This window comes from Camellia sinensis, chromosome 8, assembly GCF_055761805.1.
Source record: "Camellia sinensis isolate YWXY chromosome 8, ASM5576180v1, whole genome shotgun sequence".
In the NCBI taxonomy this organism is placed as follows: Eukaryota; Viridiplantae; Streptophyta; class Magnoliopsida; order Ericales; family Theaceae; genus Camellia; species Camellia sinensis.
The window spans coordinates 12,113,822-12,185,910 of NC_138968.1; the positions used below are offsets into that span (position 1 = coordinate 12,113,822).

General features: G+C 36.8%; 1 protein-coding gene and 2 long non-coding RNA genes across 3 annotated transcripts; 1 reads left to right on the top strand and 2 right to left on the bottom strand.

The window, feature by feature from the left end:
• Window positions 1-21,268: 21,268 nt before the first annotated feature.
• Window positions 21,269-22,399, bottom strand: LOC114286118 (uncharacterized). The gene is made up of 2 exons (XM_028229197.1): window positions 21,794-22,399; window positions 21,269-21,697 (listed from the first exon to the last, which is right to left on the bottom strand). The coding sequence occupies exons 1-2, from the start codon at window positions 22,397-22,399 to the stop codon at window positions 21,269-21,271; spliced, it is 1,035 nt and encodes a 344-aa protein (XP_028084998.1).
• A 7,392-nt stretch (window positions 22,400-29,791) lies between these two features.
• LOC114286282 (uncharacterized) lies at window positions 29,792-40,941 on the top strand. Its single transcript, XR_014337366.1, has 3 exons — window positions 29,792-30,094; window positions 34,662-34,692; window positions 40,585-40,941. It is a non-coding gene; the product is annotated as an uncharacterized LOC114286282 (long non-coding RNA).
• A 3,506-nt stretch (window positions 40,942-44,447) lies between these two features.
• On the bottom strand, window positions 44,448-47,497 carry LOC145798412 (uncharacterized). Its single transcript, XR_014339262.1, has 3 exons — window positions 47,218-47,497; window positions 46,243-46,295; window positions 44,448-45,478 (listed from the first exon to the last, which is right to left on the bottom strand). It is a non-coding gene; the product is annotated as an uncharacterized LOC145798412 (long non-coding RNA).
• Between the last annotated feature and the right edge of the window lie 24,592 nt (window positions 47,498-72,089).

Below are 72,089 nucleotides of genomic sequence, written 5' to 3' on the forward strand. Positions count from 1 at the left end.
TTCGGCACTTTAGCTCACCTAATCGTTTTGTCTACGCAGGCAGCAACTTGAAGAGAATGTTGACTTCAGACGACGAAGTTGTGCTCGCAGAAATTAAAATCGCACTACAGTTCGTCGGCCATCCAGACCTTCAAAAATAAAGGAGGGCAGCCCACATTCTCCTGGGTACGAGCCAACCTACACGACGTTCTCGGCGGCAGATAATATTCCTATCGCGCGAGGCGATAAACAACTAACGACCCTCATCTCCCCCAGCTTCAAAAACTTGAGGCAGATTAGCCTCGAATCGTCTGATTCTGAGCATGTGGAAGGACAAGTTGCTGAACCTATCACCGAGGACCTGAAGGAGTTGGTCGCAGAAGTTGACGAAGCCATCAATTCAGCCTTTGAGGAAACCGGGTTGAACTCTCCTGATCCTCCATCTACATCAGGCCGAGGGGACGCCGAAGATATGTTTACGAACTTGGGAGATATTCTCGACGATTTCTCTGAGGATATGGCCGGGGATAATCTTACGCAGATGGCACGCAAAAGGAATGCCGAACGCATGGCCACCCGACAAAAGGCCGTAGCCATCCGTTCCGGACTTGTCCCTACTGAATCTATTGCTCCCGTTGTCGTACAAGAAATGGCTCACGTTGTCGTGGCCGAGATGGAAAAGGAGGTCGAGTGCCCGAGTACGGAAGTTCGGCCGATTTTAGAGGATTGAGCCAAAAAACGAGGTGCTAAGGGTGAGGACGGCTCCGAAGGGGGCCGCCTTGGAAAAATAGCCATGCTTGGAGGAGTCGGCCATGGGTGGTTGCTCCTTTTGTTATTGAGCCAAAGATAAAAAATATGCCGATCTCCTCCGAAGCGTCAGCTCTGAAGGATGCAGCTGTGGCACTAAGCCTGGCTGCCTCGGTCTCCTTGTCGGCTGACAAGGCGACGTTTCGTGCAGAGCCGGATTTGGCAACAATAGCATTAGCCGTCCAGTCGACTTTTCTGGTACGTGACTGAATCTTTGGTTTGGTTTGCATTTGATGTTTGTTGGTATATGACGATCTTTTGTTTTGCAGACGGTTGGAAGGATCGCAGAATTGGGCCACCGCCAACATAACGCTGTTAAAAGGATTGGCCGTTTGTAGTCTGAAGTCGAGGGTCAAAAGAGCAAGGCAGAGTTCGAGGCAATGAGAGTCACGATAGAAAGCGCGCTAGCCAAGGCTGAGAAGGAAAGGGCCAAAACTACTGATTAACTCAGGGCTGGCGCCAAGGAGAGGGCAAATGCGAGCGAAGAGTCGCTCAAGTTAGCTAAGGAGGCGTTTGCCAAGCTGGAGACCGAGTTTGGAGAGTTGAAGCTGGCGAAAGAGAAAGTCGACTCGGAGTCCTTGGCGGTGTTCGAGGCTGGGAGGAGCTCCGCCTTTAAGGACTATGTAGAAGAAGTCCCCAAATTCGAGAATCGGGGGTTCAAACACGGCTAGCTCACAGCCCTTGCTGCTGCTGGAGTTACATTGGCCACGCCAATTCCCTACGAGCAAGTGGATGTTAAGCCGCTTGAGTCTGACCCTGAGACTTGATTTGGAAGACATTCTAGTTTTGTTAGCTTCTTTTTTTTTTTTTTTTTATTTCAATGTTTGTTTTTGTTTAGCAGATTTTCATCTGTATGGGATTTTCATATGTAAAATGTCCGCTGTTAGCGCCCAATTTATGAATGAAAATTTCATATGCTTCCTAGATATTTCTCGTATTGTTTGTTATATGAGTAGACAATTTGGAGAATCAGTGGTTAGGACAAAATTCCAAGGCTACGTGAGACGGCAGACTTACAAACCGACTGAGCTTAGCGATTTGATTAAAACAATGAATCTGCCCTTGCCCCAATGAGTTCGTGATCGTAGAACGCCGAATAACACGTCCATAGGAACCTTGTGTTGAGGCATCAATTAGGGGAACGACTGGGGCACTTAAGCCGACTAGATTGATGAATCTGCCCTTGTCCCAGCGGGTTCGCGATCATAGAACGCCGAATAACACGTCCATAGGAACCTTGTGTTGAGGCATCGATTAGGGGAACGGCTGGGGCACTTAAGCTGACTAGATTGATGAATCTGCCCTTGCCCCAGCGGGTTCGCGATCGTAGAACGCCGAATAACACGTCCATAGGAACCTTGTGTGGGGCATTGAAGCCGACTAGATTGATGAATCTACCCCTGTCCCAACGAGTTCAAAATCGTAGAACGCCGAATAAATGCGATTGGGGCATATGATTCGTTCGGCGCCGGGTAGTTGGCGCTTCAACATTGAGGGGATTGCCTCGGAGGTACTGCCCCCGCAGGGAATAAATGGGCGTGTACTTCGTGAATGAGGGTCCTATTTATGTGCTTATTCAGCATTTCAGTCCAGCTGTTTGAGGAAGACTGAACAAGCACAAATGTCAAATAAACTTTTCTCCAACAACAAGGGCAAAGCGAAGACTCTAGCTGAGCTGGGAGGAACTATGAGTCGAAGCGGTGAACCTTCACGCACGGGCAGTAGGACTTCAAGGGATTGGGAGAGGCGCCAATCTCCTCGTCGTCGGAGTAGGTCACCCAAGAGGGACAAACAGCCACAGCGTAAGTCTCATCAGCTTGGTTCCGGCAGGCAACTTGACGCGACTCCTCGCCCATTGAGTTTTGCAGTCTTCATGGGTAATAGACCAATGACAGAAGCGAACTTGATCATTCGAGATCCGAATGTAGTCGAGTTTGCTCGACAGATTTTCCCACCCGAAGTTCAGCAGTCGGTGGTAGGTCGACAGGATTTTGAAGTATTTCGTGAGGGCGTTCACGGGGCAGTGAGGGGACTGTACACGGATTATGAAATCGGTATGCATCTCCGCGCCGCTCGCCGCGACATAGAACAGAGAGATGAACACATTCGGAAGTTAGAAGCTCGCGCCGAGAAGGCCGAGCGCGAGCTAAAGAAAATCAAGTCTGGCGGGCCCCAATCAACCAGCCACCCCAATCCGGCTGTTGAAGAGAGGGTTACTCAGAGGCTGATTAGCGATGCGATCGCCGATCGTAATACGGCTAGCATGTTCGCGATCAAGACTGTGAGGGGTACGGCTTATGAAAAAGGCTTCCATGACGGTCAAAAGGTCGGAATTCAGAAGACCAAAGAGAAACTCGCCGAAGAAGTTTGCCGATATGAAAATCGTGGATTTAGGCACGGTTGGATCAAAACGCTTCGGCAAGCTGCGAGTCTCCAATCGGAAGGGTTGGATTCAGCGTTTTCGTTGTATCAACAGAATGATTTTCCCTTCTCCGCATTCGAAATTGAGAAGAGCAATGACGAAGAAGCCGCCGAACCCAAGAAAGCCTTGTAATGCTTACGTAGATTGAAAGTGAAACTATGTATTTATTCGCTGAATTTAATAAAATGCTTAGTTCTCAATCTGTAGCGTACTTGTTATTTATATTAGTACTCATTTTATTCCAACTTTGCTTCGTTGAAAATTTTATTCGGCACACGCATATTTTCTGCGAAGGCCATTTCGGCTTGAAGGCGTCATGCGCCGATGGGGCTCCGACTCCAAAGACAGTCGGCCCATCTATAATTTCTGTTTATATAATTAGGCCATTTTAATAAGGCAGAAATTAGTGCATGAAGTGGCGGTGGCACGTATCGATCGGCATGGGGCCAAGATGCTCGGCCGGTTAGATTAATAAATCTGCCCTTGCCCCAGCCAGTACATGGACTTCATGGCATTCGCCCATAATTGCCGTTTATATAATTTAGGCCATTTTAACAAGGCAGAAATTAATACATGGAGTGGCTGCGGCAAATGTCGCTCGGTGTCCGTCATTTGGAGTTCAGTGTTAATGAAATCGCCTCGGGGCCACTGCAAAGATTTTAGAAACAAAATGCCTCAAATTTGTCGCTCCAGTGACTTCGTTTTCTGTGCACAGACTCGTTTTAGAACGATTTTGTTGCGTGGGGTTATGTAAGTGTGATCGTCGAATGGAGCTTTTCTTCAGCAGGGAAGAAGGTCGGACTCTGGTTGAGTCTGATATTGCGACGAATCGCAACGGGGAAAGCACTCGCACGGGAGGCAGGGTGCTTAAGAAACATCAGCCTTTAAGTCATCAAAGCAAATCACCTCGAAAGGAGAAACAGCGATAGCGAAGTTGTCCGCAACCGCGGCCAAGAAATGAGGCTAACATAGCTCCGCGGCCGTTGAGTATTACTGTTTTCGTGGCGAATTCCTTTCTTGTCTTGGATCTTGGCCTTGACATTGTCTATGGTGCCAAAGGTTTCCTGCCTCAAGGGCGATTATCTCGTTGGGGTGAATTGTGGACTCGAGCGCGGTCAGATCAAAGCATTTTAAAGTTGCGGGTGCCATCTGATCAACGGGCATTGACTTGGTGCTGTCGTTTGTACAGCGTGTTGTCGTTGAGAATAGATGTTGTAATGTTTCGAATACGGATGGCATTTTTTGTAATTACCGTTTAATTGAATAAAATGTTTCATTCCAAAAGTTTATCTCGTTCTGAACTTTTGTATGTTTAATTTGAGCATCGTACTTTGAATGCTGGCACGTTTTGTCTTGTTCATGCGATTGTACTGGTTTCAGCCTACATATCCCTGCTTAGATGTGTAAATGTTTTCATTTTAGAAGGGCGCTCCGAATCAAGAGGCTTTATCGGCCCAAAGGCGCTATGCGTCGATGGGGCTCCGGATCCAGAGACTTAATTCGGCCAATCGTGACATCCATGAAGGGTGCTCCGAATCCGGACGCTTTATCGGGCCAAGGACGCCTTGCGCCGATGGGGCTCCGAATTCGAAGACTTAATTTGGCAAATCGTGATATCCACGAAAGGCGCTCCGAATCTGGAGGCTTTATCGGCCCAAGGACGTCATGCGCCGATAGGGCTCCGAATCCGGAGACTTAATTTGGCCAATTGTGATATCCACGAAGGGCGCTTCGAATTCGGAGGCTTTATCGGCCCAAGGACGTCATGTGCCGATGGGGCTCCGAATCCGGAGACTTAATCCGGCCAATCGTGACATCCACGAAGGGCGCCCCGAATCAGGAGACTTTATCGGCCCAAGGGCGCCATGCGCCGATGGGGCTCTGAATCCGGAGACTTAATTTGGCTAATCGTGATATCCATGAAGGGCACTCCGAATCCAGAGGCTTAATCGGCCAAGGACGTCATGCGCTGATGGGGCTTCGAATCCGAAGACTTAATTTAGCCAATCGTGATATCCACGAAGGGCGCTCCGAATCCGGAGGCTTTATCGGCCCAAGGATGCCATGCACCAATGGGGCTCCAAATCCGGAGACTTAATTTGGCCAATTGTGATATCCACGAAGGGCACTCCGAATCCAGAGGCTTTATCGGCCCAAGGACGCCATGCGCCGATGGGGCTCCGAATCCAGAGACTTAATTTGGCCAATCGTGATATCCACGAAGGGCGCTCTGAATCAGGAGGCTTTATCGGCCCAAGGATGTCATGCGCCGATGGGGCTCCGAATTCAGAGACTTAATTTGGCCAATCGTGATATCCACGAAGGGTGCTCCGAATTCGGAGGCTTTATCGGCCCAAGGACGTCATGCACCAATAGGGCTCCAAATCCGGAGACTTAATTCGGCCAATCGTGACATCCACGAAGGGCACTCCGAATCCGGAGGCTTTATCGGCCCAAGGACGCCATGCGCCGATGGGGCTCCGAATCTGGAGACTTAATTTGGCCAGTCGTGATATCCACGAAGGGTTCTCCGAATCCGGAGCCTTTATCGGCCCAAGGACGTCATGCACTGATAGGGCTCCGAATCTGGAGACTTAATTTGGCCAATCGTGATATCCACGAAGGGCGCTCCGAATCCGGAGGCTTTATCGGCCCAAGGACGTCATGCGCTGATGGGGCTCCAAATCCGGAGACTTAATTCGGCCAATCGTGATATCCACGAAGGACGCTCCGAAACCAGAGGCTTTTGAACTAGATTACAGAGTCAGCAAACAGGCGTCTTTGCATTACAGAAGTGGAAAGTGTACATAGTGAGCCGCTCAGAACCAATATCATTCCCACAAGTCGGGTTTTATGATAGAACTTGTGCCTAATTCTCCATCAACCAGCCTTCTATCGTCCAAAAATACCTTCAGGGAAAACTTTATCGGCGTGCAGCAGCGCAACTAGATACGTTGATCAGACGTCTTGAGAAGCTGCTACCGGTATCGCCTACAGCTTCCATGGCTTCTTATCACGAAGCCGTCCGACTTCATCGAGACTCTTGATTTGATGCTTCAATGGAGTTGTCCTGCGTCTCCGTTGGTGTCTTTCCAGAAATGAGACAGCATGCTTGTGCGGATTGCCAGGAACCCCGGATTTGCTCAACGCCATGTTCAGTCGGGAAGCGTAGCAGCTGATGATAGGTGCTTGGTACGGCCTGAATAGTATGCAACCAAGTCCGCCCCATAATGAGGTTATACGGCAAAGGGAGCTTGACGACCAGGAATTTCACTTCCACCGTTTGGGTGCCCGCCCGAACAGGTAACGTGATTTTCCCCAACGGATGCTCCGGATTCGCGTTGAGGCCGAACAATGGATGAGGAGCCGGAGACAAGTCTGATTCGTTGAAGCCGAGTTTGATGAAGCTCTCATAATACATGACCTCCGAAGTGCTTCCCTGGTCAATGAGGACGCGTTTAACGGTAAATCGGCTCACGTGTAGTTCAATAACTAATGGATCAATATGGGGGAGTGTTATGCCGATAAGATCGAAATCGTCGAAGATAATGCTCGGCGCTTGGTGAGGCTGTTTCATTTGTGTGCGTTGCTCCTGGGGAGATGAATGGATTGCATACACGCTACGTGGCGTTGGAAGACCGTATATCATATGTATAACGCCGAGAGGAGGTGACTCCTGCCGAAGGGCGACAGTTTTGATTGTGCTTTTCCGAACGTGTTGCTGGAGCCGACCGTCTTGGACCAATTCCTCAAGGTGGTCTTTCAAGGTATAACAGCTGTCCGTATCATGACCGTGATCTTTGTGATATTCACAACGTCTGTCCTGCCTTCTCGTGTCAGGAGGTCCCACAATCTTGGACGGCCATTTGAAGAATCGAAGATGTTGGATCTTGGGCATAATTGAGCTGATTGGCTCTGACAGCTTTGTATATTTCTTGTCGGCGCGCTTTGTGCGCCTGCTATCGACCTGCAGTTGCACATTGGCTTGGTGTGGGCATCGATCGCTGGATCGGCGAGAATCCCGTCTCTTGTCTCGTTTAGCCCGCTGTCGTGGTTCAGGGCTTTGAGGTGGTACAAAACTTATTGGCTGAGCGATTTCGGGAGGGGCCGTTTTGTTGACCACGTGTCTGGCTTTAACCTGTAAGGCATCGTCCTCCACTTTGCAGTATTCCTCTACTTTCTTTATCAACCCCCAAACTGTTTTGGGGGGTCTTCTAGTCAAGGAACTACGGAGGGCACTATTTGGGTGTAGTCCCATTTTGAAGGCAGTGATGGCCATGGAGTCGTTATAAGCGTCATCGACAAGGTTAAAGCATTCCCAATATCGCGCCGAATAAGCTCTTAGTGTTTCTCCTGGCAAGATTTGCATTGCCCAGAGGGAGTCGGCTTGCTTTGGTTGGACTTCGTTGGTAATGAATCTGGCCCTGAAGGATTTCTGTAGTTGGTAGAAGGTTTTGATCGAAGTCGGCTCCAGTTTATAATACCACCGGACCGCCAACGGTCCCAAACTGCTGGGAAATATTCGGCACATGAGAGCCTCGTCGTCTGCATGCAATGTCATGGCCTGCATGTAGTGGCGGATGTGGTTGGTGGGGTCTGATTTGCAGTCGTACAGGGTGAACGACGATGCTTTAAATTTCTTTGGTAGCGCAGCCTTTGCGATCCGTCGTACGAAGGGGTCGTGTTGGTCTTCGTCCGAACTTTTCCTTCTTTGCTTCTGCATTGTACGGGGACTTTCTTCGGAAGAACTGGTGGTTTCATGTCGTCCTTTCTTCCTGGGCTCTGGAGATAATGAGTCGGAGTCGCTATTAGTGTCTTGTCATGCTCAAGGTTGTCGACCACTTGCCTTCAGAGATCGTTCCGGATTTAGGCGCGCAGCTTGTTTCGACTTCGCCATTTCCAAGGCCAAATCTTCACGAAGACGTTCGTTCTCAGCGATCATGTTCTCCAGCCTCTGTTCATTTTGCTTTGTTTGTTCCATGATCGCTTGCATTGTCTCGTGCTCCGAAGTCGAGGGTGAGGCGAAATTCAAGGCACGTTGTGCAGTGATAGTTTCTGGTCCAAGCAAGTTTGTTGGAGTAGTTTCATCATGAGGTATAGGGTCGACAGTGACTGTCGGAGGATCTTCCGTCACACTCGCCATGGATATGCTTGAGTATTCCCACAGATGGCGCCAATTGTGGGTAAGTGGTTTGGAAATACCCTTCGGGATCCTGGGGAACGCTCGTGATCCTTTTCTGATCACCTGAAAAAGAATAAACACTCCGGTCGGGGTGCCGGAATTAGCACTCCGACGGGCAAGTTAGTACTTACACTTAAGGAGGCTTGTATTCTAAGCTAAGCATAGTAATTCTCACCCACCTCTTTAGGACTGAAGATCTTGTATTTATAGTATTCTCTTGGAGCCCTCGGGCCTGGTCCACTCCTACACGGCCCTTGTTTTACTGGCAGGAATGCCGGCTCTTTTATTCGGCCCCAAAATTGGATAGGGTCAATGCCGAATAGAAGTTATGTTCTGGACCGAATTGGTCCGCTCCTGTTGATCCAAAATTATTCGGCTCCCACAACATCATTCACTCATAAACAAGGTACATTCACCACTTCACCCTTAAATCCACACACTTTTATTGATCCTACTTCACATTTCTAATTCCACCCACAAAAATGAAGACCAAAGTCAGTTTGGTTCAAAAAAAAAAAAAGACTATAAACTTTCCTCACCTCCATTGAAGACCTTAAAGACCTCCATTGAACCTTTACTAAAAACCATTGAAAACCCTTGTTGATGATCAGGAATCTCCTTACGGGCTGTTGCTTTCAATGGTGGATAGTCCAAGAGGTCTTATAGCCAGGTCTGAATTCAATTTCAGATTTGGGGGTTCACAGTGTCTGGAATTGGAAAATAATGATTTGGATTTGTATGTGGTTGTAAGAGTTGGGTAATTGTTGGATTGATGTAGTTTCTAATTATATACAGATTCAGTGTTGATAAATCTCCCATCTTTTTTACTGAAATTGTTTAGTTCAAGCTCGGTTTAATAGCAATCAGTTGATTTGGTTTAGTTGATGTTTCATATTGAAGATATGGGTCTGATTTGTGAGTTTGGAATTGCAAAATAACATTTGGATGTATGATTTTGTGCTGTGTGTGCATTACGAAAACCCAATGTTAAGTTTTCTAGAGAAATTTTGAAGGGCTAGAAACTTATTGCGGATGTGATTAGCATCTGGTGATGACCCTATTGGTGATATTGTTATGGATGACGACCCTACTGGTGATGATGTTGACATTGTTGATGAGAGTATTAGTTTGCAAGCAATAGAGGAGTATAGGGTGTATAACAAGCAAAGTGACAATAATAGAAAAATTAAGATTTAATTTTTTTTAACTCAAAATGTGTATATTGAGATTTTTTTGTTATTAAAAGATGTGTATAGAGAATTTTTCTATATAATATTATGGGTGTTGCTGGATGTCTATTATAGTCATTTTTACTTAGCATATAATTGTCATTAAATTAATATTTCATTAAATGTGTGTGTTGATCTAATCAGGTGTGTGAAAATAGAATTTTTCGTAAAGTAGTGGTGTAAGTAGAATCACTCCTAAATAATTTAATAAAAAGTATTGACAAATTGAACCTATGAATGATTTTTTAAGTGCAAATCACCTTATTTGGTTCCAATTTTTAGAATTTAATTTTTTTAAAATTGAGTGTTTTATTTTTCGTGTTTTTTGAATTTTGGTGATTTTTTTTAACCTTTTAAACAAATTTTACTTTTTAGATGTATCTAACGTAAATATACTTTAAAAAAAGTAAAATCTTACAAAAAAATATTATTCTAAAGATTGAAACCAAGGTGATTAGAATCTCTCCCAAACACGTTGGTTCAAACCATTTTCCCGTTAGTGGCTCTCTGTTGGCTCCACCCAGACCTGCCCACATAGTTAGCCCGCGGGACAGTTTGGGCACCAATTTTGCAAGCTAAGTAGGCCTAACTTGGTGCTGACCCTTGAAATGATTTGGACTCTTCTAAGTTCTGAAGGGTTGCAAATGTGGCTGGGCCTGTGGGCCTATTATGCGGTCTATTTGTAGAATATAAACTGTTAGATAATGTCTCAATGGGACCACGTAAATAAATGTGGTGTTATCATTTATAAGAAGCCTACAATTTAAGTGATTCAATTTAGTTAATAGGCTTAAGGGTATATGTGTTATGGACCTAATGTGTAGATACTAGTTGTATAATTTCTATTTCTATGTGGGGCAGAAATAGAAATTAAAACATATTGGTTAACGTTGGTTTTTATTCCTTTTGAACTTCCACAACCTTTCAGTTTTGAAAACTAATAAATAGAAATTAAAACCAATAATAGTTAAAGTTGGTTTTCATTCCTTTTGAACTTCCACAACCTTTCAATTTTGAAAACCAATTACAACCTTTAAAAGGTTATGGTCCCTATTCCTTCCCAAGTGGAAATAAGAACACTGCCATTTTTTTTTTTAAATCCTCTCAAGGAAAAACATAAGGCACCAAAGGGGAAAGAATTATAAGGCAATAACATAATCAATAACAAAGAGTTCATTGATAATCACGCTTCCGTTTAACCGTTCATCAATGGATTCAAGTATGTCATTTGTCTTGATTTCTTAATAATACACATGGTAAATGATCCAAAGTGTAAGGTTTATGTTTTGAAATTTATGTTGACAATTGGTATCAGAGCATGCATATCATGTGTTTTATCAGAATTGATATGCTTTATTCATTCTATTTAGTTTCCTGGAATAAGATTCTGAATTTTCTTATGGATGTAAAATTTTTTTTTTTCCTGTTTTGTTCTATGAAAATGGCAATCTGTTTTCTGGAATTGTAAAATGATTCGGTGGGTAGTTTTTTTTTTTTTTTTTTCTCAAATGGATGAACATCATGTATTTATATATATATAGATATATCTTGCGATTTGATCGGTTTAATTTTGAACATCATAAAAAAAAAAAAAAACTATTTGTTTTTGGACCCGTCAATTCTATTTATATATGTATATATATAATTGGAATTGCTTCAGATTATATAACATATACGGGGTCACAAATTTAGAAATCTTTAAATTTAATGTAATTTCATACAACGTCTACAGAAATTTAATTTTCTAACATTCTCAATATAAGTCAATTCAAACAAGATGTCACAAAAGTGATCTCTCTTGTCTAGATTGTTTTATATGGAATGTTTTGAAGTTCATGTCTGTATATCTCATGCGGGTATTTATCGGTCCAAAGACATGATTAAGACTTGGCAGAATTACACACACATTTTGTGGTGATAAACATGTGCCAATTGTCAAGAAAACCTAATGTGAATAATAAATCCATCAAAAGATAGATTTGTTATTTGACATAACTTATTGTCAATGTTTGATCATTACAACAAGAATACCACTTATAGTTAATATCACTACCCAAAGGCTTGGTATTAATGTTGTGTTAGGTATCTTGAGATGTTGTCATTAAATTAATTTATTTAGAGATTATCTGTTTGGTAACTTAATGTGAGTATAATTGTTTATTCCTTTTATTTTCTTTTCTATTCAGCTTTAATGTCGACTACTTCAATCTCTGCCAACATGAACAATGTTCCAATGTTAAATGGAACAAACTTTAAGGACTGGAAAGAGAACATATTGATTGTTCTCGGCTGCATGGACATAGACTTGGCATTAAGGATGCCAAAACCGAATGCTCTCACTGCACAAAGTACTCCTGAGGAAACTGTGTACTTTGAAAAGTGGGATCGTTCTAACAGGCTAAGTCTTATGATCATGAAGCGTGGGATTCCAGAAGTTTTTCGGGGTGCAATAACAGAGGATGTTACCGTTGCCGGTGAATTTCTTTCAGAAATTCAAAAGCGTTTTGCTAAAAACGATAAGGCTGAAACAAGCACGCTTTTAGCAAGCTTGATTTTAATAAAGTATAAAGGCAAGGGTAATGTTCGCGAGTACATCATGGAAATGTCTCATCTTGCTTCACAACTTAAGGCACTAAAGCTCGACCTATCTGATGATTTGCTCGTGCATTTAGTTCTCATCTCTCTTCCTGCACAATTTAACCAATTTAAGGTCAGTTATAACTGCCAGAAGGAGAAATGGACTCTCAATGAGCTCATTTCATTTTGTGTGCAAGAGGAAAAGAGATTGAAGCAAGAAAGGACTGAAAGTGCTCATCTGGCAAACACCTCCAAGCATACGGGCAAAAGAAAGCATAAGGGAAAGGAAGTTGCTATTCCTCAGGGTCCGAAACCAAAGAAACAGAAAGTACAGGATGGTTGTTTCTTTTGTGGCAAGCCCGGACACAGAAAGAAGGATTGTGCCAAATACGTCGCCTGGCGTGTAAAGAAAGGTACATTTCATGTTTTGGTCTGTTCTGAAATAAATTTAGCTTCAGTACCAAGAAACACTTGGTGGGTAGATTCTGGTGCTACTACTCACATATGTGTTTCTATACAGGGTTGCCTGAACTACCGAAAACCAACTGATGCTGAAAGATACATCTTTGTGGGTGATGACAAGTCAATAGAAGTGCAGGCAATAGCGCACTTTAGATTATTACTGAAAACTGGTTATTATTTGGATTTATTAGACACTTTTGTTGTACCGTCCTTTAGACGGAATTTAATTTCTGTTTCTGTATTGGACAAATTGGGATATTATTGTTCTTTTGGAAATATGAAGTTTAGTATGCCTATTAATTCTAATGTTGTTGGTACTGGTTTACTTAATGTGTTTGATAATCTATATTTGCTCGAAACTATTGCATCTTATAATGCAACCTTGCACGTGGAATCACAAGGTACAAAGCGTAAATTACCTAAGGAAAATTCAGCCTCATTATGGCACAAACGCCTAGGTCACATCTCTAAATCTAGAGTTGAGCGCCTTGTGTCTGATGGAATTTTGGACTCTCTTGATTTTTCAAATTTTGATGTCTGTGTTGAGTGTATCAAGGGAAAACAGACCAAAATAAAGAAATATGGTGCCCATAGGACTACAGATGTCTTAGAATTAATTCATACGGACATTTGTGGCCCATTCCCTATGGCGTCTTGGAATGGTCAACAATATTTTATCACATTCATAGACGACTATTCTAGATATGGGTATCTATTTCTTATCCATGGGAAATCACAGTCTTTGGATGTATTCAAAAAATTTAAGGCCGAAGTTGAGTTACAACTCAACAAACGGATTAAAAGTGTCAGGTCTGACCGTGGTGGTGAATACTATGGCAAATATGATGGATCAGGTGAACAACGTCCAGGACCGTTTGCAAAATACCTGGAGGAATATGGAATCGTCCCACAATACACCATGCCAAGATCACCTAGCATGAATGGTGTATCTGAGAGACGAAACCGGACTCTTAAGGATATGGTAAGAAGTATGATCAGTCATTCTACTTTACCACAGTCCCTCTGGGGTGAGGCTCTAAAGACAGCAACTTATATCTTAAATCGGGTGCCAACTAAAGCAGTTGTAAAAACACCTTATGAGCTTTGGGTTGGGCGAAAGCCTAGTCTAAAACATTTGCATGTGTGGGGGTGTCCTGCTGAGGCGAGGCCTTATAAACCTCATGAACGAAAATTGGACTCTAAAACCATTAGCAGCTACTTTATTGGCTATGCCGAACGATCACGGGGTTACAAGTTTTATGATCCCACAAATAGGTCAATATTTGAGACGGGAATTGCAACATTTTTTGAGGATGTTGAGTTTGGGGGGAGAAATCCAGTTAGAGACATTGTCTTTGAGGAGGAAGCAGGAGTAATCTCACTTCCTATTACTACTTTTGACCAATCACAGATTCCTATACCTGTCATTGCTCGAGAAGTAATTTCGGATCCTCAACCAGACAATGTTGTTCGAGATAATATAGTTCAAACCCCCATTCAAGATAAGGTAATTGTTCCTGAGGAACAAACTCTACAACCTCAACCTCAAGAATCTGTGCCATTAAGGCGATCCACCAGAGAAAGGAGATTTGCATTTTCAGATGATTATATTGTATATCTCCAGGAACATGAGGTAGAAAATGGAATGTCGAAAGATGATCCAATCAACTTTCGTCAAGCCATGGAAAGTTCCAACTCTCATAAGTGGATAGAAGCCATGAATGAAGAATATAAGTCTATGCAAGACAATAAAGTTTGGTAACTTGTCTCATTACCAGTTGGTGCGAAGCCTGTAGGTTGTAAATGGATATTTAAAACCAAAAGGGATTCAAATGGTAATGTGGAGAGGTATAAGGCACGTCTTGTAGCCAAAGGCTTTACTCAAAAAGAAGGAATTGACTTTAAAGAAACTTTCTCTCCAGTTTCTTCGAAAGATTCTTTTAGGACAATTATGGCGCTTGTTGCATATTTTGATCTTGAGTTGCATCAGATGGATGTCAAAATAGCTTTTCTTAATGGTGACATTAAAGAAACAATTTATATGGTGCAGCCAGAAAACTTTGTGTCAGGAGACCCAAAGAATATGGTTTGCAAATTGACTAAATCCATCTATGGACTCAAACAAGCTTCTCGTCAGTGGTACTTCAAATTTCATCAAATTCTCACTTCGTATGGTTTTGAAACTAATGTTGTTGATGAATGTGTGTGTCACAAGTTCAGTGGGAGTAAACACATATTTTTGGTTTTATATGTTGACGACATATTACTTGCCACAAACGATATAAACTTATTGCATGACACCAAGAGATTTCTATCTAAGAATTTTGAAATGAAAGATCTTGGTGATGCTTCCTTTGTATTAGGAATCGAAATATTCCGAGATCGTTCTCGGGGTATTCTGGGATTATCACAAAGGAGCTATATCGAAAAAAATACTCAATAGATTTGGCATGCAAAATTGTAAATCAGGTGAAACCCCGGTTGCTAAGGGAGACAAGTTTAGTCTCAGCCAATGCCCGAAGAACAGTCTTGAAATTCAAGAAATGCAGAAGATTCCTTATGCCTCGGCTGTAGGGAGTCTAATGTATGCTCAAGTATGTATGCGTTCGGATATTGCGTTTATAGTTGGCATGTTAGGCAGATATTTAAGTAATCCTGGCATGGATCATTGGAAAGCAGTCAAGCGTGTTATGCGATATTTACAGAGAACAAAAGAATATATGCTCACATATAGGAGATCGGATAAGTTAGAGGTCATTGGATATTCCGACTCCGATTTTGCTGGATGCCAAGACAGTAGGAAATCCACATCAGGCTATATTTATCTGTTAGCTGGCGGAGCAATTTCTTGGAGGTCTGCAAAGCAGATGCTCATAGCTTCATCCACCATGGCCGCAGAATTTGTAGCATGTTATGAGGCATCAAACCAAGGGATATGGCTACGGAATTTTGTCACTGGGTTGCGTATTTTGGAAGGCACTGCAAGACCACTTAAGTTATATTGTGACAATAAGTCTGCATTTTTATATTCCAATAACAACAGGAGCTCGACAAAATCAAAGCATATTGATATCAAGTTCCTAGTTGTAAAAGAAAGAGTGCAGAGTGGACAGATTTCCATAGAGCACATTGGGACAAACTCCATGATAGCGGATCCACTTACGAAGGGACTACCACCCAAGGTCTTTCATGAGCACACTGCTCAGATGGGTGTTGTTCTATTTGAGAACATTCTGGTTTAGTGGGAGTTTGTATTTATATTACTGCTTTATGTCGGCCTTGAGTTTTATCTATGTAATTAGATTAATTCCTGCAGAAATGAAATATTCAGTTTATTACGCTCTGTTACATATTGTGAAGTATTGATCTCAATAAAGTTAAGTAGGACCAGTTGGAAATAGGCATGTATGGATCACATCACATGTAATTTCCATGCTACGCATCCATGATTGATCTATGTCATTTAGCTGTATTAGTATACGTGACCATTGGTGGGTCGAGTTACGATTGATGTAACGAAGACCGCTTTGATCCTATATTAATATAGTTAATGGACAAGATTGTTTGGATACCCTCAAGTTATGATAACAAATTTCTGAGCTCACTAAAGTTAAACACATTTTTCAGGATACATATGTGGTCCAGTGGGAGATTGTTAGATAATGTCTCAATGGGACCACATAATTAAATGTGGTGTTATCATTTATAAGAAGCTTACAATTTAAGTGATTCAATTTAGTTAATAGGCTTAAGGGTATATGTGTTATGGACCTAATGTATAGATACTAGTTGTATAATTTCTATTTCTATGAGGGGCAGAAATAGAAATTAAAACATATTGGTTAAAGTTGGTTTTCATTCCTTTTGAACTTCTACAACCTTTCATTTTTGAAAACCAATAAATAGAAATTAAAACCAATAATGGTTAAAGTTGGTTTTCATTCCTTTTGAACTTCCACAACCTTTCAGTTTTGAAAACCAATTACAACCTTTAAAAGGTTATGGTCCCTATTCCTTCCCAAGTGGAAATAAGAACATTGCCATTTTTTTTTTTAAATCCTCTCAAGGAAAAACATAAGGCACCAAAGGGGAAAGGATTAGAAGGCAATAACATAATCAATAACAAAGAGTTTATTGATAATCACGCTTCCGTTTAACCGTTCATCAATGGATTCAGATATGTCATTTTGTCTTGATTTCTTGATAATACACATGGTAAATGATCCAAAGTGTAAGGTTTATGTTCTGAAATTTATGTTGACATAAACCACCTTGCCGGCAAGCTTGGATGCTCCCATGTTTAGGTAAGCACTCAGTGGGAGCTCATTTGGAGACCATGCATGCATATCGAGAGAAAAAAAAAGAGTTAAAGATCAAAAATCATATTAAAAAAAAAAACAGAGAGACTAATGCAGCCCCTTTGAAACCTATTTCATATACGTTCTCATGTTTACAAAATCAAAACTCATTTCAATTTTATTTTGTGAATCATCGTTAGTTGATGAAATCCATTTATTTACTCATAAATGTTGCTCTAGAAATATGAAGAGTGAGATAGGGTGGCTGATGAAAATGATTGGATTCTCTTAAGTTAGTCATCCAACTGGGGAGATCGTCTGGCATAGTGGGCTCATTCTGGAGTTAACTTGATGATTCGAATCGTTCATATTTTAAAACTCGTTTAGTAGAATATTCATATAAAAAATTAAAATAATGAGACATCAATAGTTATGTATTTTAATAACATTTATTTTAAAAAAAATTGACGATAATTATAAAAGGAAATATCATTTTCCCCCCCCAACTATCACGCGTTTTTCACTTTGACCCCCATACTTCTATTTATTTCAATTTAGTACCTAAATTTTCCACAAATTGATCGATTAGACCCCTATCGTCACCTTCCATCCGTACAATTGGATGGAATGTGATGAGTTGTCCCCCTAAACTATCTTTTGGAGGAAATATAAGAGGATTTCCCACCATATGCAACCTCTCCCTTATACTATATAACAGAGACAAGTTCCCAAAAAAAAATAAAATAGAGCATCTTTTCAGTGGTGAGAGAGAATCACGAATAGAGGGTTAAGAAATCAAGAAAGATCGAGCTCAACTGAAGGAAGATAGAGTTCAAGTGACATGAAAGACCTGAGATGCATTTTCTGTAGAAGACGAAGGGTGATACAAACATCATGGACTGATGCAAATCCTGGTAGGAGGTTCCTCAGTTGTCCCACTAATGGTTGTAATCAGTTTACCTGGATAGACCCACCTATGTGCTCATGGGCAGTGCAAATCATCTCTGGGCTGTTGAAGAAGGTCAATAAGCTAGAAGCAAGATTACAAACAAGGAATAGAAGAGAGAGAAAGCTATGGATATGCTTGGCTGCCTCATGGTTCGTCATTTTATCAATGTAGTCTGTAATGTAGTGTAAAAAAGAATCTAATAGGTGGGGACTATTATGAATGAATGAATGTAATGAAAGGAAATATTATGAATGAAATGTAATAAGGGAAGTATTTTGAATGAAAAATTCAGATTTTGTGTTAAGGTTTTACTCTAAAAAAAAAAAAAAAAAAAAAAAACAGAGCATCACGGCATTTGTTTGTCCCTTAAAAAACAATTTGTGTTCACCTTTACAAAAAACAGGGCATTATCATTTAATTAAAAACAAAAGTGGCATTGTATGTTACTTTAACTATTTGTCATCCATCCATCAAAAAAACTAATTGGTGGCCTCTTTGAATGGCCCCTTGGCAACCAATGAATAAAATATCTATCACTGGCATCCATCCATCAAATGGAATAAAAAAACTTATCACTAGCATCCATCCATCAAATGGAATTCATTCAATGAATAAAAAACCTATCAGCGACATTCATTCAAAACACACAATTGGAATCCATCCATCTAATGGCAACCAAAACCAACACAAGCTACATTTACATAGAAATCAGGAGTACCATCCATTAAAATAGAGCATCATGCACAAAAGCAACATTCATAAATGTGTCATTCAAGTTTTCAAAACACACAATTGTTTGTGACAACCAAAATACTACCTTTACATAGTTAACAAGTTCACGGCAACCATTTCAAATAAAAAATTATTACATGTACAAAAAGCCCCAATGAGAAAGTCATGAAGATGTTTCCTTCTTCTATCAAAAAAAAAAAAAAATTCAAACTTCCGTGCAGTGGATGCTTCCTACTTCCAATCTCCAGGTGCTCCCTTTTTCTGTCCATTGGATGCTATTTTAAGGCCACTAGCTGTAACGCCCCAAATTTCTAGCCCAAATGATAATACAACAATCATGGCTCTTTCAGGGAAAAATCGAATATAAATCTCCAAACTTACATTACATGATACAATAGTTCTTTATGCAACAATACATTAATCCAACAACAAGTAAATAAACAAATAAATACCCCCAAGGGTTTACAAGTTTCCAAGGCTTGAGCCTAGTTACACAAAACGGTTATTCAAACCCACACACATACAGCCCTTGGCTTACACACAGAGTCATAGCAAGATGAGAGTCTCGTACTCTCAACACACATTTCCTCGCCTTTAGTTAGGCGGCACCACCACATCTTTTCCTGCACAAAAATCCCGTAAGGTGAGCATAAAGCCCAGTAAGAAATCCTTAACAAAGTATATATATTTTATACAAGTCTCAATAGATGAAATGTACATGCCATGCTATGCCCTTTTGAAAGAAAATCACATCTTCATTTTTGAAAAACCATCATGCTCAATGATGTCATGCAATTTCAATTCTTTAAAACTTAATAATTCATTTCAAGAGCGGTAAATACGACTTTGGTAATCCCTAGGCCGGTGTCTGCAAGCAGACTATACAAATACTACCAATTTGTCATTTTTACCAGCATTGACTAGAAGGCTCGACACCTATAATCTGTCATTTTTACGAGTATTAACTGGAAGGCTCGACACCTATTCAATTTCATCTACACCACCTGTCAAGACTTACCACTGTATTTACCCCAAAACCACTTCATAGAAACTTATTTCTCAACATTCTTTTCTCAATGCAAGTTTTCAAATCAACTTTCAAAGTTTAATGTAATCAAATGAATTGATATGCCAATAACACAAGATGAATATAAATACTTTTATTCCAATTCATCATCCAAGGAATAACACAATTCCCTCTTCTCAAGTATCCTCAACAATTAGTCATTTCAAGACTATTTTGACGTTTTGAACAATAATTTCCAAAATGAACAACAATTCTCATATTCCCTAAAATTCATCATTTATATAAATATAAATAAGAAATTTTCCAAACATCAATTTATTTTGACACACAAAATAAATATAACAATATTATTCATGGATTTTCAGTCTCTTTTAAAAAAAATCCCCAAATTCTAGGTTTTCTCACCAAAATTATACAACTCAAATCTTTTGAAAGAAAACTTTCCAAAATCATCTTTTGTTCAATCAACGAAGATCAAAACCCATAAGATCATTTTAAAAGAACAAGAGACAAACCCACTTTCAAAATCGTTCAACTTCTTGAATCAACAATCAATTTTCAAAGCTATCGAAAGATGATTTCGAAAATCATATAGATCTTGCAAAAATATATATATATATATATATATATATAACTCTAAAAAAATCCCTACCTCAAGTTTTGAAGAAGAAATGAGATGAAACCCCCAAAATCAACGGTGTCGAAACTCGATCTTCACCGCACACAACGAAGCCCTCGAGAAGTTAACCAACTTTGATGAAGAACCTATGGCAGAACTCTAATGGATCTTGAGAAATCAAGGTTTTGATCCAATTTGGCGTAGGGAAATGTAGAGAGAAATGAGAGGAAAGGTTTTTTAGAGAGAGAGAGATATACAAAAGTGATCTGAAATATCAGATTCACGAACTGATATAACATGGTCCGCTTGAGCGTGAAAAGACCTACTCGAGCGTCAAATACACTTTTCCTGTACTTTTGCAGACAAGTCAAACTTCTGAAACCAAACATTATCCGCTCAAGCGCATAAACGGCCGCTCGAGCGGACAAGCAACTTCTAATGCATTTTGCATTTTTGCTTTAGGAGGCATTGCCCCCTAGACCCCCGCAAGCTAACCGGGCAGCTCGATCCTCGACATACTTAGCAAACTGGCAAAATTAGGATCGCTACACTAGCATTGTACACTAGCTTGCCTCTCCACATCATTTGACCCTCCTTTGGTGTGCTGGTTGAACTCATTGGAGATGGAGTTGACTGACTTTCTTGTACCACTTTCCTTTTAACCTGTAATAAGATTGAATTATCCACAATTAACACAATCAAATATAGGACAGTTAAGTTACTATTATTTTATTTTTTTTTTAAAAAAAAAGAAGAAGGAAGAACACTGACAGCTAGTTTCTTCTATCTCATGTGTCTCTTAACCTCAGGTGCTTCTGTAGTTAATTAACTCCGAGGTTGGCTTGGTTCAGTTTGGCTCCTCTAACGTTGGCTTGGTTCAGTTTGGCTCCTCTAAGGTTGGCTTTCTTGCATGTAGCTGAATCTGTCCTTGACCTTGCAACTTCTTCTGTTGTGTCCCACCTTCCCACAATTATCACAAGTAATTTTAGTGCCCCTGCCTTCCTAGCTTTGTGCCTTGAATTGGTGCCTCACTCTCCTTTCTTTTATTTTGTTTAGGCCTTTCAGCTCTCTTCTTCACATCAGATAGCAGCACCTTTGCATACTCAGTTCTTAGCCACATTTCTCTACCATTAATAGGACTTAACATATTGCCATAGATCTTCAGATAAGTCTCTACCTTGTAGTATTGATGAACATATTTTTCTGGTTCTTGTCCCAAGAAATTTGTAGCAACCACAACATTGGCACATGGAATGCCTGACAGATCCCACTTCCTGCAGCCACAAGTCCAAGCTTGCAAGTCTAGCTTGTATTGCTCACCATATGACCCTACAACCTCAAATTGCTTATTGCCATTCCATCTAGGAATCCATCTAACTGCGCCCAGTTTCATTTTCTCCAAATGATTTTGAATCTTAGGACATATAGGAACATTGTGTCATTGCATTACATCTCTTCTTTTTTGAATTGTTTTCATCAACAACAACTTAATTTTCTCTAACATTGTAACCACAAGTTTACTCCTAGCTTCCAAGATGCTTGAATTGAAGCACTCACATAGATTGTTTAGCAAAAGGTCACACTTTGGAAAAGTGTTGAAGTGGCTCCTACTCCAATGAATTGGTGGTCTTTCAACTAACAAATCATATGCCTTACAATCAACTTCTTTAATCTTTGCCATCACTCTGGTAAATGTAAGAACAGTTGTTGCCCTTATAGCCTTCCACAATAGATCTTTTAGAACCAACCCCTTGTGTTCACCCTTAAAATTGTTGTACAAATGCCTCACACAAAACTTGTGTGAAGCATTTGGGAACAACTCAGCCACTGCTTCAATCAAACCCTTTTGTTTATCACTCATGAAGGTATAACAATGAGAGTTTACAATGTTCAGATCATGTCCTAGCAGCTCTAGAAACCACAACCATGTTTTCTTCTTTTCTTTCTTAACAATTTTATAGGCAAATGGAAATATGTAATTGTTTGCATCTATCCCAACAACAGTCAAGAGAATACCACCATGTGACCCCTTCAAATGGCATTTATCAATTCCTATGATTGGCCTGCAAGCATTCATAAAAGCTTTCTTCAATGGACCCCAGCACAAGTACAACATTTTGAACTTTAACTCTGCATTGCTTCCATCACTAACACCCTTGGATTACTCGCTTCATTAACCTTTGGAATCTGTTTCACCTTCATGCAGATTGTTGTCTCAGGATTGGTATTCCTAATCTCCTCAATGTAACTCCACAACATTGCAAACTGCTCAGTTGCAGTACCCTTTATTTTTGTCAACAGCTTGTTTCTTACCTTTCTCACTTTTTGTAAGTCAACATTCACATTGTGCTTACTTGAAATAATGTCTGCTAATGACTGAATTAGCCATGTAGGATTTAACCTAATTCTTTCAAAGTAACTCTTGACAATCCATTTGGAACTCACATGTGCCACATCAAAAGACCTATTACAAGTGTGCTCATCAACAAGTGTTTTGATCCTATACAACCCATCATGTTTTATATATGAAGCATAACAAACCCAAGGAAACCCAACTTTGCATTCTGCCCTCACCTTTTGTTTGTCATTCTTGGTAAATGTTATATGTTTGCCCCACTTAATTTCATACTTCTTCATAGCATCCCTAAACATATCATGACTCTTGAACTCCATACCAAGTTTGAATTAAGGATTGTGCATATCAGAGTCAACATTAAAAACAGGGTATTGCCTCCTATTAGGAGTACCTCTTTCATCAGATAAGCTATCAATACTTTTTAGCTCATCAGAGGAGCTTCCAAGGCTTTGTAGGTCATCAACTACCTCAGCCATTGCATTCTTACTACTTCATATACCAGCAAACTCTAGATCTTTGTCAACATTAGCCTCATACAATGCATCATTATCAGAAAATCCATAGTCACTATCCTCATATTTCTCAGACTCATCAGATGAGGAAGAATTTGAGGGATTAAGGTCATAGTCATCACTATCTTCCTCTTCTGCTACCTGTATATCTACAAATACTCCCTTTCTCTGACTTCTTTTTGCACTTGACCCTACTTGATTAACTTGGGCACCTATAGCACCATCCATTCCTAAACAACCTATATAAACCTCTGCCACTCTGTTTCCATTCACAAGTGTCTCAAACCTCATTACATCTTGATTGGTGTTAATCAACTCCAACCCAGCACAATAATTAACCTTATAGTATAGTAATAGCTATTACATTTAGTGCAACATACTTCTTTGGCCATATTATCCAACTCCACAAGTGATATTTAATCGGAATTACAAAAGTCAAAATAACTGATAAATCCACCACTATAAAACCTCTAAGGATTATAACTAACTAAGTCCCCATGATGCATTTTGATTGTGAAACAACAAGATTCTTTCTCTGCATTTTTAAATGAAAAAATTTGCTATTATGGACTAATTATACTAATAAATAAATAAAAATAGTATTAAACTACTATTACCATAAGACAGTTCCAATTCAAGAAATCCATGTATGAATACATTAAAAAAAAAAAAAACTTTGTCTGTATTCTTGGTAAATTGATTTTTAATAAGCATTACATAAAAAATGAGTTTATTTTAAGGACTGATTAAACTAAAACTAATCAAGTATTACACTATTGATTAAACAAATCATTTTGAAGGACAAAAAAACAAAAATGTATTCTAAAAAATGCCAAATCAAAATAGTATTATATCATAAATCGATTTTTCATAATCATTAGCTTCAAAATTAAACAAATATTAAAAGTAAATACCATAACACAATTGGTCGATTCCTTCGCTTGCCATCATTCTCTCTTCGAACCCAACCCATGATTCAATGTTAGTTCGTGCCCTTCGTTCAATGATGAACTTTGATTTCGATTTCGAATAAGGAATTTTAAAACCCTAAAACCAATTTTGATCCCAACGAAGCCCTAGTTGAACTGTCTATCACACCAACTTATTTTGTGAGGAAACCCTCTTATATTCCCTTCAAAAGGTAGTTCAGGAGGTCAACTCATCACATTCCGTCCAATTGTAAACGAAAGGTGACGACAGGGGTCTAATTGATCAATTTTTGAAAAGTTCAGGTACTAAATTAAAATAAATAGATGTATGGGGGTCAATGTGAAAAACGCGTGATAGTTTGGGAGGGGGGAAATGATATTTCCTGTAATTATAATTTTAAGAGTAGCCATTCATTTTTGTAATTCTAATGTGATTCAAACATATAGTAATCGATATCTGATCATCTTAATTTTTTGTGTGAATATTTTACTTAGTGAATACTAAAAAGTGAATGATTTATATCACCAAGATTGGACCTAAAATGGGGCCATCAAATCCAAATAATCTCTCAAGTTGAGACAACTAACTTAAGAAAATTCAAACCCGAAAATGGATGAAAAGGGCAAAGAACACATTTAAAAAAAGCCATTTTGTTTTTTTTTTTTTTTTAGTTTTTAAAAACAATTTTTAAGTTTTAAGTTTTTATTTTTAATTTTTTTTTTGAGTGAATTTTTTAAATATTTTAAGTATATTTTATTTTATTTTTTTGATGCATCTAATCTAGATTTATTTAAAAAATGAAATATTTGAAAAAAAATATTTAAAATAATTTAATAAATACAAAAAAAATACAAAAATGTAAATTTTTGTATTTTTAGTATTGAGCATTTTTTATACAACTTTTGTACTTTTTAAATCTATCTAAATTAAGTGAATCTAAAGAGTAAAATAAATGATTAAAATATTTTTAAAAATTCACTAAAAATAAAAAAATACATATTAAAAACTGAAAAAATAAAAAAATTGAAAACCCCAACACCAAACAGATTGCTCTAGTCATACTATTAAGTTATGACATTTGTGGTATTGATTACCACAAATGTCATAATTACATCCCCTTCAATCATAGTTCAAAAAAATAAAATAAAAAATGAGTCAGAACCAAACATTATATAAGGTATAACTAAAGATATTTATAATGAAAATAATATCATAATTAATACCACAATGAGTTATAACTAACATCACAATCAATCATAACTAACATCACAATAAGTTATAATTAAATAATACATTAGTCCTAGTTGGGGCATGTATAAAATTTCCCAAACAAAAATAGAGAAACATGTGTGAGGAGTTGCAAAAAGAGAAAATTAGTCGAAGGTCCCTATTTCATTTTTAGTAATAGGAGAGGTCCACAATATTATTTTGTGATGTCTAAGGTCTCTCACCTACCCCCATATATCTCACTCACTCAAAATGAGTCCCACTGAACCCAAACACCTATTTTCTCATTCTTTTTCCTCTTCTCCTCTCTCTCTCTCTCTCATCTCTGCGTCTCTTTGCCAGATCCGTATCTTTGCACTCTTTCTAAGCCTTCTGTCGACCAAATCTTTATGTCCTTTAACAAATCTAAACCACATCGCACTACTGCTGATGTCCTTTAACAAATCTATACATACATGTATATATATTCACAATATATTTCAAGTTTTGATCTAAATGTTGATCATAACAATCTTTTTTTTTTCTTTGGATTTACTCAGGATAGTAAAGAACACGCTCTCTCTCTCTCTCTCTCTCTCTCTCATATGTGTAAAAATCTAGATTTTGTGTTTAATTGTCAGATTTATTGAATGTTAATTTTGGTTTTTAAGAATATAGAGAGAAAGCATGACATTTGGACTGAATCAGTGAAATTTTGAAGTTGTACATTTGCAAATTCTAATGCTATGCTTAACTTTGTTTTGTTCGAAAGATTTAAAGTTTGAATCTTAACATGCTTATAAAAATGCAAACCAGAGAAAATTCTCTGGCTTAAAATTGTGAACAAACACAAAGAAATTTGTGAACAAAGTTAGAGAAATTCTCTGTAAACAAAGCTAGAGAAATTTCAATTCTCTATGAATAAAGCCAGAGAAATTTGTGAATAAAGCTAGAGAAATTTCAATTTTCTTTGGATTTCTATGGTTTGAACTTAGAGAAATTTTAATTTTCTTCGGTTTGAATCCAGAGAAATTTTCTACACGTAATTTTTCTAGGTTGAAACAATTTTCTTTGGTTTAAATTTGTGAACAAATACAGAGAAATTTGTGAACAAAGCCAAAGAAATTTTCTGTGAACAAAGCCAACGAAATTTCAATTCTCTCTAAACAAAACTAGAGAAATTTTGAGCAAAGTCAAAAAAAAAATATTTTTCTCTTATTTGAATTTAGAGAAATTCTTTGCACATAATTTTTCTAAATTAAAATTTCTCTAAAAAAATATTGAGGGACTTTAGTCATTTTAAAAATATTACATATTTTTTATATTATAAAATCTTAATATTAAGAATTTTAAAAAAAATTGAAAAATGAGTCAGACCCCCTCTGTGGAGGACCTCACAACCCCTTACTGATCTACACCATTCATGATGTGTGGGGTTCACTCATATATGTATGAGGTTCACATCATGAATGATGTGGATCACAAAGGGAGTTGTGGGATTGCTGAAAAAAATTATGCTATAATGGCCAGAGAGAGGACGGATGTGATAAACAATGATGGGGTAATGTTAATAGTGGGATGGGAGTGTTCCCAGACGTTGCCAAGTGGTCGAAGGACCACCAAAAGATTGTCCAAGGTCACGTCAATGACCAACCAGTAACAGAGAGCAGAGAAATTGAAATCTTATTTTGAAAACGTGGATTGTTTAGGTGTTGTTTGGTAACACATATTTTTAATTTTAAATTTTATATTTATAAAAATTTTAAAAATTTAAATAAAATTTGTTTAGTAAATTTTTGATTTATAAATTAGTGGTTTTAGTTTATAAATTTGGCTAAAAAATATAAACTCAAAAAATGTGTTTCTGTTTTGAGTTTTGAGTTTTTTTTTTTACTACTCAGCACTAGCTACCACCCGCTGCCATTTTTCACCACCGTCTTCCGTCACCATTACCCGCCATCATTTTCCACCACTGTCTTCTGCCGCCACTACTCGTCACCACCCACCACCCGCTACCACTTGCCATTTCTTACTTTTTTTTTTATATTTTTAATTTTTTTAAAATATTTTGTATTAACCAAACGCGTTTGTAGTTTATGTTTTTCTAAAAATAAACAAAAACCAGTTTATAAAGTTTTTGTAAATATAAATTGAAAACGTAAACGTTACCAAACAGGCCCTTAGTTTTGATTGTTTTCTAAAATTTGTATTTTTTATTTTTTATATTTTAGTAATTTTTTTAATATTTTAAATAAAATTTTACTTTTTAGATATACATTACTTAGATGCGCCTAGAAGGTAAAATATTTGTGAAAAAATATTTAAAATTTTTAATAAAGACACAAGAACTCAAAAATGTAATGAATTTTTGTATTTTTTATATTTTTTTGATGAATTTTTTAAAGATTTCTTTTCCATAAATATCATACTTTTTTTTAAGTGTAACTATGTTAGGAGCATCTAAATAAATTTTTAAAAAATATATTAAAATTTTTTATTAAAAATAAAAACAAAAATTTTAATTTTCTGAAACCAAACAAGGTGATTTTAATTTTTTTTTTTGTTTCCAAAAATTTTAACTTTAATTTTATTTTTACAAAAAACAAAATAATATAAAAATAAGTTTTCATCTTAAATTTTCAAAAAAGAAAAAGAAAAAAGAAAATAAGAAATAAAGACATTAATAAATACTCGTTAATAGTTCTTGTGTTAACTTATGCCCGAAGATGAGTAATTATCTTATGTTTCAGGAATTCCATGCTAACTATGTGTTTAACCAATAATAAAGGGCTATATGAATGTATAACTTCTTTTTTTTGGTTGACTGGAAACTTTTAAGGCCAAGTCCATTTAAGACCCGTCCCTATAAGTCAATCCGGGGAGAATGTTGAGGAACCCATCTCTCACCCCCCAATTTTAGTTAAGGGTTATAAGGAGGTTGATATAAGTTGTGGACCCGGAACCTTCGATCACGCAATCTGTTGCCTTACTAACTCATCCCAACTCTTGGGGACATGAACGCGTAGGCTTTGTTTGGTTTATGTTTTGAGATATTATTTTAAAAATAATTTTTTAGAGAGAGTTTAGAAAATTTAATTTTTTTTATTGTATATTTTGAAAATAATTTTAGAATTTAAGATGATTTGATATTTTTTTATAATTAAATAGATAGGTGTGAGAAAAAAAATGATTGAGAATGAGAGAAAAGAGAGAGAAAAAGCGATTGATTAATATAGTAGGAAAAAAGTAATTTTAAATTTTTTTTTCTAAAAATTTTCAACCAAACATGTTTTTATAATTTTTTTCTCCAAAAATATTAGAGTGACAAACCAGACGTGCCCGTTGTGTTTCTGACTTGTTAGAAATTTATGCCTTGAGACACATGTTAAGCATGATTATAAACATTGTACATTCTCCATGATACTCATTTTTATGCACAATGTACAATTTTTTAAAATTTCTTAACATGTAGCTCCCCAACTTTAAAAATATATAATTATTTTATGATTTAAAATTTAGGGTTGGTTTGGAGTGTCCTAAAAAATTGTATTTTTTGTCTTTTTACGAAAAGATGTGCAGAAAAATAGAGAGGTGATGTGATAGAAAAAAGATAAAATGATAAAAAGATGGATTATATAGGTTATGCCAAACCAACCCTTAATATTGAATACTTGCATATATGAAATATAAATTAAGATTGTTTCTAATAATTTCATAAAATAAATGGATGGTGTGTTTGGTAATTTTCAAATAATGATGGAATTTCCATAAAATTTTCAAATTTAGTAATAATAAATAAATATTTATACTTAATGAGATTATTTTGTAAAATGACTAACTAGTAACTTTTTGAAAATTAGAGAATCTATTTGCAAAACTTTTTTTTTGGAACTAAAATTTCCAAACTATATTTGAACTTAACAATAATGATATCAATTGATTTGATTATCCTTGGCTCTTGAAAATGAATGCCATGGTACAAAAATTTGTACCAATTTTTTGTTGGTGTTAAGTATTCATATGGGGTAAGATTCACATAAGATACAAAAAAGAATTCTACTAAATTTTACACAAAACAGTCACATTTATGTTTGAGATGATCTAAATAAATACACTTTTTAATTTTTTACAAAAAGATGTGCAGAAAAGTAAAGAGGTGATGTGACAAAAAAAATAAAAAGATAAATCTAACATTTGTTCAAAGTTAGACAGAAAATATCACAATAATTCTCACGTAACATAAAAAATATATTATTATATTAGAGTTTAAGTTTATTTTAGAGGTATAAGTCATATATAATAAAATATTTTTATATCACATAACTGTCAATGTGTCATTTTTATCTAATTTTTAATAAAAATTAACTTTGAGAGTAAAACAAAAGAAAAAATAAAATATGAAGAGCCAAGATGAAAAATAAATAAATAAACAAATAAACAAACTTAAAAAGTTAGAATAAAAAAATAATCAAATATAAATAAAGTAAAATATAATTTATCCGAGAAAATTTAGTAAAAATTTGGAACTGTCCAACATTTTTCATCAAAAATAGTTAAAAATTTGGAACTGTCCAACATTTTTCATCAAAAATAGTTAAAGCGGGCACGTGAAGTCGTCCCAATTTAACAGTATCCCGCCACCCAAAAAAAAAAAAAAAAAAAAAAAGCAAGTGAAAGGCAACTCTACGTACTTGACAAATTTTGCAAAACCCTTGAGTTCGAACTCGCGACGGCGTTGACATCAGCTATAATCTAGCTACAACCCTGATTCAAAATTGACATTATGGAAGAGATCGTCAGGTTTATGGTAAGAATTAGGTGTTTGACTTTGTGAAAGATGATTGTACGATTTTGTACTTGATTAATAGATTCACGTTTTTCGAACCACTGTTCCCTCTATTTTCTTTTGTCTGCATATGTTTGATTTTCATCTTCATATGTTTGATTTTAATCTTCATCTATTTGGTTTTGTTTAATTTTAACAGAACTTTCACGAATGGATCACTGAGAGAAATTTCGACGAAATTTGGGAGACTCATGAGTGCAACATTATTGGACTTGGTAGTTTATTTATTGAAGTACTTAATAAAATAATTAGGCTGTTGATAGATATTCACGAACATGATGGTTTCAATGGTGATCTGTGGAATAATTTAAGGATTAGGCAGATTAGGCGTACAAATGCATCTGGATCTTGGGACCTATGGGGGTGAATTTGGCTGTGAACTCTCTTCCAAACCTTAGCCTAATAGGTGGGATTATTCTTGACGTTCAACACTTTAGACACATGGTACGTTTAGCTGAGATAATATTTCCTTTAGACGTTCCCCTTCCTCATGCTTATGACAGCTTTTTACAACATTATGGGTTTGATGAAGGCCAATATTTTCAAACAGTCCTTGCACGTGATCCTGCACGTGATCCTACTCCTTATGAAGTTAAGAAAATTGCATTTTTTAATTATTCTCATCCACTTTTTTTCAACAAAGTGGATAGAGTTCACTTTATTTATAAAGTGTACGAAATCCGAAAGAGAAATTCAAGAGAATTCAACCGTCTTGTCCGTTTAGATCAAAGCACCCCTCTTGCGAATATGGATGATTGGCTGAATAGAATCTTAACAAGTAATAATCAACAATATTGGCTTAATGATCAGTCGCCACTGCGGCAAGTTCTGTATTTCAAGAATGAACAAGGACAATCTGTTTTTCGAAGCTATTTTGCGGTGCCATGTGAAGTGGTAAATTACTTAAGGATTGTTTGTGAACATGGAAGGGACATCAATCGAAATATTTCCTCTGGAAAAATCGTCAAGGTGCTGCACCAAGTTCTCCCTGATGCCTTGTCCAAGATACATTTCGTCTTATTTATTACTTTTTTTGATAACATTTGTCTAAGAAATTTGAATGCTAATGACATTGTCAAACTAATGAAGCAAGGTCCTTTTGGCTACAAGGGGCTCAAACTCAGGTAAGTTTATTTATCGCTTCGTTAGTGATACTGTGACTTAAATTTTTATAGTTATTTAAGAGTAGTTGACAAGATCAAGTAGATAAAGAACGAGATGTGGCCCTCAAACTCAAAATTTTGAGTGTTGATAAAACATAATTTACATTTCTTGGGTTTTGATAAATGATGTAACCCATGTTAATCTGTTATGATTTTATTTGATTTGCCTGTTTCTATAATAAATTGGGGCTTTTTGTTTTTTTTTGTTGCATGGCCTCTATTACTTATTTAGACCATTTAGGTCTGTTATGTGTTTTTCATTGAAACAAACAAAACATTCCAAGTTTTATTAGAATATAATGGACGATTGCATTTTTTTAATTCATCATTGAGCCTATTGAATCAATATTGAGACTATATTGCATTGTGGTTTTCATAGTCAATCATCTTAAAAGTTATTTTCTTCATATAAATATTTAACATAATAGTATATAGTATCTTATTAAGTTTTTCTTTTAGTGGTTTTGCTTTTCCAGGTCTTGCCTCGTGACATTCCTGTGCCTTTTTGGGTGTGTATTGAGCCTTGTATATATTTTCTTGTTGGTAATAAAATCTCACTTGCCAAAAAAAAATCTTTTTATATATTTATTTATTTATTATTGGGTGAAAGAGATCAAATAAATAGATTAAAAAAGTACACAAGCATTGACTTCCATTGGATTTGAACTTCCTCGATCCAAAATCTCATCCCTTCTTCACTCTCTGCAAACCGAGCAAGTAGCGGAGCAACTTTATTACCTCATCACTGGACATGAGATACTTGAAAACGTCTTACTTGGTTTTGAATAATCTTATTGATGTTTCTAATTACAGAAAATTATCTCCCACAGCCTTGATACTATTAATCACTGTTAAGGAATCCCATTCAGCGTGAATACTTAAGAAACCCAAAGTCCTGATTGACAATGTTCACTTCACTAACAACTTTTATATGATTGACATCTAATATGTTCCATATTCTCAGCACCAAGTCATCACACTACCTAGGGAGTTCCTCACAATAACACCTACTATTGCCATACTTTCTTTGAAATGAGTACCACCAAAATTTACCTGATAAACACCACTAGTATAAGTTTTGCAGTTCTCTCTGTGATCTTCTAATATTCCCTTAGCAAATTCAACACTATCATTAGCGGATTTTTGCCTCCCACTAAAACATGAATTGCTCCGAGCCAAGACAAAGAAGAAATCAAAGCTATGATTGCATTTAGCTTCACATACATTGCCCACAAGCAGAAATCACCTTTGTTATCAAATCCAGTCCAGTAATGTAAACCACGCAATTTCCAAATGTGCTTAGCAAGTAGACAGTGGACAGTTAGCATCATTCACCATTTTCTTGTGTTTCTGAAGTTCCCCAACTGGTGCAGTGCCAGCACCGGCCTTCCAAGCAAAAGCCTCAACTTTGTTAGGGATAATTAGGACTCCGTGTTGCCTTTCAAAAAAATTTCATGCATCCTGTGTTTGAAGTTGCTGGATACGAATTTCCAGCATTCAAGTCTGAATATTATGCAAAACGAACAGTGAACTCTGTTCTTTATGAGGTGCAAACTAATTTATTTGTCATTGGCTAGGTGAAACCAAAACATAGACAGTCGGACACGAACTGTAAAAAGAGCTCACTAATAGTCTTGCTTCCATGAACCAAAATCCTAGTCAATAAGATCAGTAAAGGAAGCATAGATATGGATACAAGATACAGATACGACACGATACGGATACAGCGATACGACAGAACCTAAAAAAATAGGATACAGATACGGTTAGGATACGTTTGTGAAAAATATATTTTTTAAAATTATTAATAGTGAGTTACACATAAGCTAAAGAATGTTGAGAAACCACAATGTAATTTTATAATGCAAAATATTATCCTTTAAGAATTTTGTATTAATTTAAGCTAATAGTTTGTTTACTTTTTAAATTTTTAATAGGTCTTGCAAATATTTCATTTCAGTATCAAGTTTACTATATTTATATTACAATAATAGAACAATTACAACTTGTCCCTATGCTTTTTCCTTTGACACTAGTGAAAAATATTGTATTCAAGTTTATTTACTTATTTATTTACTGATATTTAATTTTACCATTGTTATATTCTCTGGTTAATTCTTACTTTCTATGTAGTTATAGGGTACATGCATGAAATAATTAGGATACATCAATTTAATAAATTCTATTATTTAACTCACTATGCTCTTCTTATCGAAGAACTTAACAAAGTATTAGAAAAATATTCTTATATTTGTACTTGCAATTATATTATATTATATTACTATGCAAGAAATGTTATAATTCTAATTTCATAAAATAAGTAAGCATGACTTGGAGTATCCGATACTTCAAAATTTAGTATTTGATACTCCAAAATTAATGAAAAAATAATTAAGTAGTATCTGATACTTTTAATAATATCCGATACGTATCTGCGAGTATCCAAGGAGTATCGGTATCCGATACGGATACGATACGGATACATCACTATATTTGAAGTATCCATGCTTCATATCATATTCTCCATCCCAGAAATTTTCAGACTAATGACTTTGAAATAAGGGGATGGTCCCCCCAAACTGTTTCCTTGTTATAAAACAATATATTTTGGTAATGAAATCTCACTTTCTGAAAAATGGCTCGTGTGCATGTATGTGTTGCTTAACTTGAAACCACAAAAAAATTGAAAAAATCAAGTTTTTCCATGTTGAACCCCCTTGGAATTGGCTTTTTTATGTAACTCAATTGGATACGGATATGATACGGATACATCACTATATTTGAAGTATCCATGCTTCATATCATATTCTCCATCCCAGAAATTTTCAGACTAATGACTTTGAAATAAGGGGATGGTCCCCCCAAACTGTTTCCTTGTTATAAAACAATATATTTTGGTAATGAAATCTCACTTTCTGGAAAATGGCTCGTGTGCATGGATGTGTTGCTTAACTTGAAACCACAAAAAAATTGAAAAAATCAGGTTTTTCCATGTTGAACCCCCTTGGAATTGGCTTTTTTATGTAACTCAATTGGATACTAGAAGTCTGCCTTTCTGGACTTACTCAGCACAAAAACATTGACGACGTGATTACCAGCTCCATCCTTGTGCAAGGGATGGGGCCTTAACTCTGGAAACTACTCGTTGGTTGTGCCTAATATGTTAAAACTATTGAAGTTTCAACTTACATGATTTACTCGTTATTTGCACAGGGTATTATACGATTTTGACTTGGTTAGATCTGATAATTTTTAGAACTGATAAAATAAATAAATAAATAAAAAGACCAGGTAACTTTTAGTGCATAGTGACATTATGTCCTGATTCTTTTTTTTTTACTGACAAATAGTTAATGGTGTTGCAGATTATGGCATGGAATGCAGTGATTTCATGAGGTAATATGTTTCCTCAATTTTTGTAGCTGGCCAATGTCTGAATTCAATGTTCAGAGTGATTTGGAGTATCTCAATCCAGTTTGCACATGCTCTGTTATAAATTAGTTACACATGCTCTGTTATTGTCCCAAAAAATAAACATGATACTTTGAATAATCTATTGAAATGTCAATTGTCCCATAAAAAATTGACATCTAATTAAAACCCAAAATTTTGCATGTTGATGCACTATCCTCCCACAAGATTGAGGGTTCAATTCCACAGGGAGCATGTGTAACCTACCAATTGTGTTGGATGATTAAACTATTCAAAATTATTTACATTGTTCATGTTGTTCGAATCAAAGTGCTTTTGATGGAGAGTAGAAAGGCATTGGATATAGGAGAATTAAAGATTTTGCACTTTCATTATTTTTAAGTTATAATTTAATTTAGAGTTTTATTAGAGTAGTATTCTAGTTTGGGTATTTTGATTAGGGTTTCCTACGTTGGCTATATATATGGTTTTTTGTAATAGTTTTAGGTCAGTTTTGAGGTAATATATTGAGTATAGGCTGTGGCTGTTTTTGAGATAAGGGTTTTGACCCTTGTATTATTCTTCTCTCTTTCTATTCTTCTGAAAACTTTTAATCTTCTATTTTCAATCAATGCTCTGTAACTTCTGGTTTTGTGATCAATTAGATAGTTGAATAGGTTTGTTGATAGCCATTCTGCATATCAATTAGTATCAGAGCCAGGTTTTGTTCCACTGTTTCTGTTCAATGGGCTGGTTGCCTTCTTAGTATAACCACATCAATTCGAACCATCTTCACCATCATCGATTTCATCATGTTACTTTCGTGGTCGACATGGTTATCTATTATATTGCCTTGCTAGTTTGAATACAATAGAAGAAAAGAGGGTAAATTACAGATACACCCCCTGAAGTTTATTGAAAATACAAATTCTCTTAACGTTTGAGAAATTACATCCCAGTTAGATAACAAATGACCCCTCCGTTAATCAACCATTAAGTCAAACTATTAAGTCAAACTAACAAAGTCTCTGAAGTAACCAAAAAAAAAAAAAAAAAAAATTCTTCAAAAGTGCCTATATTAACCTTTATGAAGTTACACACTTTGTTTTCCTCTTTATTTTTACGATCTTACCTTCCTTACTCACCATTTTCTTTCGACTTATAACACCACTTTGCCTAACCATTGTACCACTCTCTCACAATCTCAATCAACACCACCATCATTATTGTCTATATGCATTTGGTGTGTTGCAAAAATAAATAAATGCAACCCTATATGCTCAGAAACAATTGATTTTTTTACGTGTCTTTCTTATTAGGTTGGTATTGTTAATTTATTATTGTTGGTGAAAACATAGAACGTATCGAATTCCGTTTTTCCTCGTAATCAAGTTTCCTACATTAAACCAAATTAAGATGTCATTAAACCACAAATGTGATGTAGGACAGCTTGGCTATTTAACTGTCTAAACAGTGAGTAATTTAGAGGTTTAATGGTTAAATTGAAGGGCTAATAAATAGGAGAAAGGATTAGAGTTGATTTGAGGGTGCTAGGATAGGGTTTTCAAGTTGAAAAGTGCACTTTTTAAGAGCTGTGAATAGTTACTCGAGAATAGTAACAAAGAGGTAGAACGAGGCACTTCATCCTCGCGATACATATTTGTAGGCTAAAGACTTCTACTTCTATAAGAACTAAAATTCAAATATTTGGTAACTATTAATATTCTAAACAAACTAGGATTCCAAATAAAAATTCAAATAATATTGCTTGACCCCCAAAATGATCGATGGACTATGACTACTCTTCATGTCCAGCAATTATTGAACTTACCATAATGCCCCTAACTAATAAAACCTACTATAATACCATTATTCTATCTAGCTGCATAATAAATTAGAATAAATACATATAAAGACTCAAAATTATTCTAAAACCTTAATCTTTGATGCCTTAAATGTGTTTCAAGTGAAATTCCAAATTTCTTCTGTCCATGCTTGCCATCATTCTCCTCTGCATTCGAAAAAATTCAACCTCGAGTTCTATAATGTTAAAAGTATAATGACCCTGGAATTTTGCACTTGCAACTATTCAAATTAATCTTTTTGAACCAACAATAAGAAAAGTAAAAAGTTCAACACTTCATCACTCCATGGACTTCATTGAATTTATTTGGAATGAAACTCATTGCGGGCAGCCTTCTTCTTGTCTTCCTTGGTTGTAGAATCATGATGATTATTACCCTCTTTCATGCTTGCTTGAGTTAAAACATCAATTTTGGTCTTTGTTTTTACAATATCTACTGTGTCGACAACATTTATCTTTGCTCTTTTGCAGTTACTTCTGGAATCACAACGTTATCATCGTTTTGCTCCTTGATATTAGCTTCTTCTAAAATGACAGCCAACAATGTTTCCATAGAAGCTTTCAATTCTTTCAAAGTTGTCTTGATGGTATGCACATTACTCTTTAACATCGCAACATCTTCCTTGGTAGCCTTATAATCTTTTGAGAAGGATTCAAATTTGGAATTGGTAGCCTCATGATCTTTATTACAACCATTGTAATAAAGAAAGCAATTTCATCAAATGATTGGTAGGAAACAAAGTAGGATCTTGAAACTCTAATATCAAATTGATGTAGGACAGCTTGCCAGATTTTCAAACCAGTGGCTATTTGACAGCCTAAATAGTGAGTAATTAAGGATTTTAATGGTTAAATTGAAGGCTAGTTGGTAAGGGAAGAGATTAGGGTTGATTTGGGGTGCTAGGATATGGTTTTCGAGCAAAAAAGTGCACTTTTTTAGAGCTGTGAATAGTAACCCAAGAATAGTGAATTGGTTGTGTGCAAGGAAGAGAGAGAAAAAGTGGAAAAAGAGAGAGAATGAGGTGCTTCACCCTCGCAAGGGTTAGGCTAATTGCATACAATTTCAAATTCTCATAATATTAACTCTTTTTTGAATAATTGAGATTAAACATATTTATAGGCTAAAGACGTAAGAACAAAAATTCAAATTTAGAATTCCAAATAAAATTGTTGTAATATTACTTGACCCACAAAACGATCCATGGACTATTGACTAGTACTCATGTCCAACAATTATTGAACTTACCATAGTACCCCTAACTACTAAAATGTATTATAATAACATAAATTTGCCTTGCGTAATAAATTAGAATATATACAAATAAAGACTTAAACATTAGTCCAAAATTTTAATCCTTAATGCCCTAAATGTGCTTCATGTGAAATTCCAAATTGTTTCTTTCTATGTTGTGAAGGAAGAAAGAAGGGGGTCTACCATTGAGTCTTGCTAATGGTGTGATGATACATAATGAGTTTTTATAAAACAAAGAAAATATATCAGCTCTTTCCCGTACATCCCCCACATACAACACAAACCCACCTTACCAGTTTGCTCCTTCCTGTACTTCCATCCCAACTCGGGACTCATCCATCCTCTTTGATGTTGTATCTCTGTCCTCACAATCGGAAATTCCTCACTGCAAAAAGTCACACCAACACCAAACCCGCCCGTACATAACCTCACACACAAACCCACCCATACCATCACACATAGGCCTTGTTTGGGAAGTTAGCTATTTTAGTAGGTTATTTTAGTAGGCTAAAATTTTTGTATTTAGGAAGATGGTTAGATTTTTTTTTGTAGTTTGATGTGATGTTTATGAGAGAAAAACTGAAAGGATTATAGGTTTGGTGTTATTGACTATTTTAACTGATTGTCTTTTTATGAATTTTACGCTAAAAAGTCAAATTTTAACCTTTGCCAAACAAGGCCATAACTAGTTCATGGTTGAAACAGGAAATTTGGACATTGACAACATGCAAATTACGAGTTTTTACACAAAACTCTCACTGGCTAATAGCAGAGGAAGGGATTTGTTACTTGTTTTGTCATGTGTCTTTTATTTTCAGCTTTTATTGAAGATGAATTTTATGGGTCTTCCTTCCAGCGTCTGAGCCCCTTTGCTGGCCTCAATCAATGCATCTGGTTGCACATGATGAGCACTGTGACTCCACAGTAACAAGTCGAAACCAATGACAGTCTCTCCCCCTCAACTTACCTGACTGCGCAGCCCCTTTATTCTTTAACCTCTCTCCCCGCCTCCCTCAATTCCGAACCCCTCTTCACAAAAATAAAATCAAGAACTTCTACTGGGTTATAGAGGACCAAAAACAGAAATTAAATTAATCTAAAATAAGACATTATCCACTTTGTATAAAATCTATGAAATCTGTTAGTAATACACAAGTCACTTGTTGCAGAAATTAAATTCTAAAAACCATCTAGATAAGGATTTGGGATGGGTGGAGAACGGCAATTAGTAAGGGTGGAGGGGTAGAGGCTGAGACTTGCTTTGGGCAGTGGGAGGGATGACGTCGGCAGTCATGACGGGCATGCACCAGGCGATAGAAACAAGGGGAGAGGTTGTGCGCGACTGGACAGGAAGAAATGGATGAAGATGGGTGGGAGGTAGAATCAGGTGTGTGAGAAACCTTTTTTTTTTTTTTTGTGAGATCTGTAACTTTGGTGTGGTGTCACTCATTGATAGGTTATCTAAAATCTTGAGCTTCATAGGTAAGCCGTGAATAAGTCATTATCTTTTTCTCATCTCATATTCCTTTCTAGGTTCTTTTTCTTACAGTTGATTGGATGATTACATATTCATAATACTTGAACTCATATTATTAATTATTGAAGCTTGGCGTTGGCACTAAGCCTTTGCATGTTCAATCAGTTAATTTGAGTGACACCCATTATGTGTTTGATAAGATGGCTATTAAGTCTTGCACTGTTATACTTGTTAAACCTGTAGGAGGGACATTAGGATAATGGCGTGTCTGCTTTTCATAGTTTTTTTTTTTTTTTTTTTTTTTGGGGGGGGGGGGGGGGGGGGGGGGGGGGGGGAGGAGAAGATATTAATAGCAACATCTTGATTGCAAAAGACCATTGGAAATATGTTTGATGTGCAGGCTCCCTGATTTGAGTAAATTATTAATCTGTTTGATAAACTTATTTAAAACAAATTTAACTTCATGATTCTCTGTCTTTGTTTGTGTCTCTATGTATCAGACATTTCTTTCCAACCAGCTGAGGCTTCTTTTTTTATGTTTATAGGCAAACTTATACTTTTCTAATTTCTGTGCTCTATAAAATTGTTCTTGTTGTGATTGGTAACAAGTATTTACATATAGAACTTCAAGTGCTCTTGAGGATAACTCTTATGGATAAGAGTTGGATTCATATAAGAAATAGTCTAGACCTTTTATATATGCAAGGGGTTGAAAATTTTGATATATTGCCTGCGTAAGAAAACTTAGATATGGGATATGAAATGGTGTAAGAGAGCATATAATCATAAACGGGTTTATCACTAACAAGGTGAGACATAAAGACAGTATGTGTGATTGCTTTCGAATGAATTTTCCCCCTTTATTATTTTTTTCTTACTTCCCAAACTGACTAAATCAAACCGTACTGAACCGGCCCTATGCATATCTGTTTGGTTTGGTTGTTTAATTGTTGCGGTCTGTCTTCAGTGTTAATTGTCATAAAACCAAATGTGTAGTTTGATGGGAAATTTTTCCCATATCCAAACCGATTACACTCCTAGTCGTAGGATTGCATTGTTGCTTCATTATCTTATATTTTCTTGTAGGTTTAGAGAGTTGTAATCAATTTTTGGTCATCACAAAGTTTTACTGATTTGCCATGCCTAGTAGATGAATCTATCCATAACGTATGATTAGCTTTTCTCGGGAATGGCTTGGAACTTTGATGTGGACATGTAAGAATAATCCTGCACCCTCATTGACAAGTACTTGACTTTTGCTGATGTTTGAATTCTTAAACGCAGGGTGGTGTTGAAGATGGAGACTAGGAAGGACTCAAGCACTGGTTGGAAATTACTAGGAGGCATACATTCATTATTTCTCTGTTTTTCAGTATGAATACTGGATATTTAGTGGTTTGTGGGATTGTTTGTTTCTTTATTTGAGTGTGGAGATTAATATTTTGTTTCTTTGCTAAGATAATATATTATTTTAATATTTTAGTCAGAACCTCAAGGAGTTGATCTGGTGGTCGAGATTTGGGGCCTGGGGTTGTAATCGTCAAGGTCTCAGGTTCGAAATTTCCTAGCTCCAACCAATTTCTTGGGGCCAGTCCAATAGATTGGATATCAAGTTATCAAAAAAAAAAAAAAAAAAATTAAGGGATTGATACCGAGTTAGATATCGAGTTATCAAATATATATATTGACAGTAGTCAGTAATTACCATTTGAACTTTATTATTTTATAATCATTTTTTTGTTATTCCTTTCTATTAAGGATTATGTATGCAGGCATGTTAAATAAATTAGATCCTTTTTATTATCGCATCTCATGTGCGTTTTGATCTTCACTCATTATTTTGATAAACAGAAGATGAGTTGAATATTATTTGAGTCACAGGTGTAGAATATGTGCTCAATTCAGCAATAAAAAATAAAATTTCTAAGGTAATTATGCAGAAGACTTTTTCCAGTCATAACAAAAAAAATGATTTTATTTTTTAAACAACAAAAATCAAGCATCAAACATAGTACAGAAAAAATTGTAACAACAAAAAATTGATTAAAACTGATGAAAAATTAAGCATCAAACATAGTAGCAACCTATTAACTCGGGGAAATTGCAGTATATATGTATGACTGGTAAGACCCCAAAAAAATATTGCAAAAATATGGAAGCATAAAAAAGAAGTGCAACTTAAAGACATGAAACCATCTAAAATGATTGAAAAACAAGGAATCAGACCCTTTGAATTATCAAATTATCCCTCCTCTTTCCTTCTTCCCCTACAACTCTGATCACCGGCCATGTTGGAAATTGAGGGGATAAAATATAATTTATTTAAATCATAATTTTGAAATATTAAATAGATGAGAATTTATTACAATTATAAAAGATATAAAAAGATACACATAAAATTTATAGACATGTGCATGTATTTACTGTTCTTAAGAGTAAATTCTCACCCTTTTGAGTACTTGATGTAGGAAGTTAATAGGATGCAACTATCATTTTCCCTACAAGAGTGCACACGTAATATAAAGGTGTCAGTAACAGTTCATTTGATTGTCCCAAATACCAAATCAATATAGTATAAACTCGTATTTTATGAGAAAATAAAACTGCTTTCACAAGCTTCAAATTGTGTTTTCTGAGCAATGGTATTCCTTCCCACAAAACACACACATATATATAGACTAGATGCGAGGGGTCGTGTTTCGCACGATGGCCCATGCCCATGGTTCAAATAATCTCAAATTCTTTGATTTGAAATTTACATCCATCCAAAACAGATACTTAATTTTTGATCAGTAATTGTTAATGTTACCCTGCTGCATGCTACTTGTAGCTTGCTGTTTTGCACGTTCAACAACTGCCAACTGCTGTGAACGCTATGGATGAAAACATCTCATATTTGAAAACATTGGGCTAGCTCACTACTGGAACTTAAGGGTCCTAAAGAACAAATAGAACGAAAATATATAAGCAAACAATAAAAAAATCCATGGTGCCTATTTTGCAAAACTTGAAGGAGGTTATAAAATTTGAATTTTTCTAATTGTAACCCTATGCAAGTATATATCAAGTCAGATTTAGAAAAAATAAATGGACCTCTTCATAGTCGGTGGATCATTAACATCACACAAACAAGCAAAACATGTGTATGTGTGCACACACAACCAAAACCCAATATGAAAGAGCTTAAGAGTTATCTATTGTGTCAAGAAAAGTAAATTAAAAACCTAAAGAGTGGAAAACATGTGAAAAGCAGTCTTGTCTAGGTTCTTCACTCAAATACTCTCCTCTTTTAGTAAAATGAAAATAAAAAGCTCTAGAGTCTTTTTCCTTGTCATTGATGGTTCTTCAAACTATTGTAATTCAACTCCACCCTCAAAAGGGAGAAGACACAAAATCACTCCTCAAATAAAATGAAAGCAGATAGGACTGAAAATCAAATAGACAGACAAAGTATACAGCTTCCCCAGATAATACCTTCTAAGAATGCTATATGGCAGTAGCGATGATGCTTAACAGGATCAAGAAAGTGTATTTAAAATGCTCACTGCAGTTTTGTAGTTGGGGAATGTCTCCTTTACAGTGATTGATAATGAAAACCATGTTGAACCTGTGGCAGATGAAGGTAACAATCTACTAAAAAACCTGTCTATAATTTTTGTTGATAGGAGTGTTGCTACTCATATTATTTTTTCAGACAGGTTTTCAAATTGATAAGCCATTATCAACAAAAAAATTATTATTTATTGACATAGCAAAAATCTTAGCCAATAGACCAACCCATTTGCCTTCAAGTTAAAGATCTAGAATAACATACCTCAGTATTATATATGTAAACAGAGCAGTGAAAAAGAGTTTTGTCTGCTTCAGCATTGAGAATGTGAGGGAATCAAGATTTTTGTATGAAATCTACAGCAGACTGTTTTGCAGCGCATAAATAGCTGCTGGCAATCCTGATGTAATCAATGAACCAACTAAAGTCCACTTCTTGAATAGTCTCCTCAAACCACCATCTCTTACTGTTAGTGTATGATTGTAAATAGCTTTAGCGCGTTAGTGTATGATTGTAAATAGCTTTAGCACTTTTTCTTTTCTTCTTTATGCTTTCAGTGGGCATCCAATGCATCACATTCTCTCTATAAAGAGAGTGCATTCTCTTTGTAATAGATATACAATTATAGACAGACAACAATTCAGTGTCTCTCTCTCTCTCTCTCTCTATTCTCTCTCTCTCTATCAAACTATTGTTTTTCATGGTATCAGAGCCCAGGTATACAATTCTGGCATTTTTCAATTTTGGTGTTTAGTCCCGTATACAGTGGAACTATACCAAACAGCTCGGAATCTTCTTACGATTCCAATGGCACCACGCACGTCATCAGAAACCTCTTAACGCGCTCTCACGCGCCTCCTTTGTGATCGGCGCGTCACTTCTTCCGTCGCCACTCTCACACGCGCCTTCACGCGCCTTCAGGTCTGCTCCTTCGTGCGCCGCGCCTGCTACCGTGCATTCTCTCTATAAAGAGAGTGCATTCTCTTTGTAATAGATATACAATTATAGACAGACAACAATTCAATGTCTCTCTCTCTCTCTCTATTCTCTCTCTCTCTATCAAACTATTGTTTTTCATGGTATCAGAGCCCAGGTATACAATTCTGGCATTTTTCAATTTTGGTGTTTAGTCCCGTATACAGTGGAACTATACCAAACAGCTCGGAATCTTCTTACGATTCCAACGGCACCACGCACGTCATCAGAAACCTCTTAACGCGCTCTCACGCGCCTCCTTTGTGATCGGCGCGTCACTTCTTCCGTCGCCACTCTCACACGCGCCTTCAGGCGCCTTCAGGTCTGCTTCTTCATGCGCCGCGCCTGCTACCGTGCACCCGCGTGCGCCATCCTTCTACCGTGAGCCGCGCCTGCGCCGTTCCACTATCGTGCACCTGCTTGCGCCGTTCCACTATCGTGTACCCGCCTGCGCCGTTCCACTATTGTGAGCCGCGCCTGCGCATCCTGCTATTGTGAGCCGCGTGCGCCAGTTTTGCTAACGTGCGTCGCTGACATCATCTTGCATTCTGCTGACATCATCTCTACACAGCACACATTTCCTAGCTATTTTCGACCTTCCAGACTCATTGGTACACTCTGTTTTACCTAATTTTGCTCCTACAGGTCTATTCCTATTAATTTAGTCCGACTCAACTAGTATTATGGATCGCCATGATGCCTCCCATCCCATTTCCGTTATTTTGAATGGTTCAAACTATGTTCTGTGGGCCCAAGCCATGTCCTCCTTCCTGAAAGGAAAGAAGCTCTGGCGAATTGTCACCGGGGATGTGACTAAACCGGTGAAAGACAGTGACACTAATGAAACTACTGCTTCTACTGCTACATATGAAGACCGACTTGAGGAATGGGATAGTAAGAATTACCAAATCATTACCTGGTTTCGTAATACCTCTGTTACCTCTATCAGTCTTCAGTTTGGTCGCTTTCAGCTTGACTCTGTAACTACTCCTGCAAAAGACATTTGGGATTTTTTGAAAGAACAATACCAGACTACTGGTCTTGCCCATCAATATCAACTTCAGAACCAACTTCACCGCATGCGCCAAGAATCCACTCAGTCCATTAATGACTTCCTTTCTCAAATGTACTCTGTTTGGGATCAGCTTGCTCTTTCAGAACCAACTTGGCATAACCAAGAAGATGCTGTTTTATTTACTATCTATCGTAACCAGCAAAGGTTGGTGCACTTTCTCATGGCTCTTACTTCCTCTTTTGAGCCCGTACGTGCCTCTTTGCTTCATCGCCATTGTCACACCCCAAATCCGGGCATGACCGGCCGTGGCCCACAGGGACTTAGCCCAAGGCACACGTAAGCCTAAACACGAATCCAATCACATTGAACAACTGAACAATAGTCCAATAATAAATAACCAAAACTCAATCCAGACATGTCACAATTATAAACGGCAAAATCAACCGTAATAAAAAACCATTCAAACTTATGGGATATAAACAACCCACATATCAAAAATAATCCTAAATGAACTTCGATAAGAATAAATATAAATATGCACAAACTTGACATAACACTCTAAACTAAAGGAATGCCCTAGAGGTCCATGCAATTGAGTCCCCGCTACGCCATGAGTCCACTCTAAGTCCATCTAACACCTGGAAGTGATAAAAACTAAGTCAGCTGATAGCTCAGTGAGTAGCAACATGGATAGTAAATACAGTTTTGAAAACAGGGTTCAATTCCAAAATAAGTTATATATCACAGAAACTAGATTGGCATACAGTTTGGTAAATACAATCTGTTTCAAAAAGAAGGTTCCACAAATCAACACTTAAATACTCATGTCTCGCAAGAACATGATAAACGACATTTTTCACTTAAAACAGATTATAACATGAACACCAATAATTTTCTGGGTACCAAGAAAAATAAATAACCTGCCACACATTTCTCAGGCTATAAGCCCCGTTGGATCCAATACCGAACTAAGAGTCATCCTCAGGGTGGCACCTGGGCCTTTTCTCAAAGACGATCCGATTGAAGGTCACCTAGTTGTTTTTAAAGGTCTGTTCCTTACAATCGTTGAGCACTAGAGTCATCACGGCCCAACCCGGATCTGTTCCCTAGTGGCCAGAGTCACCACACACAGTGGAATAATTTCCCTGGACTAAATACACACATGGTCCCAATAATCAATACACATCAGTTTTCGCAAAACATAGTAGTTCATCATTATAAACATGAGACCAAAACAAATAGTTTACAGTATGCCAAGTTCACACATGTTTCAGAAGTAATTTGATTCAATTGATAATATAATAATTTATCAAAACAGTTTAGTCTTGAAACAACAATTTAATTTTCCAACAGTTCAGGGTAGGGGAACATTTATAAAAATACGTAGCATGAAACTACTCACCTGAAACGCAATAATATAATCCTCGAATAAAGTGTAAAAGTCCAACTAGTGCCCTGAACCAATATAAAAACTACAGGTCACTACGAATTTAAACATACTAAAGAATACGAACTAAGTAACCCCAAACTAAAGCGCACTAACACGGTTCAACCCAACTCACCGTTACTCTTAAATATTACCTAAGTTTATGTTCTTCAAGGTCTAAAATCACCCAAGACATAGGTTCCGATCGAAACTTAATTAATTGTGACTTTAAGATAAAACAGAATTTCAAACAAGCCTTCTCAACCTATTCGCTAACTTTGAAAATTACAAAACCCACTCCACGCTATTCGAAAAATTCCAATAACCTCCAGATATGATCTAATATATCCTAAGTTTCAAACCCAATTGGTTTCACTTGATTTTCTTATCAAAATAATTATCTACAATTTATTATATCCAAACAGGTTGTTTTCTGCAGCACTTTAAAGAAATTGACGGTTCTCTTAATATACAAGAGCAATCAATGCAAGGCCAAAAAAGTAAGAAACTAGACTCGTAACCGGTTCTAATGACACTAATTTGATAATTTTTGAATTTATACCCAAAGAGAACAACACTCCCGAATTTACTATTTTGGACTGATTTCCTGGACAGATTTGAATACCTCAATTTATATGGATTTTGACTCCCAAAAATTATGAAAAAATTCAGATATGCAATTCAATGTGTAATTGATCTACTGTAAAAATTTCAGATTAAAATTCATCCGTTTGATATGGTTTCTTGATTTTTAAAATTTGTGACTTTGTACAGAATTTTTGGACTGAAAATTACACCCAATCTTTATACATAAATTTAGCTCCTCAAGTTTCTTGATAGGATATCTATATACACAATACATAAACCTGCAACCTCTCCATCAATGAACAAAATAATTATAGAATAAGGATGAAGAACAAAAAGAAGAGAAGAAAACCAAGGAGGGCTAACCTTTGATGATCACACACAACACAACACACCCAAAAGTTCTTTGATTACAACATCTTCTTCTTTTTTTCCTTCTCTCTAACCCTCTCCCGTGGCTGCTGTTGTTGCCCTATGTGGTGAACAAATAATAGAGTAGGGTTTGTGTTTATTTTATTTTATACTAGTGGTGGGCACACATAGGTCAAATAAATAGATAAATATACAAAACATATGTATAAGTTACATGCAACTCAAATGGTAGGAGTCTTATATATTAACCTTGTGGTCTAGAGTTCAAGTCACCCCCTCCCCTCTCTCTCTCTTTTTATTTTTATTTTTATAATAAACCTTGTCTCTAAATTAAAGACTTTCACCATAAATTTATTTTAGGTTTAAAATTAATTAAAAGATCCTCCAATAATATTTAATTTGCACCTTAGAATTCACCACCAAAATATTTGAGATTGTAATATTATTATTTAATTATTTACTTAATTTTTATATTCGGGTTCTCACAGCCATCCATTGCCCACTCTTGAACAAGCAATTTCTGAGTTGCTATCAGAGGAGACTCGTCTCGGTACTCTTCAAACTCATCATGTGGACTCTGTTCTTGCCACTCCTCCGTACCGGCCATCATTTACCCAGCGGACCACTGCTTGCCTCTATTGTCAGAATCGGGGCCTTCCTTCCACCCATCTCCTAGTCAATTGCCCCGTCAGATCCTGCCGCTACTGCAACAAACTTGGTCCTGGTCATCTACAACAGGATTGTTTTCGCAATCCATCCCGCTCATCCTCCAATAGCCACTCCTCTTGCGGTGGCTCTTCTCGGGGAAGCTTTCATCGTTTTGGAAATCAGTCTCATCACACTGCTACTGCTGCTTCCGGGAATCAGTCTCATCACACTAATGCTGCTGCCTCTGCAGGGTTCTCTGAGTCACCTGCTCCGTCTACCCCTCGCTTTTCTCCGACGGATGTAGAGGCCATGCTCAAACAACTTCTCTCCCCTTCTGGTACACCTCCTCCTACTGCTTTGTCTGTAATCCCAGGTAACTCTTCTTGGTATTTTGACTCTGCCTGCTGTAATCATATGACCTCCAGTTCTACTATCTTTTCTTCCTTCTCCTCATCTCCTCATATTCCCTCAATTCATACTGCTGATGGTTCCCTCATGTCTGTCCGTCATGTTGGTACTGTTTCCACCTCTTCTTTATCTATACCTCAAGTTTATCATATCCCTGCTCTCACCCTAAACCTTATTTCCATTGGTCAATTATGTGAACTTGGTCTAACTGTCACATTTTCTGCTACTGATTGTTTGGTACAAGACCCTCAGATGGGGCAGACTATTGGGATCGGCCGTAAGCATGGACGTCTCTATGAACTCATTCACCTTCATGTTCCTGCCTCTCCTCAGATCGTTGCTCCTACATCTACTTCCTCATTATCTCCCTTTCATCTTTGGCATTGTCGCTTAGGGCATATTTCTGTTAATCGCTTAAAGTCTTTGATTTCTAGTGGACAGTTGGGTCATGTAATTCCCGATAATTTCGATTGTATACCCTATCAACTTGCCAAACAACCTGCTTTATCATTTAATAAAAGTACTTCTGTTTCCCTTGCACCTTTTGATCTTATACATTCGGATATTTGGGGCCCCTCCCCTACTACTACTATGGGGGGATCCCGCTATTTTGTTGTTTTTATTGATGATTTTTCCCGGTTTACTTGGCTTTTTCTCATGAAAAATAGGTCTGAACTTAAACACATTTATTATAGATTTGCTCAAATGGTCCACACCCAATTCTCCAAAGCCATCAAAATTTTTTGCTCTGACAATGCTATGGAATATCGGGATTCAGATTTCCTTTCCTTTCTTCAGCATCATGGTACACTGCCTCATCGTTCTTGTGCTGGCACGTCCTAGCAAAATGGCCGCGCTGAACGAAAACATAGGCATATTCTTGACACTACTTGCGCTCTCCTTCTATCTTCTTCCTGCCCTGAAAACTTTTGGGGGGAAGCTGCCCTCACTGCTGTTTACACTATCAACTGTGCTCCTACCCCTGTCATCCATAATCAAACTCTGTTTGAACATCTGCATGGCACTCCCCCTCCTTACGCCAATCTTCGGGTTTTTGGCTCTGCCTGCTTTGTTCTACTTCAATCCCATGAACACACCAAGCTTGAACCTCGTTCTCGTCTTTGTTGCTTTCTTGGGTATGGAATTGAACATAAAGGCTTTCGCTGTTGGGATCCTCTCTCTAAACGTCTTCGTATCTCCCGCCATGTCATTTTCTGGGAGCACCAAATGTTTTCCTCGTTATCCTCCTTTCACTTACCCGTACTTTCTACTACTGTACTATTTACTAATCCTTCCATAGATCTTTTCTCTACTGATTTTGATACAGGTTCCTCCTTCATCGAGACGCCCTTGCCCACTCCTGATCCCGTCCAGCCTGCTCTCCCTGAAGGTCTACCTCTCATTGCCACACCTCCTTCTCCACCGGTTCTTCCTCCCATCGATCCTCCTACGGGTCGACCACGCCGGGTAACTCAACCTCCTATCCATCTTCGTGATTATATTGTTGGCTCTGCGGCCTTCTCTACTTATGAACCTACCTCCTATCGTGAGGCTTGTACTAATCCTCTTTGGCAGCAAGCTACGACTGATGAACTCCAGGCCTTGGACAAAGCTCATACTTGGGATCTTGTTGATCTTCCTCCTGGCAAGACTGCGATTGGCTACAAATGGGTTTACAAAATCAAAACACATTCTAATGGCTCTATTGAACGCTACAAAGCTCGTCTTGTTGCCAAGGGTTTCAACCAGGAATATGGTATTGATTATGAGGAGACATTCTCTCCTGTTGCTCGGCTTACCTCTGTTCGCAGTTTACTTGCTGTTGCTGCTGCTCGCCACTAGGGGCTCTTTCAGATGGATGTCAAAAATACTTTCCTCAATGGTCATCTTCTTGAGGAGGTCTACATGCAACCTCCACCTGGGTCTACTTTTCCACCTCATCAGGTTTGCAAACTACAGCGTGCTCTCTATGGCCTCAAGCAAGCGCCTCGTGCTTGGTTTGCTAAGTTCAGTTCTACCATTCATGACTTCGGGTTCACCTCTAGCTCCTATGACTCTGCTCTTTTTATACGGACTACTTCTCATGGTACCACTCTTCTTCTTCTGTATGTGGATGATATGATTATCACTGGTAATGATGAAGCTGGCATTCTCCACCTCAAACAGTTTCTCCACCGACAGTTTGAGATGAAGGACCTTGGTACTCTTAACTACTTCTTAGGCCTTGAAGTCTCTTATGATTCTACTGGTTCCTATTTGTCCCAGGCCAAATATGCATCCGATTTTCTGGCTCGTGCTGGTCTTACTGATTGCAAAACTACCTCTACTCCAGTTGATCCTTAGATTCGTCTCACTCCTCTCGATGGGACTCTTCTCTCTGATGCTACTCTTTATCGCCAGCTCGTCGGCAGTCTTGTCTACCTCACAGTAACTCGTCCTGACATTGCCTATGCTGTTCACATTGTCAGTCAGTACATGTCGACTCCTCGCACTCCCCACTATACTGCTCTACTCCGCATCCTTCGTTACCTCAAAGGCACTCTGTTCCATGGCCTTCACTTCTCTACTTCCTCATCTCTTGAACTGCGTGCCTTTTCCGATGTTGATTGGGCTGGGGATCCTACGGATCGATGCTCTACCACGGGATTCTGCTTCTTCTTAGGGGATTCTCTTCTTGCTTGGCGTAGCAAAAAATAATCCCTCACTGCCCGCTCTAGCACCGAAGCTGAATACCGAGCTCTTGCTGATACTACTCAGGAACTTCGCTGGCTTCGCTGGCTCCTTGCTGATATGGGTGTTTCTTCTTATGGTCCTACCTCTCTCTATTGTGACAATCAGAGTGCCATTCAGATTGCTCACAATGATGTTTTTCATGATCGCACCAAACATATTGAGATTGATTGTCATTTCATTCGCCAGCATGTTACCTGTGGTACTGTTCATCTTCTCCCTATTGCTTCAGTTGATCAACCTGCTGATATCTTCACTAAGGCTCATCTTCCTGGCCGCTTCAATGATCTTGTTTCCAAACTCAACTTGGTTGATGCTTTCCCTCCTTGAGTTTGCGGGGGGATGTTAGTGTATGATTGTAAATAGCTTTAGCATGTTAGTGTATGATTGTAAATAGCTTTAGCACTTTTTCTTTTCTTCTTTATGCTTTCGGTGGGCATCCAATGCATCACATTCTCTCTATAAAGAGAGTGCATTCTCTTTGTAATAGATATACAATTATAGATAGACAACAATTCAGTGTCTCTCTCTCTCTCTCTCTCTCTATTCTCTCTCTCTCTATCAAACTATTGTTTTTCACTTACAATGAGTGTAAGAGCAAAAATAACCTGTAAGCACATGAAAAATATATTTCCTTCAATGTACATCAGATCAAAAACAAAGATGGAGTGCAAAACAAAAGATGAAGGAGAAAACCTTTATTATCTCACATGCCAAAACAGATGAAGTCACAATAACTTCTTGCCTGCAAGAATCATAGTTAGTTGAAAACTGGAAAATTACAGTACTATATATTGGTTAAAAATTGAACCAGCATTTATCATTGCACATGGTAATAATTAACAAGAAAAGTAGAAATGCTCCTGTGGTGTAAATACTGAAAAACTCAACACCAGTTTTTCTTTTCTTTTCCTTCTTTTTTTTATCTCTTTTCCTGCTGGGAAATTGGTTTCTGGAGTGTGAAGGAATTTAAAGAATCACTATTAATAGTCATTTTGTGTAAAATAATTGGTACTTTACTAAAAAACCTGTCTATAATTTTTTTTGTTGATAATGGCTTATTATTTATTTTGCTTGTAGGTGGTTTATTGGCTGTAGGTAGCAACACTCCTATTCATTGCAGTTTGGACATACTAATCCATACTAGCCCTCCTTGAGCCTGTTGCTCGAGTATGACCCCATGCACTTCAGTTCAAGGGTTCAAATGCAAGTGATGGATTGCTAAAATTAGACATGGCAATCCTTGTTGCAGTGAAGAGGTTTTGAAACCCCTTTAGAAAATATTGCATTGCTGATGGAACTTCATGAATGCCATCAGTTGTTCTTATAATCAAATCAAAAATTTAGAAAACAAGCTCATAGGATTTTGGAAGAGGGAGAGGAACTATTAATAGATTAGATTGATTGTTGATATTTGCTGATATCTACTTGTTTCTCTCACTTCAATCCATTGTCTTGATGATAGCATGGGTGGATTAATAAATTCTTTCCATAGCATGGGTGGATTAATAAATTCTTCCCATTCTGAACCAATATAAATTTGGTTAATTTTATATGATAAATCAATAAATGGTGGGTTTAAGATCAGTTTTATTGGAGAATGGCTTTAAGCCAAACCTTGATTACTATTGTGGGTTAAAGATCTGGGCATTGATATTGTTTGAATTTTATGCATATTTTCTGAAAATGATAAAGGAAAGCTCAATTTTCCATCTTTCCGCTATCTATGCTCCCTTGAATCTCAGGAATGTCCTGACAACGTGCTAGTTGAACCCTACAAGGTACGCACATTTCTTCAAATCTGACCTTCTCTATCACCATAGATATAGCTGTTGATCTGATGTGAATTTTGTTGGTAACAATTAGGAGAATTTGGAAATGCAACTTTTGTGTATGGATGACTCGTGTGATTTTCATAGCATTTGGAAATGCAACTTTTGTCGTGATGAATTTAAAGTAACGTTTTAGTAGTTTCTTGAATCTTCATGGTAAGGGGTTTTAGTTCTACAATGATCCTAATAAAAAAACTTTTTTTTTCCCTTGTGTTTTCTCTTTCCCATTTAGCCTAATAGTTATAGTTTGAGATGTTGAATACTCTCTTTAATTATTTGGTGATCAAAACAAATCTTTGAGTATACATTTTCATGTTATTGCAGAGATCTGGTAGGATTGAAGAACAGATTGAAAAGCTTCAACATTAAAGTGAAGACTATTTTTGGAAGAACAGGTCATTGGGGAACTTGGCCCAGGCATACTTATAGCAAAATAATTTCAAATCCTTGGAAGAGCATTTGTTTTGTATATAGAAGACATTTATTTTTGTACAATCCTCTGTTTTGGAAATTCAGTGTTTTTGTATGTAATATTTAATTTAGATAGATTATACTTGGTTGGTATGGATTTGTATAATATTTGGAATATGATGTTACAAGTTAAAGTTTTTGGATAGTTGATAATGAAATGGGTATTATTGATAATGGATTTAGATTATAATTGATAAATGTACTATTCTGTATATGTACAGGTTACATGTTGCATTGATAATGGAATGCATATAATTTAGAAATTAATGAAAAATATTCAATTTGTGCATTTTAAAAAAATTAATAAATAGAGCTTTTGGCGACTAAACATTTAGTAGCCAAAAAATAAAAAGGGAACTTGTTGGCTGCTAAATAGTAAGCAGTAAAAAAGAATGAATATTTTGGCGACTAAAAAATTAGTAGCTAAAAAGGAGCACCATTATTTTAGCAACTAAAAAATTGGTAGCTAAAAAACTGAAGATGAAAAATATTTTCTTTTTGGCGACTAAATATGTTCTTTTGGGCAACTAAATTTTTAGTCGCCAATTGGCGACTTTCGGCGACTAAAAAAAAATTAATCGCCAATTCTTTTACAGATAATTAGTCAACGACAAAACGGGCGACCAAAAATTTTAATCGGTAAAAATCTTTGGCGACTAAAAAATTGACTTTTGGTGACTAAAAATTTAGTCACCAAAAGTGTAATTTGTTGTAGTGGTTCTAGCTAGATCTAAATCCAAACAAATGTTTGAAAATTTAATTCTCATAGGGATAACAATTGTATAGAAAGGATTTATTTATTTATTGTAATTGACGAAACAATACTAATGGCTTATATTTCAAGAGGAGGCCTGGCCAAATGTCCACAATGACTCACTATTTAGATAAATCTACACAAGGCATTTCCATAAAAAAAAAACCAGCAACAAATTCAAGAGGCTTCTTTTCCAAACTAATTGAACTCAAAATCAAAGAAATATTCCAAAATTACACAGAAGTTGACAAGCAACATGACAAATAGCTTGCAGTGGTAAACATTAATAGTGCTCTTTAGTGAGAGGCATGATTTCGCAATCAAATAATATATATCATCATAAACCAAACCAAACTAAGCTTTAATAAATAATATAGATCATCATGACTCTTAGAATTTGGAGATACAAACTCTTACATATAGGTCCAAATGAGACAACAAAAGAATTTCCCACCTCTCAAAAGTAGCAGGAGCAAATCTAATAGAACATGGTAATCAAAAGAATTAGCAAGATCCAAAGTTCTAGACAATACTCAAACCCTACAAACGTTCATATATGAAAAACAAAAAAATAAAAAACACAAGAAGCATATATAATGTTGAAGTTATATAACTCATTGTACCTTTCAAAATTTAAAATTACAGGAAAAATAAAAGGTCAAGTTATACTCAAATGTGACATAGAACAATCATTAATTTTTATTTCTTTTGCTTCTACCATTAAGGATCATTATGTCATCATAACCGTGGTGAAGTCAGTATTTTTTTAGCATCCACAACTGATTCCAGTTATCTAAAAACTTCAACAAGTACATTTACAGAAAATTAAGTAAACAGAGAAAACTATTTGAATTACAACATCAGCATTTGTTATTGAATTTAATAATGGAAATCCACCTTTTAGAATCAAATTGAAATAAGGCAAACCAACCATTATCATATCCAAATAAATAAATGATACTAATTACTATGTAAGTACATTGCTAAATGCTCAACATGGCGAAACCAATGCTGGGAGAGAAGCAAATATATATATATATATATATATTATTCATATAAAATACTTGTGGTAAATCATTTCGTTATGGTTTTATTTCTGCACTAAATCTATGAATGCCTGTTCAAACAAAGAAACACAAAGTTAAGCTTTGTGTTGATAAAATACTCAAGTATAAATAAGATAATGTATATACCAAACCAAACAAAGCCTAGCCTTGTGTCTCAATCAAGTGGGCTACATGAATTATTTTCTCCAATATGCTCTAATTATTTGAATTACAACATCAGCATTTGTTATTGAATTTAATAATGGAAATCCACCTTTTAGAATCAAATTGAAATAAGGCAAACCAACCATTATCATATCCAAATAAATAAATGATACTAATTACTATGTAAGTACATTGCTAAATGCTCAACATGGCGAAACCAATGCTGGGAGAGAAGCAAATATATATATATATATATATATATATATATTATTCATATAAAATACTTGTGGTAAATCATTTCGTTATGGTTTTATTTCTGCACTAAATCTATGAATGCCTGTTCAAACAAAGAAACACAAAGTTAAGCTTTGTGTTGATAAAATACTCAAGTATAAATAAGATAATGTATATACCAAACCAAACAAAGCCTAGCCTTGTGTCTCAATCAAGTGGGCTACATGAATTATTTTCTCCAATATGCTCTAATTAAGACAATGTACATAACCAAAACAATTACTTGATGCAAATTTGAGAAATACATAATTTGTACAAGAATTATCTTTGTCAATAATAGTAACAAAATCAAGGCGAATTTAAGAATTGCAATGTCACAATAACCTGGCCCATCTAACAGAGTTGTTTATCATGAAACCCACAACTTTTCTATTCATTTTGATTGTCTGCATCACAAAAGTAGAACAAGAAATAAAACCATCATTGTTTGCCAATTCTTTAATGGCTTTCCTAAATTCTCCTACACCCTTTTCTATTTCTTGGCTCTTCTCTTGGTAGACAAACTTTTTCTTCCAAATAATAAGTAATTTGTATAAGAAAAGCAAGTGAGTAGCCAAGAAAAAAAAGGAACAGAGACTTAGAAAAGAAAGAGAGAGGTTGGGACTGTAATTCCATGCCTTTATTCCAAGAGTTCCCAAGCTATTTATAAGCCAAGTGAAAGTACACCAACTACAGGAAATAACAACAGAAAATAATAATGCAAAAAGAGGTGGCACTAATTGTGGAAGCAGTAAGCAACCATTATAACCACTATTGAAAACAGCCTACATTAACTTCTATTCTTGAGGCAGCAATTCCTATTCTCATGCTAATGCAGCAAGGCAAAGACATATCATTCCTCCCCCCTTGAATTATCCTTGTCCTCAAGGATAAAGTCAGGGTAAGACTTCAAAAAACGCCAATGATTCTCCCAAGTTGCATCTTCAATTGGTGCCCCAACCCATTTGACCAAAATCTCGGACTTGGGGCGGTAAAGACCCTTTTGAACAGTACGGGTGTCCAACACTGCTTCAGGTTGAGGAAGGATCTCGGATGTGTCTGAAACTAGCGGAAGTTGGTGGGAGACAGTGGTAATGGAACTGACGTGTTTTTTGAGGAGACTAACATGAAAGACATCGTGCATTTGGGAATTCACTGGTAGCTCGAGCTTGTACGCCACTGGACCAATTCGGGCAAGAACCTTATAAGGGCCAAAGAACTGAGGTGAGAGTTTCATAGAGCTGCAAGAAGCCACTATTTCTGCCGGTACGGTTGGAGTTTGAGGTACACAAAATCACCGACCTCAAAAACAAGCTCCCATTGATGTTGGTCAGCTTGGGATTTCATTCGATCAAGGGCGACTGTCAAATTACAATGCAATGCACTCAGAATGTCATCACGGTTCCGCAAAAGGTCGTCGACTGCCTGCATTTCTGTTGTTCCTGGAATGTAAGAAAGTAAAGTGGGTGGAGGTAGACCGTACATGGCTTCGAAAGGGGAAATTTTGGTGGATGAGTGAGTGGAAGTGTTGTAGCTATATTCAGCCTATGCAACCCAGTCCATCCATTTCCTTGGCTGCCCATGTGTGAAGCACCAAAGATACTGCTCAAGCATGCGATTAACTACTTCCATTTGACCGTCGGTCAGTGGGTGACAGCTAGAACTCATGCAAAGAGCTGTACCCTGGCTGTGAAATAAAGTTTTCCAAAATAAACTCATAAAAATTTTGTTACGTTCACTTACAATGGATGTCGACATGCCATGAAGTCGGACAATTTGCTCGATAAAGACTTTGGCCACGGTGATGATAATAAAATGGTGCTTGAACGGAATGAAATGTGCATATTTGGTCAAGCGATCGACGACCACCATGACGACAGTTTTACCTTATGACGGTGGCAACCCTTCTACGAAATCCATGGAAATGTCAGTCCATACTTTAGCTGGTACTGGCAACGGTTGTAAGAGGTCGGCGAGGGTCAAGCAATTAGATTTGCTTCGTTGACAGACATCATAATTTTTAATGAAGTCCTTGATCGCAGTTCGCATGTGAGGCCAAGTAAAGCTTGCGTGAATATGACTCAATATTTTATGATAGCCAAAGTGTCTACCAATCGGTGACGAGTGATGTGTTGATAAAATAACCGGAAGTAGTGGCGAAGAAGGACTCAAATAGATGCACTCACCTTTGAAAAGAACCCCATTACGTAAAGAGTACTACGGCTAGAGGTGTGATGGTATGGATCCCACTAATTAACTATAGAATGGATTGTTGGCAACCTCTTGTTGGAGCGTGGCCCACCAATCTACAATGGGTAGGGACACAGCGAGGAATTCTAGTTCTCCAACCTGTGAGAGAGCATCAGCACCACAATTCTTCTTTTTCTTCTTGTACGCAATGATATAATCATAGCCGAGGATCTTCGGTAACCACCGTGTTTGTGCCGGCATCATGATCCGTTGCTTTAACAAATATTTTAAACTCTTCTAATCAGTTCGGACAATGAAAGGTTTGCCGATTAAATACGGTCTCCACTTGCGAATGGCCTTAACTATTGCTAGCATCTCCTTCTCTTAGGTTAATAAAGCTAAGACCGATGGTTTGAGAGCTTCACTGAAGTAGGCTATTGGTTGGTCTTGTTGTGACAAAATAACTCTGATGCCCACCCCACAAGCATCTCATTCGATCATAAAAGATTGTGAAAAATCTGATAAGCGTAGGACTAGAGGAGATGTAAGGGCTTGTTTGAGTTATGAGAAAGCGGTGGTGGCCTCAGAAGTCCATTGGAACCCCTCTTTGGATAATAAGCAAGTGGGAGGTAGGCCTAAGCATAAGGTTATCCGTCCCGAACAACCCGTCATACCCGACCCGACCCGCACACATATGGGTGGTTTCGCAAATATAATAGGGTAAGGTGTGGTTTAGAATATTTCAATTTTTCAGTTTGCGGGCGGGTTGCGGGTTTGACCCGCACTCACCATAACCGCTCACACTAATTTTTTTTTTTTTTAAAAAAAACCTAAACCGTTCATTTATTCCATCTATGTAGATATTTTTACCCAAACAAAACCAATCGAGAAACCCTAATCTCTCAAATCAAAACATCTGAGAGCACTGAGAGCTCTCTTCTCATCTCACTCTCTCTCATTTTTCATCTGCGTAGCTCGCACCGATCGACCATCGCAATCGACTCTCTCTCTTTGATAATTCTCAGATAAGGACTCTCTGTGTCTCTGTCTCTGTCTCTCTCCCCGATCTGTGATTTGTTTTTAGGCAATCAGATCTGTCTCACTCTCTCGTTTTTCATTTGCACACTACTGGGATTACCAGTGTATCTACTAAGTTTTCCCATTGCCAAAGCAATATCAGGTCTAGTGCAAGTCATGACATACATCAGGCTACCTATTACTCTTGAGTATTCTAGCTGATGAACAATAGCTCTTCCAATATTAGGATACAATTTCAAATTTGAATCAAAAGGTGTAGACATGGGTGTACAATTATATTGATTAAATTTCTTAAGAATTTTCTCAATATATTGCGACTGGGTTAGAATCAAATTATTGTCCTCTCGTTTGATCTTAATACCTAGAATTACATCAACCAAGCCCATGTCTTTCATACTAAAGCCAGACAACAAGAAACTTTTAGTACTTTTAATGACACCATTGTCAGTACCAAAATTAAGCATGTCATCTACATATAGGCATATGATTACACCTCTATATCCAGTAAACTTACTATACACAAACTTATCAGATTCATGTATCCTAAAACCATTCGACACTATTACTTTGTCAAATTTTTCATGCCACTGTTTTGGAGCTTGTTTCAGTCCATATAGTGACTTCACGAGTTTACACAGTTTGTGCTCTTGACCCTGTACAACAAATCCGTCCGATTGTTGCATGTAAATTTTCTCATCTAACTCTCCATTTAGAAAAGCGGTCTTAACATCCATTTGATGGATTTCAAGCTTATAGATTCAGGCTAAGGCAATCAACACTCGAATGGTGGCGATTCTAGCCACCAGAGCATATGTATCAAAATAATCAATACCCTCCTTTTGAGTAAAACCCTTAGCAACTAATCTTGCTTTGAACTTGTCAATTGTGCTATCAACTTTCATTTTCCTTTTGAAAATCCATTCACAACCAATTGGTTTGGACCTAGGTGGCAAATCAGCAAGTATCCAGGTATTGTTACCCATGATAGAACCCATCTCATCATTTATTGCTTCTTTCCAGAAAGCAACATAGCCTCCTCAAAGGTTAATGGACCTGAATCCATATTCAAAGATATCATTGTTTGCTTACAATAAGCTTTCCTAGTTCCTTCTACAAGGTAAATAACGAAATCAGGGCCAAATGACTTCTCAGTCCTAGCCCTCTTACTCCTCCTTAGCTCAATAGGCTCATTAGGTTCATTAGGCTCAATGGATTCATGTCATTCACTTTCCTTTGTAGACATCAAAGGAGTTGATTCATTTTCTTGATTAGAATCCAACCTTGGAATGGTTATGAAACGATTATCATAAAATACCGCATCACGTGATTCAATGATGGTATTTGTTTCCACTGAACCATTGGGCTCTACTACCAGAAACCTATATACTTTGCTATGTATAGCATAGCCAAGGAATATGCATTCAATTTCCTTTTCACCTAATTTCTTCCTTTTAGGTTCAGGCAATCTAACTATTGCTCTACAGCCCCACGTTTTCAAGTAACCAAGATTAGGTTTCTTGTTTTTCCAAAGTTCATTAGGAGTAATGTTTCTTCCCTTGAGAGGAATTCTATTGAGTATGTGACAGGCAATGAGCAAGGCTTCACCCCAAAAACCAGAACTTAAACTGGAGTAATAAAGCATAGCATTAATCATTTTTGTTAATGCCTTATTCTTTCTTTCAACTACTCTATTTTGTTATGGTGTGTAGGGTGCATTCTTCTCATGAATAATACCAACATTTTCACAATATTTTGGAAAATGGTATTCACCGCCTCTATCAGACCTAAGTGTCTTTATTTTGACATTACACTGATTTTCTACTTCTGTCTTAAAAATCTTGAATTTATCAAGCACCTCATCTTTTGAATACAAAAGGTAGATATGACAGTACTTAGAAAAATCATCAATGAATGTTACAAAATATTTCTTATCACCTCTAGTGGGGGTACCATGCATGTCACATACATCACTATGCACATGTTCAAGCAGAGATGTGGTTTTATCTACTTTAGAAAATGGAATGTGAGTAATTTTTGATTGCACACAAAATTTACATTTTTCAAACATACCAATGTCATACTTAGGAATTAAATCTAAATTAACCATATCATGTATTTTCCTAATATTAACATGACCTAAACGAGCATGCCATAAAGAAAGAGAATCAACAATATAAGCAGAAATAGATATATTATTGATAATGTTAAGTTTGAACATTCCCTGATACATGTAGCCCTTTCCAACAAAAATTCCACCCTTAGACAGGAAAAATTTGTCCGACTCAAATACTAACTTGAAACCATGCTTATTAAGTAGGCTTCTAGATATAAGGTTTTTCCTGACATCAGGTACATGATAAACATCATTAAGACTTAAGGCTTTTCCAGATGTGAACTCTAGATCCATTGTCCCTTTGCCTTTAATAGTAGCAGTTGAGGAGTTGCCCATGAAGAGAACTGTTCCATCACTCACTTGTTCATAAGTAGTGAAATGGCTCTTGTTGTTCTAGACGTGCCTTGTTGCTCCTGAGTCAATCCACTAATCACCAGCATCTTCGAGCATGTTCACCTCAGATACAACAGCCACGAACTTGTTCTTAGCATTTGATGCTTCTGGCTTCTTATTGTATGACTGACATTTATTTCTGAAGTGCCCTGGCTTGCCACAGTGCCAACAAGCGCCTTTCGGCTTCTTAGCATTTTTCTCGGGTTGGGATTCACGCTTATGCTTCTTTTTGTTGAACCTCTTGCCATCATCCACCATGTGAATCTTGGAAGTCTGAGCCAATTGGTTTTCTTTACTTTTAAGAAGTCTTGACTCTTCCTCAACTTGGAGGTGTTGAGCCAATTCCTTTAAAGTTAGATCTTTCTTTTTGTGTTTCAGAGTTTTCTTAAAATCCTTCCAAGAAGATAGCAGTTTCTTTATTATAGACGAAACTACAATAGATTCATCCATGTTCATATTATTTTGTCGAAACTAACTCAGAATATGTTAGATCTCATGGAATTGTTCCATAATGAGCTTTGTATTAATCATAGTAAAACGCATAACATTACTAACAAGAAATTTCTTACTGGTCGCGTCCTTGGTGAGGTACTTTGACTGTAGTATGTCCCAGAGTTGCTTTGCCATTTCTAGATGTTGATACACATCGAACAGAGAGTCTGACAGCGCATTCAGAATGTGTCCTCGGCAAATGTAGTCGTCATTCTCCCATTTGGTTCTGGTACAGGTTTGCTCCATAGTTTTATCTTCTTACTCCATTGAATAGAGGGTAGTCAGTACATAGACCACTTTGAGAGTGGTAAGCAAAAAGTGCATATTCTTTTGCTAGCGTCGGAAATTTCCTCTATCAAAACGGTCAAGCTTCATAAAATCTTGAGTCATTTTCTGAATAGACATCGCCATATCTAAATATTGTTTTTAGGTTGTTGGAACAAGATGGCTTGAATTCTTCAGCTGGTGGTCTTCGAGTCTTCAAAACTTGGTGATGATCTTGTCTATGTAGGACATAAATTTGGTGCTTCAAGTCGCATTACTAAGTCGCTTTCCTAAAGACAATATTTGCACTAACCAAAAGGTGTGTAGGGAGTTACATCAAATTTGCCTCCAGGATACATTGAAGCTTGATCTAAAGATCAAGTCTACCGGCATCTGCACTGAGGACAGTAGATCAGAGTACTCTTGATATAATCAAGAAAACCAAGACACTGATAATCAAATCTGCAGAACTTGATTACCAGTAAGAAAAGTAGAAATTTGCTTGAGAAACTCTTGATTGAAAACTCTAAATCAAGAGGGAAAGAGAGAGAGAGAAAATTGTAGGAATGAATTCTAAATTTTTGGATGGAATGAAAAGGCTGATTCGCAGCCTATTTATAGGCCTTGATGCACCTGATCGAATGGTCATGTCCCTTGATCACATCTGATCACATCTGACCGTTGGATCGACGATCTACGGTGCAGATCATTTTCACACCGAATAGATGCCTTGACTAATCACACCTGATCACGATTGGGTGCCATCTCATCTGTACGATCGCACGCATCTCCAATCAACGGCTATGATCAACCCGCTCCAGATCGGACACACAACCGATTGATCGGTTGGTTGACTCATTGCCAACGGACAACACGTTACTACCACGTGGAGCTGACTGTATTCCACGTCATCCATGCCACGTTGGATCCACGTCCTTGCTCCAACCTGTCCGATGCAAATAGGAAAGCGTCCTCATGGCGCAGATGCGTCCGTGCTAAGTGCAAAGTGCACCATCAAACGCCACATAGCCCACTACCCACTCCACGCGCGGTGTGGGTACATACACACTAGCTTTCACATCACAATTTCATATTCAAAGGAATATTCCATGTAGCACTTTATTAAGTGATCCATGTTTTCCTCTCTTTCCGATGTGAGACAAAGCCCCAAGCTTATTTCATGTTTTTCAAAGAAAAACATGGAAGGTTTTGAAAACACCCAAAAATAAACTATAAATTTGAAAGCCCATTTTGAAAATTCCCCAACATAATTGAACTCTAATCCATTTGTTCGTTGGTTAATTTTTCATATACTCAACATATTTTCTTACTATATTGAGATGCAATATATAATTTTTTTTTATCTTTTTATTACTTTATTCTTTTACACTTTTTTTTTGTCAAAGAAATTATGAAGATTGAAGATTAAAGTTTATATTTTTCAGTCTGTTTTTGTGTAGGGTTCATCAACTAAATGCATGGAATTGAAATTTTTGAAAGTTGGATGTGATTCATGAAGTTTGAGATCTTGCAAATGTTTTAATTTTATTTTATGGATTTGAATTGAATGAAGTTTGACAACAATTTTTATTTATTTATTATTTTTTCTTATTGCATTTTATTTTGGATGAATGTAAAAATTAATGAAGATTTACTTTTATTTTTTTTATTTTCTTGTTGCATTTTATTTTGGATGAATGTAAAAACTAATGAAGAATTACTTTTAGGTAAGTTTAAGATTTTGAATGATTTTATTTTATTTGTATTGTTGGGTAGTAATTATCTAGTGAATGGGATTGATGATGTAGTTTAAGATTTTGAAAGATGTGTTTGTGTTAGTTTATGATTTGATTTAGGATTTTGAATGATGTTTGTGTTAGGAATTGATTTTGTTGTGCTTTTAATTTTATACATTTTAATTCATTAATTATTAATATTGGAGGAATTTAGAAAATGGGAGGAGGGAAATGGCACAAAATAAATATTTATAAAATGGGGGGAAAAAAGGGTCAAAAATAAATTTTTAAAGAAAAAAGTCCAATCCGAAAACCGCCCGCAACCGCTTGTACATCCGCGAACCCTATCCACACAAACCACAAACCGCATTGTGGCTGGTTGCGGGTTGATTTTTTCCCAAACCGTATAGGTGCGGGCGGGTCTAAACCAACACGCAAACCGCTCAAATTCGAACCACGACCACCCCTGGTGAGAGGTGTAACGATCCCACCAAAGCCTCTGATAATTTTTTGACAGTATCCGACTAAGCTAAGGAAGCCGCGAACACCCTAAGCAGAAGTGAGAGTTGGCCACTCAAGGACTAAACTAATCTTTCCAGGATCGACGACCACCCCTACAACTGAAATAAGGTGTCCCAAGTATGCCACCTGTAACACGCCAAAACAACATTTAGATTGTTTGGAAAACAACTAATTGTTGGATAAAACAAGAAGGAGCGTATGGAGGTGGCTGAGATGGTCAACCCAATTTTTGCTGTACACCAAGATGTCATAAAAAAAAACTATAACAAATTTCCTCAAGTAAGGTCATAGCAAGCTGTTCATCAAACTCGGGAAGGTGGAGGGGGCGTTTGTAAGGCTAAAGGGCATAACAACAAATTCGTAATGTCCGTCATGTGTGCAGAAAGCAGTTTTGTGTATATCAGCCCGTTGAACCTGTATTTAGTGGTATCCGGCGCGGAGGTCAAGTTTTGAAAAATACCTGGGCCCATGTAATTCGTCAAGGAGTTCGTCTATGACAGGGATTGGGTACTTATCTTTGATTGTAATATTGTTGAGAGCTTAATAATTAAAACGAAACCGCCATCCGCCTTCTTGACAAGTAACACCGGCAAAGAAAATAGACTCGTACTTAGACGGATCAAACCTGAATCCAAGAATTCCTTCACCATCCTTTCAATTTCTGTTTTTTGATAATGGGGGTACTGATAGGGTCGGACACTCACGGGCTCTTGGTTAGGCTGCAACGGAATCCGATGATCATGGGCTCGTACTGGTGGCAAAGTGTCGAGAACGACGAAGACATGCTGAAATTCTATGAGGATTTGGGCGAGGTCGGTAGGGTGATCGGTGACTGGAGCCAGTGGGTCGCATTGCATGATTTGAAAGAGCATGGTTGTGCTATTGAGGTGGAGAAGTTACTTATCGTTCAAGGCAGTGAGGGTTGGTTGTTTAAGTCCCTGAAAAATATAAGATTTACCTCTTTGTTGGAAAGACATGTTGAACTTGCTATAGTCGGTTTCAATCGACCCAAGGGTGGCCAACCACTGGACCTTCAACACCGTCTAACATGTTGCTGAGGGTAAAACATAAAAATCTTCTTGAACCGAAAAGTTTTGGATGATGAGTGTGAGCCCAAACCATCATCCTTCGCAATCAATTTTGTCTTGATTAGCAACCATTACCTGCAACTTCTGATCACGTGTAACAGGCAGACTGAATTTGGCGACTACGACTTGGTCAATGAAGTTGTGGGTGCTCCCCCCATCAATGAGAACTGTCACAAATTTGTTTTTCAATTTACCCACTACTCAAAATATCTAAGGATGCACCGTTCCTGCTATTGCATGGAATGAGATTTCAGGTAGTGGCTCGATCATAACAGATTCATCGTTAGAGTCCATGGCATCGACTGGTTCGAGTATTGGTGATTCCTCAATCATAAACAGTTGGGGTCTTTGACATCGGTGGCCCGGAGTGAACTTCTCGTCACAATAGTAGCATAGGCCCTTTTCATGGTGTTCTCGTGCCTCTTAACTTGTAATTCGCCAAAATGGAATTGGAGTTATGGTCAAGGCTTGATCCATCTTCTGCATGGGTGGAGGTCCTAAGACTCCCGTTGCGCTATTTGGAGCAAACCTTGGAGTTATGGTAGCCACGTGGGGACGATAGGTACTACTCCTTTTTTTTTTTTTTTTGTAAGTTATTGCGTTCTTTGATTAACCATACCGTACCAATGGTGTCTGCCAATGTTCGTGGCTATCTGAGTTTAACATCTAAGCGTATGTCATCATGGAGACCGACTATGAAACACCCAATTAAGTAGTTTGTGGGTAACCCGTCAACCCAATGTGAGAGCATTTTGAAGGCTTCCTGGTAGATTACGACTGTCAAAGTTTGTTTGAGGCGGGTGAAAGCTTCCGACGGATCCTCGTAGTTAGTTGGTCCGAAGTGGAGCAACATGGCTTTGGTTAATTCGTTCCAGGTTAAAGGACCTTTGAATTTGGTCAACCATCGAAGCCATTGTAGAGCTATGCCTTCTAGGTGGAAGGACGCAAGTTGCACCTGTTGATCAGGGGCAACACTCTCGAAGTCAAAGTACTATTCAGCCTTGTAAGTCCAACCCATCGAATTGTCCCTGCTAAATTTCAGAAATGAGAGTTTCAGATCGGTGTGATTTCGGTCGGGGTTGTGGTTGGTACCATGGGCTAGCGTATGGGTGTTTCTAGTAGGGAGGGACTGATTGTGAGAGGTTTCGACTTGAGCAAAAGGATTGTTGATAAGGACGGTGTGAGGTGAGACTCACATAGATTGGAGTTCCTTCAAAACGATTTGGAGGGTGTCATAGATTTAGTCAAAACTAGACTCATGGCAAGCTAGGATTTCGTTGACTTCATTACGAAATTCCACGTTACTTTTGCCTCGAGTTTCCATGTAACCTGGCTCTGATACCAAATAATAAGGTAGCATTTGGTAATATTTACGTTTTTGGTTTATGTTTACAAAAATTTTATAAACTGGTTTTTGTTTATTTTTAGAAAAACATAAACTACAAACGCGTTTGGTTTGAACAAAATGTTTGAAATTTTTTAAAAATATAAACTAAAAAATATGTTTGTTTAGGCCTAAAATATTTATATTTATTTTTTATTATTTATGACAATGGGATCATACACATTATAATTGAAAAAAAAAATTAATTGGAAAAAAATTAATTGAAAAAAAAATTTGTTAGTCAAAATTTTAAATTTCTGTTTAAAAAACAACATAAATTCATTTTTTGAGTTTACTTTTTTTTTTCTTAAATTTACAAACTAAGACAACTATTTATAAACTAAAAAAATTATCAAACAAGTTTTTAGAGCATCCTTATCTGCCTACTTATATTTTACCCTAAAATATTATTAAAACATTCATTCCCTATTTTAGGAATCACTTTTTCAATTACTACTCCCAACAAACTCTCTATTCTTTCTCGGTTCTATCAAAATAATTTTTTTAGTAGCTTTTAAATTTGAATTTTCTTTAATAATAAAATAATGAAAACATACACAAGCAATAAAAGGAAAAAAAAGAAAAGAAAAGCAATAATAGAAACATACCATGTAAAGAATGAAAGAAACAAACCACCAACACATATTCAATTCAAGCACTCTTTCAAGCAACAAAAGCAACAGAAGCATTAGGTGCACCCCACACTGTCCAAGTAAATCTTTTGGGCTCCCACCACCATACAACAAAACTCCCACCATTCCAAAAGAGCAACATTAGCAGCCTTCCCCACCAGAAAAGACATCTCGGTGATTCGTCACAGACATACACAAATATTGTAAAAATTAAATATAAAATCACTTATCGAAAAATCATTAAATTGCCTCTTATATTTGGACCATATTTTGAAGTGGAAATGGTGTTCAAACAGGTCAAGAATCAAACACAAAATAGGCCCAAAATAGAGTGCAAAACAGCACCAGCAAAGCAATTGAAAACAAAGAAGGGCGGTCGACCAGAGGGACATTCGAGGGGGCATTTGGATGGACATCCCCTTGGACGTTCGGCCCCTTGTCTGGGCTGCTGTGTTCTCCTACTCTGCTGCAGTTGTTCTGCTGTTTTGGCCATGAAATAACATTTGTTTAAGCTTAGTTTTGATCTCATAAATAACATGATGATGGCGAGAAAGAGCGACCTACACTAGTGAAAGAGATTCTTCAGAGAGTCTTTGGTGCCCTCAAATTTCCCTTTCACGCCTTCAACGAAATAAAATAAGAATTTATCAGATATGAGGGAGCTACAGTGACTTCCTACAAATAGAGAGTTACTGTAGCAACACTTATATTTGGAGGGTTGGATAAGGGAACTGTTGGGGGTGTGTTTTGACAGAAAAACTCTTTATTTTGGCTAAGGATGTAATATAAGGAAAGAGATGGGGATGCTCTTATAACAATTTTTAAAATTTTTGTAAATATAAACTGAAAACTGAAAACGAAATAGTTACCAAGTAGGCTCTTAATTTGTATAAGAAAAGCAAGTAAGTAGCCAAGAAAAAGAGGAACAGAGACTTAGAAAAGAAAGAGAGAGGTTGGGACTGTAATTCCATGCCTTTATTCCGAGAGTTCCTAGGCTATTTATAAGCCAAGTGAAAATACACCAACTACAGGAAATAACAACGGAAAATAATAATGCAAAAAGAGGTGGCACTAATTGTGGAAGCAAAAAGCAACCATTACAACCACTATTGAAAACAACCTACACTAACTCCTATTCTTGAGGCAGCAGTTCCTATTCCCATGCTAAGGCAACAAAGCAAAAACATATCATACAACCACTTCCTTAAAAACCACATCTATGAAAACCATATATGGGCTGTAATTAATTCTGGAGACTCTAGAAGAGGAATAATGTCACGCCTCAAAATTTAGACAATTAAATATTAAATTAGGACTAAATCCCAATCAATATTCCATCATCCAAATCCTATGGGTGAAACAAAAAAAAAAAAAAAAAAAAAAAAAAACTAAATGCCAACCAAATCATCAACCATAATTTCATAACTAACCAATACCTCCAACATTAAAGTAACAATACGTAGTCAAAATAACTTAAATAATGTACGGTTACAAACCATGACAAATTATCCCAATACCAAAGTCATAAAAAAAAAAATACATAAACTAATATCAGCCCTAAGCTCAAGAAAACAAAGCAAGTCCAAACGACAAGTCCAACAACTATAGTAATTCTACGTCACCACCAACTAATCCTGCAAAAGAAGCTCGACTGCGCTCGAACAGAACGCACCCGAGTTGCCAAGAGACAAAACGGGTCAGTATACAGGTATACTGGTATAAGTACAAAATTTAACTCCCACGTGTCCACCAGACACAAACAAAATACATTTAATTCTTGTTACGGGACAAGACAAGTAGTTCCATCCGCACCGAGATGAATGAGTAGTTTCTCGAGATACAGTGGCATTTAGTTTCTTACCTGTACACAACGAAATATAAATTGAGTATGAAATAAATAAAATAGAAATAAAAACATGGTGAGTCAGCCCTGCAAAAAAAATTAGTAAGACCCACCATCTTGCAAAAAATAAAGTTAGTATAATTTAATCATAAGCAACTTGCTAAAGAAGTATAAAAATTCACCGTTTCATACTTAAATAATTCGAATTGACCAAAACTCAAAGAACAAAAGTTGTACAGAATCAAATTTTCTAAAAGATGGCGTGATCGAATTTAGTAGAAACTGAACAAGTTGAGAGAAAAACTTGATAGAAGAACCTAGACGGATTTCAACCGAAAAATCTAAAACTGAAAACGAACAGAAACTGTCCTAAGATGATTTTTTTGGGAAAAGTTCAAAACATGAAAAGTGTGAAGAATAATGTTTTACTTCAGTTTACGCAAAACCAATAAAAATGAGTTCGTTTTGTGGGTTAAAATAGCCTCTAAAATTTGCATTGCCAAAACGAATCAAAACTACTATAATCAAGATCGTCCGATTATAAGTTATAATCGATCTTTTTAGTAAAATGTTCAAACACAAAAGTTGTCTAGAATCACGTATACATGCCTCTTCTCAAATTTCATAATTTATCGAGGTCGTTTACTATTTTTCAATATGTACAAATCAATACAGTTCACAATATACTAATAAACTCATGATTAAATTCTTTGTACCTTAACTCCACCACTTCGGCCTCCACTTCTGGCCTGTACAAATATCCTATGTGCCTCCCGTATACCTAACACCGCTCCGAAGCCAAACTTGCATGGGGATATCATCCCGAGTTTGACCCACACTCCCCGGATGGTTAGTATATACGTACGCGCGTAAATCAAAGCACTTGTCTACTTATGAGAACAAGGCAACAATATATATATACACAACATCTCACTCATGAGAATAAATATAACAATGCCAAGCCTAAGGCATTCAAATAAATCTCATAATCCTCACTTTTTGTTCATACACTCTTTCTCACCAACACTCAAATAAAACAACAATCCATGGAGTCATGGTGGAGTGTAAGGAATTTATCTATGGTTCCTAATTTATTTTAATTTTGCATATCCATGAGTGTGATTACAACCATAAAATAAATCCATATAAAAACCCTAAGCCTTGCATATACAACTAATCAAAATAATTAAAATCAATCAATCATCTAAAAACCCTAAACCTTACATACACAACTAATCAAAATAATTAAAATCAATCAATCGTCTAAAAATCCTAAACCTTACATACACAACTAATCAAAATAATTAAAATCAGTCTATCATCTTTATGTAAAAACACAATCAAACTAACATCAAATAAATAAAAATAACGAATTAAACATAAATCAAGGGAAGTGGGTTTTGTACTCATAATATTTTTTTGAAGATCAACGAATAATTTGGAGAATTAATAGAACCACCAAAATAAAACCCTAGGCTCTATTTGGAACGATTTCCAAACTATGATTCTACCCCTACATTCCAATATGATGTTTGGATAGTATTCTCAAATCACATTTTCACAATATTTAGAAAACTCTACAGAAAACTCTATGTGAGACGCGATTTTCAAAAAACATTTCTTCAAATTTAGCCTAACCGGTCGTCCCACCAGACGTCCTACCAGACGTCCCATTGGTTGACCGGAACAGTGTAATTTTTTTTTTTTGCAATTGACATATGTTAATTTTTATATATTCGAAAAAAATATTTTCTGAATTTTAAAAAAAATTTTATGTGTTTTAATAGAATTTTGAGTTGCATGTTTGGTTATGAGTTGTAAGTTTTTGTATCAAATATCATATGTCACATCAAAAATTCCTCACTCAATTCAAAACTCTTTTACCAAACAAATTTTTCACACTCAAATCATAATTCTAAAACTCACAAACTCAAAATACAACTCCTACTCTCAAATCATATTTAGAAAGCTCTACCAAACACAACACTAATCTTTTTTATTCTTTCTCCGCTCTTTTTTCAGCCGTCAATCTTGATTTCTCAATGTCTCTCTCTCTCTCTCTCTCGGCACTAACTCTCTTTCTCTCAACTTTCTTGGATGAAACAGGTTCTTGATTTGATTAATCTATCTATCTCTCTCTCTCTGCCTCACTCACGGCTTGCTCCTCTCTGATTCACTTTTCCTTTCTTTAGTTGATAACCTAATCACTTATTATATTATTATATAACCAAATAGTTATTATATTATATAATATAAATACAACATAATTAAAACATAAATAAATATGATATATATTTTATCAATATATAAAACACTTTTTTTTTAAACAATATAAATATATCAATATTCGGATTGATTACCTATAATTAAATAACACATTAAATTAATTAAATACCACATTAAATTCTCATGTAATCACGTAATTAATAAAGTAAAAGAATAAAATAAAGTAATAATAATAAATAAGATTTACGAAAAAAATTAGGGCCACTACAATATACACACCTCAAAAGAATCTCATCCCGAGATTCAATAGGAGAGAGTACTAAGCAAAAAGGTCCGGGTGCATACGCCGAACTTTCTCATCTAATTCCCAAGTGATATCATTCTCATCCTCGCTCCATTGCACTTTAACCAAGTTCACTTTCTTGCGCCGCAACCGCTTTACATCCCGATCTAGAATAGTAACCGGTCGCACCACATACGTTAGATCATCACTGATCTCCAACACCTCTGGTGATACTACATGGGAAGGGTCTTGCACACACTTTCGCAATAAAGATACATGGAACACGTTGTGAATCATAGCTAAGGCAGGTGATAGAGCTAATTTGTAAGCCACAT

Bases quoted from the DNA above. Each gene is read 5' to 3' on its own strand.
- LOC114286118 (XM_028229197.1), bottom strand. From the start codon at position 22,399: ATGTTGTACTTGTGCTGGGGTCCATTGAAGAAAGCTTTTATGAATGCT. The intron at 21,698-21,793 runs GTTACAATGTTA...ATATGTCCTAAG, and splicing joins AAGCTAGGAGTAAACTTGTG to ATTCAAAATCATTTGGAGAA.